General features: G+C 30.7%; 2 pseudogenes; both read left to right on the top strand.

Moving 5' to 3' along the window:
* The window catches only part of LOC101508693 (glucan endo-1,3-beta-glucosidase-like), a 39106-nt pseudogene extending 38589 nt beyond the window's left edge, over positions 1-517 (top strand).
* Positions 518-42483: 41966 nt separating this feature from the next.
* LOC113787017 (glucan endo-1,3-beta-glucosidase-like) lies at positions 42484-67710 on the top strand (annotated as a pseudogene).
* The last annotated feature ends 4379 nt before the right edge of the window (positions 67711-72089 follow it).

The raw sequence follows: 72089 nt of genomic DNA, 5'->3' as shown, positions 1-72089 counted from the left end.
ATTACAAATATCTCATGTTGTAAATATTGTGAAATCATTGTTGTGTAAAAACTTTGATATGAAAGACCTCAGATAAGCGAATGTTATTCTTGGAATCAAGATTACTAAGTCAAAAAGGGTAATTTCTTTGGATCAGTCTCACTATATTGAAAAGATCCTAAAGAAATACAAATACTTTGACGCTAAACCTGCTTGCACACCATATGATCCAAGTGTGAAGCTTTTCATGAAAACTGGTGAAGGTGTTAGACAAACTGAATATGCGAGCATCATTGGTAGCCTCAAGTATGCCACTACTTGTACTAGACCTGACACTGCCTACGTCGTGGGACTGTTGTGCAGGTTTACCAGTAGACCTAATATGGAGCATTGTCATGCTATCGAAAGAGTCATGAGATACTTAAAAAGGACAATGAGTCCTAGATTACATTATCAAAGATTTCCTGTCGTCCTTGAAGGACATAGTGATGCTGATTGGAACACATTATCAAATGACTGCAAAGCAACCAATTGCTAAATTTTTAATACAGTCGGTGGTGTTTATCATGGAAATTGAAGAAACAAACTATATTGGCTCAATCCATTATGGAGTCTGAAACGATAGCACTAGCTATTGTTAGTGAAGTAGCGAGTTGGTTGAGATGCTTGCTAGCTAAGGTTCCTTTATGGGAAAAACCTATGCCATCTATGTTGATCCACTACGATAGTACCACAACTATTGAGAATCTTTATTACAACTTTAAGAGACAACAAATATGTCTTAAGCACAACACAATTAGATAATTAATTTCTAAAGAAGCTGTTGTAGTGGATTATGTACGCATTGATGAGAATTTAGCAGATCCTTTGATGAACAGATTAGCTAGACAGAAAGTCTTTAATACATACAAAATGATGTGACTATTTCATATATATCAATGAGTCATTCATGATGGAAACCCAACCTAAAAGACTAGAGATCCCAAGAATTAGCTTCAATGCTTAATAACAAGTCATAGTGATAGCATATGAACATGCTATTATATTTAGAGTATCATGATTCCTTTAGCGATGAAAGAAAGAGGCAATATAAACTCTTAATTAGATCTATACTCCATGTGGAGTGGATTACCTAGCTATAGGAGAACTTTAGATAGACTCACCTATAGAAATTTAGAGAGGCATCATATGCATATTTTTCATCAATTTTAGTCTTATTTATCTTTAGCCATTAGTTAATTTAAGGAGTTATTTGATATATTTTGTTGATTTTAGTTCTTTGAGTTAATAAAATGTTTGTGTGTTTATTCCCTTGATTATGTAGGGATTTTTTTTGTAATTTTACGTTGCTTTATGTTTTAGTGCAATGCTGAATTTTTGTGAGAAATCAACATTATATATATGAAGTATATCAGCCATATCTGGAGTTTTAGATGTCCAATTGGAGTCAAACTAAGTGCACATGAAAGCTACGATCCATAGCTACAACTTTCATGAAAACTTCGGAACCCAATTCAGACTTAAAAGAAGAGAACAATACAGAAAACGTCAAACAAAAGAAGTTGTGCGTCTGGGGGGCGTGGGACGCAACAACATACATTAAAATTTTTTCTCTCACTTTTTAGGCATCTTTTTTACTATTTGGAAGTTGGGAGACTTGTGCCCTAACAGAGAAACTCAAAGATGGTCATTTCTAACACCGTTGGAGTAGTTTTATCAAGACTCATTCATGAATCATTCTTGTAATTCTTCTCTTATGTCTATCTTTTCTATCTTTGTCATGAGTAACTAAACCTTATTTGTTAGGGATGAGTGTAACAAGATGAAACCCTTATTTTTCTAATTTGATTTATTGTTATATGAATGAGTTTATTGTATTATTTTTCTCATCTATTTGCTTAATGTTTTTTATTTCATGAACAACAATAAAATATTCCACAATTTGTATATTGAAACAGAAGTGGACTTTACGAATGCTTGAGATGATAAATTCATGAATTTTTAGTCTTGGGATAGATGCAGGTCATGAAACCAATTAAATTAGTTGTAGAGACAATAGTTTAAAAAGAGAATTCTTGTACGGTAATGCTTAATTCTAATCTTAAATCCACAAAGGAATTAGGGGTTACTTTGGAATTATAGGTTCTATCACTAAGATATTAGTGTTGAGACAAACTCCATATTTAAAGTTTTGATGAAAATAAACAAAGGTTATTTAAGAAAGTTAATTATGATTCTAAAATGTTATGTTAATTTAACTTGTGCTTTTGAGAGAGTTTAATTAAGAACAAAATCAAGCAAAGCAGAAAAAACAGCAACGAGAACATTCTGCACGAAAACAGAGAATGATCTCCAGTTTCAAGAATGTTCATCACAACATATTGACCAATCATTCTCCACCTCTTTAACAAAGATTCTGCCTCGGAAATTTATTCAAATAGAATCAGTACATGGCAAGGAACAATTAGGATTCATCCCAACTCAAAAAGGTTATCAGATCACTAAAACAAAAGGACTCGAAACAATCAAAGTAAAACAGTTTGAAACTCCAAAAATCAAACTGTCATGAAAGTTCGATTGGTATATGACAAGACATTAAGAATGATCAAAACAACAACTTCAGATTGATCATCAAATATCCAGAAAGATCAAAATGACATATCCAGATTGATAATCAATCTCCGTTTTATGCATAATTCCAACAGCAGTATGTTCTCTTCTGCAATGGCTTATAATCTTTCTCCAAACTATTTTTGGCTACATTCAAGACTCAAGATTGAAACTGTACCATCCAAGATTAAGGGAGAAACTTCAAAGGCTCTTTAACTAGAAGACAAAACTAATTTAAAAGCTGTAACAGAATAGTCAAAGCAGTTTTTAAATCAATTCAAGGTTGGATTAATTTTATTATGAAATATTGGTTTCAGTAAAAAATACAGAACACTACCAACAGCTCTTTTTGACCTTCATTAAATGCTTCTAAAGCCTATAAATGATTGCCATATCACTATTGAATAAAACAATTATGTTTTAAAATTGTTTTATTTTAACTTAATTATTTATTTTTCTTTATTTTAAAACTGTTCATTACTCACAATTTGTCTAACCTTGTATGCGAGGCCAGTCCTCAGCTGAACTTTTCTTTGATCCAGAAATCGAAAAAACTACGAAAGCAAATCGAAAGGAGGTTCGAGAAAGGAGACAAAGGGAAAGATGATGACTCTTCATCATATGCATATTTGTCATTGATTTTAGTCTTATTTATCTTTAACCATTCGTTAATTTAAGGAGTCATTTGATATATTTTGTTGATTTTAGTTCTTTGATTTAATGAAATATTTATGTTATTATTTCCTTGATTAAGTAGAGATTTTTCGGAGTTTTGCGTTGTTACTTTGTTTTAGTGCAGTGCTGAATTTTGGTGAGAAATCAACATGACCTTTGTGTAGTCTTTCAGTCATATCTGGAGTTGTAGATGTCCAATTGGAGTCAAACCAAATGAAAATGAAAGCTACGATCCATAGCTACAACTCTCATGAAGACACCAGAACCAAATTTAGACTCAAAAGAGGAGAACAATACAGTATACGTCAGACAGCAGATGTTGTGCGCCTGAAGCGCAATAGCCGCGCCTGAGGCGCATTTCTCGCCTTTCAGCACTGCCAAAGCGTGCTTGAAGCGCGCCTGCTGCGCCTGAGGCGCATTTCCAGGCTTTCAGCACTGTGCAGGCGCGCCCGTAGCGTAAATCATGCGCCTGGGGCTCGCGACGCGCATCAGTATTCATAAAAATGCAATTTTTCACTGTTTAGGGATCTTTTTGACTATTGGGAAGTTGGGAGACTTCTGCCATAGCATAGAAACTCAAAGACGGTCATTTCTAACGCCATTGGAGCAGTTTTATCAAGAATCATTCATGAATCTTTCTTGTAATTCTTCTCTAATCTCTATCTTTTATATCTCTGTCATGAGTAACTAAACCCTATTTGTTAGGGATGAGTGTAACAAGATGAAACTCTTATTTTTATGATTTGATTTCTAGTTATATGAATGAGTTTATTAAATTATTTTTCTCATATATGTGCTTAAGGCTTTTTATTGCTTGATCAACACTAAAATGTTCTACGATTTGTATATTGAAATGGAAGTGGACTTTACGAATGCTTGAGATGAAAAATTCATGAATTTGTAGTCTAGACATAGATGCAGGTCATGAAACCAATTAAATTAGTTGTAGAGGCAGTAGTTTAAAAAGAGAATTCATGTACGGTAATGCTTAATTCTAATCTTAAATCTACTAAGGAATTAGGGGTTACTTTGGAATTAAAGGTTTTGTGACTAAGACATTAGAGCAAGAATAATGAAGAGAATTCGGTAATAATTCAATAAAGGAATTCAATAACTAGGATCAAATTAGACACCAAGGTTGGATTCGAAGTGAAACTCATCCCTGACATTTTTCTTATTATAAAAGGTATAACACCAAAAACATTTAATTAATATTTAATGGTAATATTATAATAAATTATATTATATGGCTTTTTTTATATTTTATTTTTTTTATCCTAATAATTTATTTGAATTATTAATATTAAATATATTGATTTAAATTGATTTTAGACAAACAAAGATAAAAGGCAAATGCTATATGTCTCTAAAACCTCGCTGCCGCCAATCAAATAGGGATTTCGCATCACACAGATTGTTATTTTCGATCGTGATTTTGTCGACTTCTACTATCAGATTAAAGAATCAAGCATATATCACTTTTTACAGGATCTTTGATCCGTTTGGTTATTGTCTCGTTATTTTTAAATTATTGTCAAAACCTACCGTTTGAATCATTATTAGTTGAGTCTTCGTTCGATAATTTAGTTACATAGTTTAATTGGTTTCATGACCTGCATCTATCTCTAGACTACAAATTGATGAAGGAATTAAGGGACAATAGTTGATAAAACTGCTCTATAAAAGATAAGGATTAAAGAAGAATTACAAGAATAATTCATGAATGATTCTTGATAAAACTGCTCCAATGATGTTAGAAACGGCCATCTTTGAGTTTCTCTGCTAGGGCACAAGTCTCCCAACTTCCCAATGGTCAAAAAGATACCTAAAAAGTGAAAAATTGTGTTTTTAATAAATGATGTCGCGTCCATGCGCCCCAGGTGCAGAAAATGCGCTTTCGGCGTGCACTGGCAGTGCTGAAAGGCAAGAAATGCACCTCAGGCACGGTTGTTGCGCTTCAGGCGCACAACATCTGCTGTCTGACGTATACTACATTTTCCTCCTCTTTCGAGTTTGAATTTGGTTCCGATAGCTTCATGAAAGTTGTAGGTATGGATCGCAGCTTTCACTTGCACTTGGTTTGACTCTAATTGGACATCTACAACTCTAGATATGGCTGAAATACTCCCCATAGGTCATGTTGATTTCTTACCAAAATTCAGCACTGAACTAAAATAAAGTAACAACGCAAAACTACGAAAAATCTCTACTTAATCAAACAAATAAGAACATAAACGTTTCATTAAATCAAAGAATTAAAATCAAGGCTAGTGATTTCAGAGAAATACAACTAAATGAGTTTGAACGTGGCGGTATGTTGTTGAGCTTTAAGGCAAGATTGTTAGACCTTGGAGGTATTCGGGTGGGGAATTCCTAGATGGATTTGAGGTAGCACTCCAAATGTTGGGAGATACCATGCAACACATGTTTACCTCGATTGTCGCGTATATGTGTCTCGGGTTGAGCTGAGAGGATGAATGATAACATGGCCAATTTGAATTGTCCGCCCACTTGTGTGGTGGCATAGTATCAAGCCTCCTAATCAAGTACTTCAGAGTTAGAATGGTACCAAAGAAAGAGGAGGAGTCTAGAGTATAAAATCATGCATAACATTACTTGATTTTTGTGTTGACTTACATAACGTTGTGGATTCTATCAATGATTTACCTTGATTATTATTGTTAATTGTGATTTGATATGATACAGTGTTTAATTAATGTTTTACATGTTCTTATTAATTATTTTATACTATTACATGTTTTTGAAGCTCATCCCTCGTTGCTTGTGTTTGGTGCTAACGAGAGGCACAATTACTTCAGGTTATCGGTTGGTGATCCATGCTCTTATAGGTGATATTGGGTGAGAGTAATTTGTTGTGTTTTTTTTTTAGTTATGAACTAATTTTTATTGTGTAAACTCTATCGATCAATGTGTTACATTCGATCTTTTATTTAGAGATAAAAATTAATTGTCTCTATGTTTTGAACATGTTTTTATGTTAGAAACATTTGTTTAAGAAACCTCAACTATATTTGATATTAGACGATTTTTAATGAAGAATTTTTATGCAACGTCTCGTGTAACTGTGACAGTGACATCCTGAGCCTTATATTCTAAAAGGAATTTTTTGATACTCTATTTTGGGACCGCTAAAAATCTCTTTCAAAATTAGTGCATTTTAATTTTTATTTTAATTTTGGTTTAAAGTTTAGGGTAAAATTTGATTTAATTATAGGTTAATCATATTAAGTATGATTTGATATATTAATATATTTATAATTTATTTAACTAAATATGATTTCATTAAATAAATGAGAGTTGACAATTAATTGAATTAAATTTGATTATCTAGGGCTCCTTCTTAGTTGGGCCAAAAATATGTCCTTGTGTTGATGATTTGTATCCTCCTCCACGTTTCAAGAGTTAAACACATGAAATCATATGTGAAATTTGTGTTCTTTTGTGGCCTTGGCTATTGGATTTTTTCACTTGTGAGGATGATTTTAAAAGAGTTTTAAAAGCCTATTTCATAATTCCCCTACAAGATAAAGAAAAACAATGTTCATACTTGATAAATCATATCAAGAAAAAGTCATGAACACGAAAGCAAATATTATATCCTCCCTTAGTCGAGTAATTAGAACTTCTCTATAAATAAATCAAGTAGAGTCACAATTAGTTTTGATTGAACTGTGCTACTTGAATTGATATAGGATTTGAAATTGTAATATTATCTCTATGAGAGTTAGAATCATAGGTATGTATTTTATCACATCGGATTCAAACTCAAACTTGTGCTTGACTGTATTGAGCCAAATTTGTTGAAAGTAGTATGGTCTTGAAAGATAGTAAACACTTATCACTTTCAATATTGCTCGAGTGTACTGAGTTAGTGTTACTGAAAGTGATATAGCCTGAGCTTTGAACAATACTCATCTTGGAGAGGCTTTGATAATACTATATCCTCAATAGTGTAACATGTGCGCTTTGTTGGTGGTAACTTAGAGAGGTATTGTACAAACCCAAATTAAGTTGCAGGGTCTTCTAGTATTCTTGAGAAATTTAGAGAATGTAATTTTGGTTGCTTATGGAGGCCTTATAATACAAGGAGCAAGATAACGTTTGATAAAAAATACGAAACACTTGAAGTGACAGTTAAGAAGTTCCAACTGGTTTGGTTGTAGTGGAGTAAGTCATCGACTGTACTAACCTCACCTTATTTTAACTACATAAAACAAGATTTATGACGGGGAATACTAAAACACAATGTGGATAATGAAAGTAATTGTAGTGATAGATATCAACATTCTCTAATCTCATCTTCATTCAAGATCATCATAATGAACAAGTAGACAATGATTTGAGAGCCCTCTATTCAGGTCATGAAAAATGAAATTTGGCCAAATCCTACACCACTCCTCAAACAACAAAATTTGTGCATCTTGATTATAATTGACCTATCTAGTCAAGTATGTTTAAACTTACAACCATATAAAGGAAAGTCTACTAAAAATGATCCCACAAACCTATCTTTCGCAAGTATATCTAAGTATCTTGATTATAAGGAATGTCACATGGACCAATAACATTTTCCACTAAAATCTCGTGACTATTTTCCTTCTGTCGCCCATGTACAATCTGAAGATGCTAGAAAACACAAGAAAAGGGGTTTGAATTGTGTTGACCATTTATGAAAATCAAATTTGATAGCTGAACATAAATATGTGTTCTTATACCAAAACATTCGACTTAAGATTGTAAATTATTTTGTGGTAAAATAAAGTTGAATCATAAGGAACTTTAAACAAATAATAGAGTGGAGAAAGAGAAGAGACACAAGTATTTTGATTGTAGTTCACAACAACTATTGCTACATCTATCATTCCTCTTACACGGAGAATTTACTTCAGCAAAGTCAAGGACTTAATTTGCTATGAAATCAACAGTATACAACTATTCTTTGTTATGCCTCTTCAAGCTATGAGTAATCTTTTCGCTGTATCTCTAGGCTCCGAGTAAGGAAGCATGTCCTTTTATAGAGTATTTAGGGTATGGCCTTTGTACTTCATAGCAGAAAGACAATCTATATCTTCATGGATTTCAACAATGAATTGTTAAAGATAAATTTATTTGTTAAGCTTAAATCAAATAACAATCCTAGAAATCATTACTCATAACTTGTATGAAAACTGAAGAGGAAGAGGGTACGAGGTCAAAATATAGGATTATTAGATCATTGTCTTACAAACTATCAGAGCGTGCAGATTCTGAATTATTATTAGAACATGTGCATAACTTCGCTTTCCAGAGGATTGACTGTCATTAGATCATTAACTCTCATCATAATGTTGACTTATTTATAGGAGTTGATTTTGTCATAGTGTTGACTTTTTCAAAATGGTTGACTTTCTTTAGAGGCAGACAAAATTAGACGCTTGATGTAGTCATCGAAGGCAGCTTAGTCAAACGCTTGCTTGTATTCATCAAAGGCAATTGATTCAGACTCTTGCTTGCATCTCTAGGGGAAATCGTAGCATATCGTCGCTTGACTAGAGGCATTGACTTTTCTAGATGATAGTTGTAACGAAGGAAACAATGTTTCATTGAATTTCAAAAATCATTTTCTTCACAAGAGGATTCAACTTTTATTAGAGCGTTGACTTTCTCTGGAGTTTGATTCATATATTACTCTTGTTCTTCAAATTAGGTGATCAACAAAAGTCTTGACTCATAGTTGACTTGTGTTAGAGACAAATGATCATATTTGCGCTCTTTTCTTTTGTGATCAGATGATCATTCATTGACTTATATATTCTTTGTTTTTGACTTGGATATGAACGATTAGACCTTCGTTGCAATGTCTCTCATTAATATATAATGACTTGCTCTATTAGTAAACATAATTATTCGTACATTAGGTAATAATATTCTTCATGTTAATTAACACTTTAGATTATTATATCTAGCTTAATTATAAAGTATGCTATCTTAAAATAGATAGTAATTGATATAAATATTTTCTTTTAACTTAATATGCCCACTAACAAATATAGCTAGGGAATGATTGTTCTTATAATTTTTACTAACATCAAAACATCAATTAGAATATTGTAGTTAAAATATTCACATTTGCACTAAGACAATCAACACATGATTAATATTCCTAGTATATTCAGCCTTCCATAAATTGTTGTCTCATAAAGTAAGTAGCCCGTCGAAGAAGACCAAGATAATCTCACGTTTGTACCATCCCACAACCTTTCACATAATATATAATCCGCCACTTAAGTATTTCTTTTTGGAATACACAGAATTTCTGGTTTATTTATTAAAATCAAAGTTTTCATCTCCTTTCTTTTTGCCACCTTTACCCAACATCTAATATTAGAAAATAATATCTTCATCCCAACATTCTTAAAGATATTGCGCCTTCATTCCAACATTAATTATATATCTTTTATCTATTTGAGTTAATACATTGACTACATTATTATCCCCATTAAATGTCAAGCCTATAATATTGTCAACTTCTTTGACACTCTTTGCCACCACTTTACTATCATTTTTTAGACGCACAATTTCTCCGATCTCCATTATTCATTAATATGCAAGTGTTAGAGGAAAAATAACTTATTTGATCAAAATAACTCAGAGATGACTCTTTGGGAACTCTTTTACTTCTTAATCTCTTTCTCTCTGATGCTAGTTGTAACACCTAAAATTTTATAATAAACTATTTTATTAATTAAATTGAATTTTAGATAATTAATTTGGTTTTAAAACTATTTCAAAATATATGTTAATTATTTTTATGATGAATTTTCTTTATATGTGCATTTGACTAAAATTAAATATGCATTTGAATATGAGTAATGTTGTAAAATATTTTCTTGTGTGTTGGACTTATGTTATAAATAATTATCTTAAGATATTAGTAATGTTGTGTTTGATTCCCTTTATTTTGATATACTTGTTATAGCATTGTGATTTTATATAATCTTATTATAATTTAGTAATTAATATAAAGTGTTGATGTTATATTATTTATTTTGTGATTTTGAGTATTCTCTAATGATGGTAGTATTTGAGTGCTTTTAAAAAAATAGGTATAACTATAGTTATTATTTTGAATATGAGTGTTTCAATTGTTAGTAATATTTATTTTTTTAAACACTACGCCAAAAATGACATTTTATAGCGCGTCTTTTATAGCGCTTATTAAATACAAGCGCTGTTGTATGATATTTTAAAAATAACGGAGGATACAACAGTGCTTTTTTGACAAGCGCTGTAAAAAAAAGCGCTGTAAAAGACTTTGATTTCACATAATTAAAGGACCTATTAGAGCGCTTTTTGGAAAAGCGCTGTAAAAAGGTTTTTAAAAAAAAATAAGGAGGTCTTTTACAGCGCTTTTGGACAAGCGCTTTAAAAAGTCTGTAAAAAAGCGCTGTAATAGACTTTCAAAAAATAAAATAAGGAGGTCTTTTACAGCGCTCTTTAAAAAAGCGTTGTAATAGGCTTTTAAAAGTAAAATAAGGAGGTCTTTTACAGCGCTCTTTAAAAAAAGCGCTGTAATAGGCTTTTAAAAAATAAAATAACAAGGTCTTTTACAGCGCTTTTTAAAAAAAGCGCTGTAATAGGCTTTTAAAAAGTAAAATAAGGAGGTCTTTTACAGCGCTCTTTAAAAAAAGCATTGTAATAGGCTTTAAAAAAATAAAATAAGAATGTCTTTTACAGCGCTTTTTAAAAAAAGCGCTGTAATAGGCTTTAAAAAAAAGCGCTTAATTTTTTGAAAAAGCGCTGTAAATGGCTTAAAAAAAGCGCTGTAAAATACCATTTTTGGCGTAGTGAAAGGTTAATTATTTTATTTACTCTAATTTATCATATATTAGTTATGTTTTGAAAATTAAATGATGTTTGGAGTAGTGTTGACACCTAATTTTGTCCGATTTTTACTTTTTATTAAAAAGGAAATAATAATAATAATAATAATAATAATAATAATAATAATAATAATAAATATATAAATATATGTGAAGAAATATAAACTTTTAACAATCACAAGTGTTTTCGGTTCTTGTTTGCCTCTAATTCTTGTTCAGACTATTTTCTAAAATATAAAAATAATAATAAGAAATAAAAATAAAGGAAATTGAAAAGAAATGAATTGATGGTCATAAAAATCGATGCAATGATGATCAAAATAAATGAAAAAAAAAAACTGAAAAGAAATTGATTAATGGTCATAAAAATCAGAATAATGGGGATCAATTGAATAGAAAAGAAAACCGAAGAAATGAATCAATAGCAATAAGAATCGGTATAATTGTGGCCAATTAAAAGAAAAAAACCAAAAAAATAGATTAATCGTAATCAATTGACAAGTATTCTTTTGTCTTTTGAAATAAATAGTCGGCCACAAGAAGACAAAGGGGGACAGAATTCGAAACATAAATTGAGAGCACATAAAAAATAGAAAGATTAGTAGGCAAAAGAGAAGAAGAAAATCTGATCTTGAAACAATCGGTCTAACAAAACAACAATTCAGGAGTAAGGTATCATTTTTCTTTTTTTTTTCTCTCTAATTTTCTGCTTATTAGTCTTTTGTTTTGTTTTTGCATCTTTTTTTTAAATATATTTTATTTCGCTTTCTATTCTTTTTCCTGTTTGTAAAAAGTAAACTCATGTGTTAAGCTTTTATTTTTTAAAGAATCGTTTAATCCTAAAATTGTTTTCTCTGCAACACAAAAATAATAATAAAAAATATAACCAATTGATGTTTATAGGTCGAGAAAATAAATTGCACCATATTGAAATATAATATTCATAATACGTCTTTATAACTAAAAAAAAATCATAACAACATATAAATGTTTTCACCTTTAGGATTAGAATTAATGGTCACGGCCGCCGGATGAAATTCATCCTTGCTCGTCGCACCATATTACTCACTCTCAATCGTGGGTGGCCTTTGTGTCGCGACATATCCGACAACGTACGAGCAAATAATTTAACAGATTATTTCACCGTCGTGTCCATCTGTCTCGTTCACATACCGCCACATTATGTTATTTTTTTAAAAAGAAAAATTAATTTTTGTTCTTTACTTTAAAAAATATATAGAAGATATAATCCATGAATAAATATTATTATTATTATTATTATTATTATTATTATTATCATCATCATTATTACTATTATTACATTTTTATTTTTATTTTTTGATACATATATAAATAAAAATAATAATAAAATCGGTCAACACATAAATATTTTCTACCCAAGAACTACGTGAGTTTTGATTTCCCTATTACACCTGGGAATACGTAGGAGAAAGGTCTTTCCCTTGTCAAACCAAATTAATAAAACAAATATTTTTTTCTTTCATTAATGTAAATAATTTAATTTTTTATTATTCTTTTTGGGGTAAAAATAAATAAATAAATAGTTTGTATATAATTAATTATAGGGTAACCGTTATAATGGACGTTGTAGGGCGATAATACTTCCCTACTCGTAATCGACTCCCAAATCTAAATTTTCGATTCAAAAATATTATTTTAGGTTTTATCCAATTTTACGTTTTTATAAAAATAAAATTGGTGGCGACTCTTTTTTTCGCAGACAAACCGGACGCGACAACTGGCGACTCTGCTGGGGACATTTGAGAGTCAAGCTCAATCTAATTAATTATATTTAATGATTTTATTATTTATTATTTTATTTATATTACCCCTATTATTATTTTTATTTTGTTATACTGTGAATATAATTTTATGTGTTTTGTCAATTTATTTTTATTGCAATGATTTTTTTTATCTTATTTATTTTTCTATACACTACCCTAACACGACTCACACACTTATGAGTGGGCTCTATACCCGGGCTGAGTGCAAACCTAAGATAAGTTAGAGACTATGTAATGATAATCTTCTGGATGTACATCCTGTTTGGTTGTCATGAAAGTCTCACCTAGAGTTGACATTTTCTAAAATATTTTCATTTTATTAGTTTACCTATTAATTGGTTTAATATTTTGGATTTGAGTTGTGTGCTCTAGGAACCGATTTAGAACTATAGAGCCACCCATAATAAAGGTTCACAATAAAAAAACCATCAATTAAGAAAAGAACCATGTAGGGCACATGTATATATGGAAAAAAAACTTACTCTAGCTATATCTTATTTTTATCATAATGCATTGCATAATCATGCATGTTTCATCTTTTATTTTATTTTACAACATGTTTTTCTTCTTCTCTTCATTTTTTTAGAAAAAGTGATTGCATATTAGGAGGTAATAAAATATTTTAATTAAATGCATAATCATAGCATTCACTTTCTTACATTCTCATAACATTTTCCTTCAAGAAAAAAATGGAAAAAAAGCAACAAAAAAAAGAAAAAAAAGTATCATGACACCCTTACCGAACATGTTCTCGGGCTAAAATCATGGATGAATTGAAGCATACAAAGACTATCTGGATCAACTGAAAGACCCTATGTCTATATCATGGATGAACATCAATAAGTCTAACAAGATTATCTGAATCATGCATGAATACGTAGAACTCATGTTTACCCTTTGATTTCATAAGTCCAACAATTTTTACCTTTAGTCTAGGTCTACCTCAAGTAACTTGTCTACAAGATCTGAACATGATACTAATGAGATTCATCTTCATTCTCCCCCCTACTTCTAAGTCATGGACATACGTTTTTGACTTTTCACCACAGGTGGACTTCTAGAAGTTGGGTCGTCTATGTTGAACTTTCATCATTATCGCTTACTACTTTAATGTCATGAAAAAAAAATTCACCAATCTAAAGAAAAATATCAAGTCTTGTATGAACCTTTAAGGACAATTGAAAAAAAACCTCGACTAAACATTGTGTTGAAGACATTGATGATATTGCACATATTTAATGAGTCTATCCAACGGGCAAATTCGACAATAAACATATTATTAGTTTCTCTTGTGAATTTTAATTCTACAACACCAATAATATTGCTAAGTATAAAGTCTTCCAATGCTTTATTATATTGACACACTTTTAGTCGACTAAACATTATGTTGAAGACATTGATGATATTGCATATATTTAATGAGTCTATCCAAGGGGCAAAGTCGACAATGAAGATATTATCAGTTTCTCTTATGAATTTTAATTCTACAACACCAATAATATTGATAAATATAAAGTCTTACGATATGTTATTATATTGACACACTTTTGTTTCCTTAATATTATGAATATCACTAAATGCATTTTGTTGTCTCTTCCTTTCTACCCCTCATATATTTAACCATTTATTACCCAACATTATATGTATTTCTCTTATTCTAACCATGTACCATACATATTTGTAAGTAGTTCAGTTATAAATAAGTTTGCTAAGATTTCATTACATAATTTCAGTCATGCTATTAATTCCACTGAATGGGATGAGAACGATAAAAATAAAATCTCTTATTTGTATGGACCTCAATATGTGGTAACATGCAGTTAACGTCATGTTAATCCCCTAGAAAGGTAGTTTTATCTTTATCATTATCTAATTGTACTTTGAATATACAAATCACTTGGAGGAATTTGAAGTTTGTACCATGACTATTCTAGATGCCTACAAATCAAAAGTGAAATGTTGAAAGCATATTGGGATTTGACCTAATCATCAACCAGATGAATCAAAAATGTAAAATTTGGGATAAGAAGATGTTCATTTATATGTACACATTAGACAAATGTCTAAAAGTTGAAGTCATTTTCCATTATGTCCTTCCCCTCAATGTTAAAAATAAGTCATGATGAAGAATAGTCACTCACAAGAATGAAAGTCACGACCATCTTGCTTACTATCAAATGTAGAAGAAAGCTAGATAGAAAATTCTCGTACCAAATATTATCTCGTAACAGTGGGACACCCTCCCTGAGAATCATACTATAATTGGGACACCCTTTTATTATTATTATATAGAATAAAGGCATTGCGACTTGTTCAAACAAAAAATCCTTTTATCAAGAGTAATGATATGTGTTGACCAACGGAATTCAAGTCAAGAAAAATGTTGACTGCCTCATATCAAGGACAGTTATTTCAAAATATCTTAAAAGAAGAACATATGAACTTCATAGCTTCAAAAGAAAGAATTAGCACTCAATAAGATTTCACATATTTAAAAGGACTAGCACATAAGTGGACTCCCAACTATATGAGCCCTAATACCAATACATTCAAGTTTTGCTATGATCTACACCAATATGGATCAAGAGGACTTATCACTACTTTCACACATTGATGCTTCAAAAAGTATTACATCTAAATGAAGACCCGCTAGGTTGAAAATCCAAAAGGACGACCTAGACAAAAATTAGGGTATAAAAAATAATAATAAATACCAGCTAGGTTGAAAACCTGAAAGGGAGACCTAGGCAAAAATTAGGGTACAAAAAATAATAATGAATACCCGCTAGGTTGAAAACCTGAAAGGGCGACCTATGCAAAAATTAGGGTACAAAAATAAGTAAATAACAACGAGGCAGAAAATCCAAAAGGACAACCTGGGAAAAGTGAGGATATAAAGTCGAATAAAGACTTGCTAGGTCAAAAAAAAAAGAAGGGGCAACCTAGGTGTAAATGAAGGAAGACCTTTTAGGTCAAAAACCCAAAAGGGCTACCTGGTTAAAAATTAGGGCAAAAAATAAATAAATAGAATGAAGAAGTTATAAAGGAAAATGTGCAAATAATATGGCTTACATGGATCGAAGTTGAGTCAATATATTCTGAAAGGTTGTGAAGATAAATTGAGGCAAATCATATCCTCCAAAGTGGGTCAATAATGCTATTGAAATTGTGGAATGATTTATTAGCACGCTTCTTTTATGAAAAATTACTAACAAATTGGGTCATTTACCCACATTAGATCACCTTATCTTCTTTTCTTTCTATGAATCATTTTTTTGTACCATATATTTTCTCATTAAATATCATTGTCTGAACCTTCATTCACTACTTTCTTGTGTTATAAATCTTTTTTGTCAAAATGCATTTTTATGATAATCATATGTTGGGGCACAAATTATGTGAATGTAAAGAGGCCAAAACTAGTATGATGTCTTTACATGTAAGGCAGTGGCAACTAAAGATTATGTCGATGATGTAAGGAAAAAATCTCTTCAAAGATCAAAAGGACAATCACCACCATTTATTTGAAGTGATGCACATTTTTCATCCATGAGTCTAGGATCATGTTCGTGAAGAGGTGAAAGAAATAAAAATAAATTGAAAAAAAAGTTGATTGCAAAGAAATAAAAAAAGATGAAAATGAAGGAAAATGTCCATTCATTAAATACATTCATGACATTTCATATTTAGTGGTTAAATTTAAATTTGAGACACTAACTCACACCCTATTATCTAAGAGACGGGACATTAACCCGCATCCTCTGGTTTAAGAGCAGGGATGATTGGCCCTCATCCTCTGATTTATAAGTTGGGATGATTGGCCTTCAGCCTCTAATTTAAGAACTAAGTCGCCCCCACAAAAACTTGATTAATATATTTGATGATGAATTATGAGTCCCATAGGAAGCTATTACTTAAAATACTAAATAAAGCTCACGTCACTCAAGATATCACTTTTGACAAATTTGGAGGCATCGTAAATAACATTACTACTAACAATCATCTAACCTTCATAGATGACGAACTGTCTGTCGAAGAGAGACCATAACAAAGCGTTGCACGTATCAGTAATGTGCCTCGATCATATGATATAAGGAATCCTTGTTAAAGCTTTCGATGGGAGTCGTAGAGAAATGATGGCATAAATTGAACTCCCAATGCAAATAGGTCCGGTCACTTTTGAAATCACGTTTCATTTGATGGATATCATACCCGCCTATAACTGCTTATTGAGGAGACCATGGATCCATTCTACCGATATGGTGCCATCAACCCTACATCAAAAGGTAAAGCATATGGTATATGACCAGCTGATAATCGTGTCAGAAGAGGAAGACTCGTTGGTGAGTAAGTTTTCCACCACACTGTACGTTGAGATAATAGAGTAAGCTATGGAGACCTCCTTCCAAACACTAGAAATCGTGGGCACCGCTTACATCGAAACGACAAAATAGAACCACATTTATCAAACACAACTATTATGGTGGTTAAATTCATGTTAAGTAGAGGGCATCATCCATGATACAGTTTGGGGAAGAATGAAGAACTTATCAAAGGACTGATAAAACTTCATAAGAATAGAGATAAAAGGAGTTTAGATTACGAACCAACCAAAGTTGACAAGCAAAGATTGGCCAAAAAGAAAAGTTAGCTCGGATTTAAAATTGATACCCTAGATCCGAAATGATTTCCATCTGTGACATTCAACATAGTTTCCAAAATGCATCAAAGACAAAAAAAACTCATATTGCAATAGTTAGAGACGATCTTTCGATCGGTGATGAAAATAGAAAGGAAGTTAAAGTCGACACTATCTTAAAGAAATAAGTATATCATCAACTAATCCAACTTCTACAGGAATACAAAGATATTTTTATCTCGTCATATCAGAATATGTATGGTTTGGATACTAGCATAATGGAGCATAAATTTCCCTTAAAACCTATTTTTCTTCGGTTAAACAAGAATTAAGGCGAATAAAGAGGTAAAAAAAAAACAATTTGACGTTGGGTTCTTCGATGTGGCAAATTATCCCCAATGGATAGCCAATAGTGTACCTATGTTGAAAAGGAAGGCAAAATTCAAATGTGTGTCGACTATAAGGACCTTAACAAAGTCAGTCTTAAAGATGATTTCTCGTTACCTCACATTGATATTTTGGATGACAATATGGCTCGCCATTCACTTTTTCTCCTTTATATGGTTTGGATACTAGCATAATGGAGCATATATTTCCCTTAAAACCTATTTTTCTTCGGTTAAACAAGAATTAAGGCGAACAAAGAGGTAAAAAAAAAACAATTTGACGCTGGGTTCTTCGATGTGGCAAATTATCCCCAATGGATAGCCAATATTGTACCGGTGTTGAAAGGGAAGGCAAAATTCGAATGTGTGTCGATGATAAGGACCTTAAGAAAGCCAGTCTTAAAGATGATTTCTCGTTACATCACATCGATGTTTTGGATGACAAAATGGCTCGCCATTCACTTTTTCTCCTTTACGAATGGTTGCTAAGCCGAGAAAACGACCCGCATGTTGAAGCCGGGAAAACGACTCGCACCCGAAGCCGAGAAAACAACCCGCATGTTGAAGCTGGGAAAACGACAAACACCTAGAAGCCGAGAAAACGACCCACATGTTGAAGTTGGGAAAACGAATCGCACCCGAAGTCGAGAAAATGACTCGCATCTTGAAGTCGGGAAAACGAAACGAATTCTTCTAAAAATTATTTTTCGGACAAAATTAGAATTTGTTATCTTTACTTATTTTCACTTTGATTCTCAAGTAAATTCTAAGTAAAGAGGGGCAGCTGTTGACACCTAATTTTATCCGATTTTTACTTTTTATTAAAAAGGAAATAATAATAATAAATATAAATATATAAATATATGTGAAGAAATATAAACTTTTAAAAATCACAAGTGTTTTCGGTTCTTGTTTGCCTCTAATTCTTGTTCAGACTATTTTGTAAAATATAAAAATAATAATAAGAAATAAAAATAAAGGAAATTGAAAAGAAATGAATTGATGATCATAAAAATCGATGCAATGATGATCAAAATAAATGAAAAAAAAACTGAAAAGAAATTGATTGATAGTCATAAAAATCAGAATAATCGGGATCAAATGAATAGAAAAGAGAACCGAAGAAATGAATCAATAGCAATAAGAATCGGTATAATTGTGGCCAATTAAAAGAAAAGAAACCAAAAAAAATAGATTAATGGTAATCAATTGACAATTATTCTTTTGTCTTTTGAAATCTATACCAAAAAGTCTATAAATAGTCGGCCACAAGAAGACAAAGGGGGACAGAATTCGAAACATAAATTGAGAGCACATAAAAAATAGAGAGATTAGTAGGCAAAAGAGAAGAAGAAAATCTAATCTTGAAACAATCGGTCTAGCAAAACAACAATTAAGGAGTAAGGTATCATTTTTCTTTTTCTTTTTTCCTCTAATTTCCTGCTTATTAGTCTTTTGTTTTGTTTTTGCATCTTTTTTTTTTTTAAATATATTTTATTTCGCTTTCTTTTTTTTTTTTTTTTATGTTTGTAAAAAGTAAACTCATGTGTTAAGCTTTTATTTTTTAAAGAATCGTTTAATCCTAAAATTGTTTTCTTTGCAACACAAAAATAATAATAAAAAATATAACCAATTGATGTTTATATGTCGAGAAAATAAATTGCACCATATTGTAATATAATATTCATAATACGTCTTTATAACTAAAAAAAAAAATCATAACAACATATAAATGTTTTCACCTTTAGGATTAGAATTAATGGTTGCGGCCGCCGGATGAAATTCATAATCGCTCGTCGCACCGTATTACTCACTCTCAATCGTGGGTGGCCTTTGTGTCGCGACATATCCGACAACGTACGAGCAAATAATTTAACAGATTATTTCACCGTCGTGTCAATCTGTCTCGTTCACATACCGCCACATTATGTTATTTTTTAAAAAAGAAAAATTAATTTTTGTTCTTTACTTTAAAACAAATATAGAAGATATAATCCATTAATAAATATTATTATTATTATTATTATTATTATTATTATCATCATCATCATTATTACTATTATTACATTTTATTTTTATTTTTTGATACATATATAAATAAAAATAATAATAAAATCGGTCAACACATAAATATTTTCTACCCAAGAACTACGTGAGTTTTGATTTCCCTATTACACCTGGGGATACGTAGGAGCAAGGTCTTTCCCTTGTCAAACCAAATTAATAAAACAAATATTTTTTTTTCTTTCATAAATGTAAATAATTTAATTTTTTTTAGGGCGATAATACTTCTCTACTCGTAATCGACTCCCGAATCCAATTTTTTGGTTCAAAAATATTATTTTAGGTTTTATCCAATTTTTCCTTTAATAAAAATAAAATTGGTGGCGACTCTTTTTTTTCGCGGACAAACCGGACGCGACAGCTGGCGACTCCACTGGGGACATTTGAGAGTCAAGCTCAATCTAATTAATTATATATAGTTATTTTATTATTTATTATTTTATTTATATTACCCCTATTATTATTTTTATTTTGTTATATTGTAAATATAATTTTATGTGTTTTGTCAATTTATTTTTATTGCAATGATTTTTTTTATCTTATTTATTTTTCTATACACTACCCTAACACGACTCACACACTTATGAATGGGCTCTATACCCGGGCTGAGTGCAAACCTAAGATAAGTTAGAGACTGTGTAATGATAATCTTCTGGATGTACATCCTGTTTGGTTATCATGAAAGTCTCACCTAGAGTTGACCTTTTCTAAAATATTTCCATTTTAATAGTTTACCTATTAATTGGTTTAATATTTTGGAATTGAGTTGTGTGCTCTAGGAACCGATTTAGAACTATAGAGCCACCCATAATAAAGGTTCACAATAAAAAAAAACCATCAATTAAGAAAAGAACCATGTAGGGCACATTTATATATGGAAAAAAACTTACTCTAGCTATATCTTATTTTTATCATAATGCATTGCATAATCATGCATGTTTCATCTTTTATTTTATTTTACAACATGTTTTTCTTCTTCTCTTCATTTTTTTAGAAAAAGTGATTGAATATTAGGAGGTAATAAAATATTTTAATTAAATGTAAAATCATTGCATTCACTTTCTTACATTCTCATAACATTTTCCTTCAAGAAAAAAAAATGGAAAAAAAAGTAAAAAAAAAATGAGATGAAGTAACTATTAATTCTCATAACATTTATTATTTTATTCAAAAAAAAATTCAAAAAAAATTTCTCATAACATTTTAAAGGTTAATTATTTTATTTACTCTAATTTATCATATATTAGTTATGTTTTGAAAATTAAATGATGTTTGGAGTAGTATTAAAAATGAGAAAAATGAGATGAAGTAACTATTAATTTTTTTTTAGCAAAAGAAAAATAATAATAGTAGTACAATATAAAATAAATAATGGGACCAATGGACTTGTCGATGTATGTGATCCCTAATAAAATAAAGAAGGGAGCTAATTGCAGCCACCGCTGTAGAAGGGAGAGGAAACACAAACAACGCTATCGTTGACACTAGGTGATCGATAACTGTTCTAGAAAACTTTCACTAACTTTTTTCAAATTTTAGTTTGTTGTTTCACTCACTTAGTTAGTCAAATAAATCTATTTTCTCATATTTTTAACCTTCTCAATTTCTCTTTAAAATACTCGATTTCTCCATTTATGGATATTGTTTTGTTTATAGAAGGAAAAAAAAATTTAAAGTGTTTTTTTTTTTATTTTTGAGCAATGTGAAATCCTAAATAACTTGTAAAAGTTTCTTTTTTCTCTAAAAGTGTTTTTATTTATCCACTGCGAATTTTCTTCAAAAATATCTAATATAAATTCCTTTGTAGACATTCTTTACAAGCTCTTCATTGATGGGAAATCCCTTTTACATATCCTCAAAAAATGTGTTTTTTTATGACGTTTTAATCTCATTACCATTATTTTGACCACAACAAGAACCAACCTTCTGGAGCTTCGCTAGCTAACAAAAAGTTGTACTACAATTAGGGGTGGGAATAGGCCAGGCCAGGCTAGGCTTTGAAAGGCCTGAGCCTGGCCTACGATGAATTTTTTAGGCCTAAGCCTGGCCTACGGCCTATCATAGGCTTTTTTTTCGGCCTGAGCCTGGCCTACGGCCTATCATGGCCTGGCCTATAAGCCTATTTAAAAGCCTTATTCGCATTAAAATATTTAAATGTTATATTTTATATTTTTGTTTTAAATAGGCTAAATTAGGCCTTTATATACAAGGAAAACTAATAAAAATTATAATCAAATGTAATAAAATTATAACTAACAAGTTTGTAATGCAACAACCTTTCCATAAAACAACAAAAAAAAAAACAAAATGAATTCATAATTAACAAACTCTAAAAAGTCCTTCAAAAATTACAAATAAAATCAAATGAACCTCATAAACAGTTACACATATCATCCAACAAAAGACATTCAAAGTCCAATGAATGACAAAAAAATGATATCAAATCTTCAAGGTGATTTGTATCTCTTGTTTATCAACCTTCAAAAACAAAAGAAAAAATACATATATGTTAGACACTTAACTAAAAAGTAATAAATACAAAGTAGATAAAATAAAATAAATTATATAATTATACAAAGTAGATAAACTCAAGAAATAATTATAAATAAAAACAAAATGATTTTTAATTCCAATTCCCATATTACAATATCACGGCAACAAAATTGTTTTACTGCAGAATTATAAAAATTATGCAATAGATTATAAAGATTATGCAGAATTATATTATAATATATTGATTAATAATAATGAACATATTCAGCAAGATATGCATGACTTTATGGCTAAATCAAGGAATCTACCATGCACTGACAAATCAAGTAATCAAGGAATTTTTTGTATACAATTTTTAATGATTTTTCTAGCAAACACCTTTTAAATCATCATGAAAAGTAAACATATAAGTAAAAATTAGACCCTAATAAAAAAAATTAGTCCTTATACATATATCAATCTACGTGATGCTCTATCCATACTAATTTACATGATGTGCTACCCATACCGATTTACATGATGCTCTCTACATACCAATATCAATGTACATATGATATATATATTAAATAAAAAATGATTTTTCTAACAAAGTGATTTTTTTAAAATACGAAACAAACACCCTTCAAACCCTAAAAAATGATTTTTGATTTTTTATTTAAAAGAATAGATTTTTTCTTGAAACAAACGCATGCTCTCAAACAAACTCAGCTTATTAACCCTCAAACAAATCCTCTCAATCAAAATCATATTCACTCATATATATATATATAAAGGTAATAAATAAATAATTATCCATACCTACCCGTACCGATTTATATATATATTAAATAAAAATAATTTTTCTAAACAAAATAATTTTAAAAAAATCAGAAACAAACACCCTTTAAACCCTAAAAACTGAATTTTGGTTTAAAAGATAAATTTTTCGTTGAAACGCACCTATTATTATATGTCAAACAAATACTCTCAAACAAACTCAAATTATTACCTCTAAACAAATCATCTCAAACAAACTCATATTCAATACTAATAATAAACAATTAGGATTTTCAAGTTTTATATACTACTAATATATATGAAGATAACAAATAACTAGTATTGATTTTTATAAAATATAAAGGTAACAAATAAATAATATTGCTTTTTATGAATAATATGTTGCTTACATACCTGATGTGCAATAGGGCAATGGAAATTAGAAAGAAAAAAAACGGAGAATGAAGTAAATAATATATATATATATATATATATATATATGTCGGCCTGTCAGGCCTAATAGGCTTTTTTATAAGCCTGAGCCTGACCTATTTAATTAAATATGCTTTAAAAACAGCCTGAGCCTGGCCTTTTTATTAAAAAGGCCAGGCCAGGCCGGGCCGTAAGTAGGCCAGGCTATAGGCCCCTGTCGGACGGCCTGGCCTATTCCCACCCCTAACTATAATACATTCGCAGTAAACCTGTCAATCATACAATACATCTCCATACCATATTTGGTATTCTACCCCCATACAATGTTGACTTAGGGTTGAATAGGAGACATTTGTGTCACTCTCCCTATGTTGTTGCACAATTGTGTTATTCTACACATGCAACTCCATCACTGTATTTTTCTTGATCTTGTTATCATCATGGCAGTATTACAATAGCATTGTACCTTGTAAATCAGTTGTTCCACCACTACCTTCTTTATTGTTAAAAATTGTTTCATTGGCACAAATCTTGTATAAAACAAACCAAACATTGTTCATGGCTTGTTCCTCGTTCCTCTAAGGTCATACACAATGAGGAGTCATAATCGACATCATTTATAAGCAATATCATTGTGGTGTAAAAAATTAGTTCTTATAGAGATGGTGCATTTATTGGCACTCTCCCTCTCTTCACCTTTTTACGTTTCCCATTAAATAAATTTTATAGCAATAAATGAGTTTTGTTGAAATATAATTATATAGAGTTATTGATAAGACTCATTTTAAAAACTATTTCTTTCTCCCTAACTTTCACGCTTAATGTTATTTATTTTTATTTAACTTGACCATAAAAATTTAATATTATTTCATTATTTTTTGTAAAATCAATAAAATTTTAAACAAAGGAATGTGCCTCTCTTATGAATGAAGGTAGTAAATAATTTATATCAGATTCTTTTAAATATATATATATATTATATTTTGGTTGGTCTTTTTTTTTCGTATTAAAGATTAAACTCAAGTTAAAAAAATGCACATGAATTAATTTATAGAATATATTTATTTAGATGTAGTCGGATTAATAAAATAAATTTAGAATATTTGTCAAACCCCTCAATATATTAATGTTATGATATAATAATTTTACAGTTTATTACCTTTTTCAACAAAAAAAAAAATACATGATTAAAAAATTTGATTAAGTATATAATGTAACAATTTAAAAATTCCATTTCAATCTATTTAGTAGTTAACTAGATTTAACAATATTTGATTTAATATATAAAAACTTTATGGCAATCATAAGTTAGTTTGAGGGAGTTGAATTGAGAATGATGTTATAGATTCAACATCTTCCTCTAACAAAATTAACATTTTATTAATGAAGTAATAATAACTAACATTGACTATTAATTTTGATTTTTTTTTTGTCCAATATTTGATTTTGTTTTTTTATTTGATTTTTTTGTTATTGCTTCTTGTGCTGGGAATTGGATTGGAGACAACGGGAACAACTAAGTGTTCGATCTTGATTTATGTTTAGGTCTCTCTAAACTATATTTTAATAAGGTTTCCTTCAAGTAACTTTTAATATTGATCATTATAAAACAAAGTTAATTCAAGTCAATTCTTTCTATTTTATTTTGCTTTCAATTTTGTTTTTGTTAAATAAAAATTTATATCACATACATGATGTATGTAAAATTTTACACAAATTTAAACTCATTTAATAAGTTATTGAAACTAGTGAAAATTAACGGTATTTAATTAAAGTGCATATTAGAGATGTAAAATTCATTATAAGTTACATACTTTAATTATGTTTTAGTTACAAGTCAATTACTTTAGTTAGAAATTAGTTGTATTAATTTTGGTATATAAATTTCATTATATTTACTATTATAATTTTAATTTTAATGTTAACAAAATTATTTTATGCGAACAATATATTTGACTGAAAATAGTATGAAAGAAGACTCGTGTTTTTGAAAAAAAATCTAAAATAAGGTTTGATTCAAAATTATAATTGATGAAAATTTAAAATAAAATTTGATTCAAATTTATAATTAAAGAAAATATCTGACCAAGTTGAAAAGAAAATATGGTCAAGATTTGAAGAAGATTAGATCAAGATTTGAAGAAGATTTAATTAAGATTGGAAGAAGATTTGATCAAGATTTGATTAAAATTGAATTAAGGGCTAGTTTGAATGAAATTTTGTTTTTGGTTTTTTGATTTTGAAAATCAATTTTAAAAATCAATTTTTAAAAATTATTTTAAAGAACAAAATAAAAATATAATTTGTTTGGTAATCCTAGTTTTTATCCTTTCAATCTATTTTTTTTTGTCAATTCTTTCTATTTTTTTATTTTATTTTGTTTTCAATTTTTTTTTTGTTAGATTAAAATTTATATCACGTAGATAATTTATGTAAAATTTTACACAAATTTAAACTCAACGTGTTTGCTAACAAAACTTCTCTAATATTTTTATAGAGCATGTTTCAACATCAACTTTCATCAAGTAAGAAAAAGATGTTGCCAAGTGCATTTATTGATGATTTCTCAAGAACACCAACAACATTGTTGTTGTTCAACAATTAACAACAAAAAAACAAGATTGCTCTTGTTTCTAAAGAAAATCCATAATTGGATTCCCGGTTTAATAAAAAAGTAAGAGAATATGTTGCATGGAAGTGTAGACTTGATTCTGATGGGAATAAACACATAAACACAATAACAAGTAATATGCAGCGGATATAAAATTCCTCCAACTTGCAAGAACCCGTGAGAAGCAACAATAAATATATGGCAGCAAATTAATCAAAATAAAAGGACGTAATGAACACCGATATTTTAATGTGAAAACCCCTCAATGCAAAGGTAAAAACCACGGGTCGTCCATACCAAAGAAGTAGCTCCACTATAATCAAATAAGGATACAAGAGAGTCTCAAAATGATGCACAAATTGTGCCTACAACCAACCAAAATAACAAAGCACTAAAGCCTACAAATGAAAAACAAGAAGAAGAAAAATTCCCAAAAACCTGTTGTTGTGCGAGCATGATGTCTCCCCCTCCAAACATTTTTTCGATGATCCGACCGTTGAACACGAAGACCTGAATTTGCGAACCGACTGTCAAAATATCAGTCTGATCCAATGGTTAACGAATGTGCAATCGATATTTTTATGATACTGATTTAACAAAATCGGGAATAGGGTTACTCCTCTATTTTCTCTTTTGGTGGTTGTCTTTTCTATCAAAATAGTATCTCTCTTGTAACCCTAATTTGACCACTCTCCACTTAAATAAGTGAGACATATGGACTATCATATTTGGGCTTTTCTCCACATAGGAAGGGAGCCCAATACTCAACATATCTCCCCCTCACAACTATGTCGAGATAATCGCCAAATCGGCGATATCACAACAAGTTTCAAACTTCCCTCTTGGTAATACTTTAGTCATCATATCGGAAGTATTATAATCAGTATGAACTTTAGCCAATTTCAACAACTTAGCTTCCAAAATATCACATATATAATGATACCTCACATCAATGTGTTTGGACCTACTATGAAACGTCGAATTCTTACCAAGATGAATAGCACTTTGACTATCGACAAATAATACATATTTTTTTCTAAAAAAACCCAAGCTCCTGCAAGAATTTCTTCAACCAAATCAACTTTTTGCATGCTTCCGTAATGGCAATGAACTTTGCCTCAGTTGTAGACAATGCTACACATTTCTGTAATCTAGACTGCCAAGCCACAGCTCCATCCGCAAATTTAATCATGTAGCCTAAAGTTGACTTTCTCGAGTCAATATCTCTAGCCATATCAAAGTTGGAATACCCCACCAAAATAGGTTTGTCACCTCCAAAACAAAGACTCATACATGTAGTACCACGAAGATACCTCAAAATCCATTTTACAATGCTCTCTACCTAGATTTGACAAAAATCTACTGGCTGTACCAACAACATGCACAATATCTGGTCTTGTACACACTGTTGCATACATCAAACTACCCACATCAGAAGCATAAGGAACTCATTCCATGTCTTTTTTCTCATCTTCACTAGAAGGACTTTATGTAGAACTCAACTTAAAGTGAGCAGCAAGACGAGTACTTACAGCCTTGGAGTTTTCCATCTAAAACCTTTGCAACACTCTCTCAATATAGTGTTCGTGTGACATCCAAAGTTTCTTCTCCTTCCTGTCACACATGATTCTTATACCAAGAATCTGTTTAGCTCCTCCCATGTCTTTCATGGCAAAGGACTCGCCCAATTGCTTCTTTAATCTGTCAATCTTGGAAATATTTTTCCCAACAATAAGTATGTCGTCAACATATAATAATAGGATAATGAAATCATCGTTAGAAAATTTTCTAACAAATACACAATGGTCAGAAGTAGTCTTCATGTATCCTTGGTCACACACAACAGACTTTAACTTTTTGTACCACTGCCTTGGAGCTTGCTTCAAACCGTAAGACTCTTTCTTAGTCTACACATATAGTCTTCCTTGCCTTTAACAAGAAAACCATAAGGTTTCATAATGTAAATTTCTTCCTCCAAATCACCATGAAGGAAAGCCGTTTTTACATCTATTTGCTCTACCTCTAAGTCAAGAGTAGCTGCCAAACTCAACACGATTCTAATTGATGACATTTTTACCACATGTGAGAAAATCTCTTTAAAATCAACACCCTTTCTTCGACGAAAATCTTTCACCACTGATCTGGCTTTATACCTTGGAGACCTTAAGTTACTCTCAATTTTCACTCTAAAGATCCACTTGTTTTTCATAGCCCTTTTGCCTTTTGGAAATTTCACCAAATCATAAGTGTGATTATCATGCAAGGATTTCATCTCATCATGCATTGCATCCAACCACTTTTGACTTTCTTCACTCTCCATGGCCTCTTGAAAACACTTAGGTTCCCTTTCATCAGTCAAATTCACATACTCATCAGAACCATACCTTGTAGATGGTTGTCTCTACCTCTTAGACATCCTGAGTTGGGTTATAGATTATTCAGAAGCATCACTTAGATTCTCATCGTGTGATAACTCATGATCTTCACTATTTGGAATATTTACCTTACTTCTAAGTTAATGATCATAAATACAATCATGTGGCTCATCATTCTCAACAATACCATCAGTAGTATCCAAATCAGGAACAGGTGACCGAACTAGATCACCATCAGCTAAGACGTAATTTCTCTCAGGTGTAGTCTTCTCCACCTTATCAATGTCTTCAATAGTTTGGTCTTGCATGAAACTACATCATGACTTTTAATAACCTTTTTGTTTATAGGATCATACAATTTGTAGCCAAATTCATCCTCACCATGGCCGATGAAGATACACTACTTTGACTTTGCATCCAACTTGGATCTTTCATCCTTCGGAACATGCACAAAAGTCTTGCAACCAAAGACTCTCAAGTGATCATACTTGACATTCTTGCCAAACCATACCTTGTTTGGTACTTCACTATTCAAAGCGACAATAGGAGTAAGATTAATAACATGCACCGCTGTGTACAATGTGTCACCCCAATAATGTTTAGGCAACTTAGCTTCAGAGAGCATACACCTCACTATCTCAATAAGTGTTCGATTCATCCTCTCTGCCAAACCATTCAGCTGAGGAGTTTTAGGAGGAGTATTTTTATGTGTTATACCCTGCTGTTTGCAATAGACATCAAAGGGTCCACAATACTCACCACCGTTGTTAGTACAAACACGTTTCAGCTTCTTGCATGTCTGCCTCTCAACCAAAGCATGAAATTGTTTGAATTTCTCCAACACTTGGTCTTTTGTCTTCAGAACATAAACCCATAGTTTCCTAGAACAATCATCAATAAAAGTAACAAAATAAAGTGCACCACTAAAAAATTTTACCTTTAATAGGCCACAGACGTCAGAATACACCAACTAAAGCAACTCTAACTTTCTAGAGGGATGATGTCTTTTTAAGGATACTCTAGTCTGTTTACCAATCATGCAGTGAGAACATTTCTCCAAATCTACATTCTTCAATCCTGGAAGCACATCCTTTCTAGCTAAGCAATTTAACCCCTTTTCACTAATATGGCTAAGCCTTTGGTGCCACAAAGATGATTCCATATCTACAACATTCACATTGTCTTTTGCAACCAAAGCTTTTGTCCAATACAATTTACTAATTTTCTCCCCTCTAGCCACAACCAAGTTACCTTTACTGAGTTTCCACTTTCCAGAAGCAAAATGATTATCAAAACCACTTTCATCAAGCATGTGCACAAAGATCAAATTGAAGCGAACATCTGAAGCATGTTTGACTCCTTTAAGCAACAATTGCATTCTCGTGTTGGTTTGCAAGCATACATCACCAACACCAACTACCTTAGATACACCATCATTACCCATCTTCAAAACTCCAAAGTCACTTGAAGTATAAGATGTGAAGAACTCCTTCCTCGGTGTAACATGTAGTGTAGCACCACTATCAATTATCCACATGCTCTCATCAAATACAAGATTAATTGACTCATAATCACGGAGAATAACAAGATCATCACTAGTAGCAGTAGTAACACGACCTTCATCACTATCATCATCACGACCCCTTTGTTTCTGCTTACCCTTCTTGCCTTCATTCTCCTTTTTCCACATAAAACAATTCTTCTGTATGTGCCCTGTTCTATGACAATAATGACACTCCATGTTTTTGTATCTAGACTTGGACTTGCTTCTGTTATTTTCTCTACCACTCTTCGATTCTTTTTTCTGACTTCTCCTCTATTTTCAATGACAAGAACTTCAGATTGAGATGAAGAACCATGTATATTCCTTCTCATCTCCTCATTTAAAACACCACCCTTAGCCGTTTCCAAAGAAACAACACCATTAGGAGCTGAACTCGTTATAGAAACCCGAAATGTTTTCCAAGACTCTGGTAAAGATAAAAATAAAAATAGTCCCAATAGCTCATCATCAAAGTTGATACCCATTCCAGACATTTGATCAAGGATCTCCTGAAATTCACTCAAGTGGTTCGAAATAGACGTTCCCTCCTTATACTTCAAACTTATGAAACTATTCAGTAAGAATAATTTATTATTCCCTAATTTAGAGGCAAACAAAGTCTCTATCTTATTCCACATAGTTTTTGCATCTGTCTCATTAGCAATATGATTATAACCATTATCTTCTACATATTGCCTAACAAAGCCACATACCTATTGATGTTCAAAATCCCATTCTTCCATAGATTTATCAAACGACTCTTTAGAAAAAAAATAGGAAGATGCATTTTCTTCACAAATAACAAATCTTTCATCTAGCCCTTCCACAAATGGTAATTAGTACCATTAAAGCATACCATATTTATATTCATATTTGTCTCCATTCTTCAAGCATGTCAAATAGCCCTTCAACCAAGAGCTCTGATGCCACTCTATTGGGGGAATAAACACATAAACACAATACCAAGTAATACGCAGCAGATATAAAACTCCCCCAACTTGCAAGAACCCGTGAGAAGCAACAATAAATATATGACAACAAATTAATCAAAATAAAAGGACATAATGAACACCGATATTTTAACGTGGAAAACCCCTCAATGAAAGGGTAAAAATCATGGGTCGTCCAAACCAAAGAAGTAGCTCCCAATAATCAAATAAGGATACAAGAGAGTCTCAAAATGATGCACAAATTGTGCTTACAACCAGCCAAAATAACAAAGCACTAAAGCCTACAAATGAAAAACAAGAAGAAGAAAAATACCCAAAAACCTATTGTTGTGCGAGCATGATTTCTCCCCCTCCAGTCGTCGTTTCTCCGATTCGACCATTGAAAACGAAGACCTGAATGTTGCGAACATGTTTTCCAAATATCAGCCCGATCCAACGGTTAACGAATGCGCAATTGATGTTTTTCTGATACTTATTTAACAAAATCGGGAATAGGGTTACTCCTTTATTTTCTCTGGTTGCCTTTTCTATCAAAATAGTCTCTCTCTTGTAACCCTAATTAGACCACTCTCCACTTAAATAAGTGAGATACGTGGACTATAATATTTGGGCTTTTCTCCACATAGAAAGGAAACCCAATACCCAACAGATTCATAATGGTATTTTTGGACAAGAAAATAGTACGTGTCTAGGCACTAAAAGTTATGAACTATTTTTATTGTGCTCTCAATGTAAAAACTTTTGACTCTGACAAATTTGATCCTAATCAAATCAATTTTCTAAATAAGATTAAGATATGTACTTGTCAGACAATCACTTGTATAAATGGCTGAATATTAATAATGTTCCATTATGTATGATTAGATATTAACACTTCTCATGTTTTCCACATAAATGATGTTCAGCTTGTGTGAAGTAACAACCTACTCTCTGATTTTACAGTGAATGTCGTTTTTGTTTATTTTGTATATATTAAAAATAATAATAAATTAACTAAAAGAAAAAAAAATTAATTTAATCAAATTATTCTTATTCATAATTATTGTGTTTTTTTTTTATTGATATAGGCCATTAAAATCACGTGATATTATTTTGCTTTTTGAAGGACAAAGTTTTCATGTAATTACCAATCAATGTTGCCTGAATTTTTTTAGAATGACTACTTAATTTGCATTCCACGGAGTATGTTTGTTATAATTTATTTTTAAAATTAACTATTTAAAAATAATAAATTTTAAAGTTTTTGTTCAATTTATTACAACTTTAAAAAAAAAATATTAGAAGTTTTAAGTAGTTTATCACAAAAATTATTTTTGATAAGTGATTATTAAAAAAAAAAAAAAGTGATCTTCATCATGGTAAGCAATTAAAAAAATTAAATTCTATTGTTTTAAAAAAATTCTAACAAATAATCTCTAAATTGTAGAATATCAAAATCAATTTTTATTTATTTATAATATGTAACAATTTGATCCTAAATAGTAGAAAATCAAATTATTTCTTTTAATTCAATTTTTCACACGATAATGTAAATGTCTAAAATATAATTCGAGCATTAACATAATTCAAACATGAAATGAGATTAATACATTCTCTAGGTTATATATAATATAGCATTAGACCTAACATGACCTATAGCGGCCCTAATATTTTTTGTGAGATAACTTCAAATTCTCTCTAAGTTTCTCTTCTTCTTCATTCACCGAAAATAGGTGATTTTGGATCATTTTTTAACATTGTTGCGGCCTAAAATTTAGAATATTTCTCAAATTTATTAATGGAGTCACTACCAAAGTTTATTAAAAATAGAGAAACATTTTGAAATTTTTAAAAACAAAAAATAATGGTCTTTGAAACCAAGTTTCGAGTTTAGAAGTCGATTATCACAGGGAAGGTATTAGTATCCTACGACATCCGTTAAAAAATGATTACCTATAATTAATTGTGAAAAATTTGTGTTATCTAAAAAATATTTATTTTCTCTTTATTATTTAAATACAAATATAAATTGTTTTTTTTTTTCAAGAATGTGATGTTGAAATAAAAATGTGCTTAAAATAGAGAGGGAAAAAAATTGAGTTTTAATTATTGTGTTTGGCACGAGTGATCTTCTGCGCCTACGTATCTCCAAGTGCGATGAAGAAGTCAAAGCTACGTAGTTCTTGGGTAGAAAATATGGATGTGTTGATTGTTTTTAACGGAAGTTGACTTTTTTGTTGATAAAAAGTTGTTTTGATGAAAGAAAATGAGTTTGTTTGATGTGAACAATTATTTTAAAATACGAGTTTTAAGACTATCAAGTTGTAGAACTTGTGTCTTAAAAACTTAAGGACTATAAATATATCACATCTAGTTAACCTATTTAAGAGTAGATTTATTTATTTTTATACGGAGTTTTAAAACCACCAAGTTGTACAACTCGTGTCTTAAAAAGATAAAAGTTGATTTTAGATTAATTTATTTATAAAAACGAGTGTTAGAACTTTTGAGTTGTACAACTTGTGTCATAACAACTCAAAGATTAAAAAGATGTTTCATGTAATTAACCTTTAATAATTTTTTGTTAGAAATTGATTAAACATTATTATAAATAAAAAATAATGGATTTGTTAAAAATTATATGTTGAAGGTCTGAAGTTAAAAAAAAAGTAAGTGGACTTCAAGCCTAAAACTTAATTTCAATATATAATTAAAAAAGAAAAATAAATATAAAAAAAGAAAGGTACGTAAACCTCGTCGGTTGAAAAGAAAGAAGGGGTGGGGGAGCGGCTGAGCACCCAATAAGAAAGAAGAAAAAAAAAAAAAAGATGACAACGATGATACAATTTCTATTGTTATATCTATTTCTCTTCTACTTACTAAAAAATGTTTGATATTTGATCTTGCATATTTTAAAAAAAAAAAACATCTTAATGTTATTTAGAAAGACAAAATTATAGACATAATATTGTATATAAAAAATACCTTGAATAAATATAAGTGACTATTCTTGTTTATAGTTTCTTTCCTTTTTCTTTCTATTTTTAGTTTCCTTTTATATTGTTTTTTTAAGCAATCTTCCTCCTCTTTTTTTTATTTTTTGTTTTCAATTTAAAGGCTCAAATGATGAGTCTGTTTTGTCCACGAGATAAAATTGATTTCTGATTTTTTATTTTATTGTTTTGCTCAAAAATCAAGCAACCTCAAATAAGATAATTAGGAAAAGAGGTGGCTACATTTTTTGATTTAGTGTACAAACTGTGAAGATAATAACCTTATTAGGATAAATGAATAAACAAAAAGGAAGTTGAAAAGGGGACGATGGTGCGGTTGGAACATGAAAAAGAAGTACAATTTTTGTAAATATGAGAACGTCTATGTAAATATGGACTCAAAGTTAGGTCATATTTTTAAAATGACAATTTTATTTTATTTTATAATAATAATTACAAAATGTTTATTAAATATATTATTACTTATTTTTTGGGAATTAAATTGGTCGTACAAAATTGGGGTACTACAAACACAGAGTCACTCTTGTGCTTATATTCCCCCTATTTTAATCTAAATAAGTGGTTTCACTCAAACTAGGTTTTTATTTCGTGATTTTGTCATTTCAAATCGACGTTGTTTGAATTCCCGTCTTGGTGTATTATTTGTTTGATTTTCTGTCTTGTTGCGGTGTTTGTTTGATTTAGATTGACAGATCAACTTCGATCAATTACTTATTCAACCGATTACAAGGTTGTCAACATTGCAAATCTAGAGACATGGGTATTTCGGTTGCTTAGATTATGGTGCGTTATCTGTAAACAATGTGTCGTATCATATGTTTGTATATTATATAATCTATCATTTTGAATGAATGAATATCGTTTCTTTTTCGTCAAAAAAAAAAAAATCAAACGTGATTAATACAAATCCCACACAAAGTCATATAAATGTATTAATTTACGTACTTAGTCTTCAAAATAAAGAGCAAAATAGAGTACACAACCAATCCATGGTTCAAAACAACTTTCTACAAATTTTAAACTAACTAAACTACAACATAAACTTTTATATTTTATTCTTTAGCTCATGATTGAAGTCCTTTAACATGTAAAACATTTAAACAATGTGGGATGAAATTAAAAAATTAACAATCAAATCAAGAATATATTTTTCCTCTAAATTTGTCTTTCTTTGTAAGCTACTTTCAATTACATCGTCTTTCTCTAGCCTTAATTCATTCAAAAAGTGTTAAGACACTAGATATGAGCAATCTAATGACTTAAACTCTACCAAACAAAGATTTCATAAATACTACATTAATTTTACCGATGTTCTTGATTTTTAGTAACTTTATTTTGGTAAGATTGAACATAATTAAGTCTGTAAGCAGTTCTCCACCTACCATCACTTACCGGTTTCGTCATATATTGACAGAGAATCCTTCCTGCCTAGAATGAATCATATTACTTCTCACTTTATACTCATATATATTAAATATATATAGAGAAAGAGGATCAATTGACACCAGACGTCAAACTTTATTTTGACACCAAATCTTAACCCTCTATTTAAGCTTAATCAAAGTGAGAAATATCCCTCTGTTCAACCTTCCCACATGTTCTCTCCCTAATATCCCTTTGTCTCTCATTATATTATAGCAACACAAAACATGGCTCAGAACCCCAAATGAACTAGTTGTTGCTATTATACTTAACTATGATGCTCTCTAGTAATGCATCTCATTGGTGGGGGGAAATAATTTTGATTGTTTGCTATGTTTTGAATAGAGTTCCTATATCTAAAAACAAAACATCTTCTTATGAGATAGTGAAGAAAAGAAAACCGAACTTGTCTTTTTCGAACTCAGGATTGTTTGGCTTATGTCAGAATCCCTGATCCCAAGCGAATTAAACTTGCCAGTAGAGTCTATGAATGTGTATTCATTGGGTGTACAGTAAAAAATAAAGCGTATAGGTTGTATGACCTAAATGCGAAATTTATCATAGAGTCAAATGATGTTGACTATGAAATAAATTCCATTTCAAATCGAGAAATAGTGGGGAAACAAACCAAGTCATATTCCTGTGGAAAAAAAAGCACTGAAAACAACAAGCAAGGCGAAACAGAAACTTGAAGAAGTAAGAGAGTCATAATTGCTAAAGATTATGGACCTAGATCTACGACCTATACTTTAGAAGAGGATTCGCTAAATCTTAAATAAGCTTTGTCATCATTGGATGAAGATTTATGGCAATAAGTTATAAAACGATGAAATGGATTCTCTATAGTCTAACAAAACATGACATTTAGTAGACTTGCCTCCCGGTTGCAAACCGATAGGTTGTAAATGGATTTTTAAAAAGAAAATAAAACCCGATGGAGCTGTTGATAAAGACAAGGCGCACCTTTTCACGTCACTAGAATAATATCCATTAGGGTACTCATTTCTCTAGCAATTATTCATAACTTGGTGATACACAAAATGGATGTCAAAACAACTTTTTGAAATGGTGACCGACAAAAAGAAATCTCTATGGAACAACCTGAAGGTTTTGTAATTCACCGACAAGAAGACAAGTTTTGTAAGTTAGATAAATCTTTGTATGGTCTTAAACAAGCTCCTAAGCAATGACATGAAAAGTTTGATAACTTGATTATATTGAATGAGTTTAAAGTGAATGAAAGTGACAAATATATTTATTACAAATCTAAAAATGTCATTTTCACTAGCATATATCTCTATGTAGACGACTTACTCATATTTGGTTCAAACACTCATGCTGTAAATATTGTTAAATCATTGTTGTGTAACAACTTTGATATGAAAGACCTCATAGAAACAAATGTAATTCTTAGAATCAAGTTGACTTGGAATCAAGTATATATTATTATAAAAGTCTCAGTATGTTGAGAAGATCCTAAAAAAGGGGAATTACACCATATGATCCAAGTGTGAAACTTTTCAAGAAAACTGGTGAAAGTGTTAGACAAACTGAATATGCAAGCATCATTGGTAGCTGTGACACCCTAAACCCCAAAATAACATTTATAATAATATATACTAAATTATTTGAAGTAAACTTGCAGCGGATAAAGAAAATATGTTAAAGAGAATACAAACTTTAATATCTAATTTAGGATATAACGTTTCTCTAAATACACATGTAACAATTCAACCTTGTTCCTCAATTAAAACAGTGGAATATCAATGAACTTGATTTAACTAGAATTTCTTGATTTATTTCCCAAGACTTACTCGTACTAAGTTTTCATATATAAAAAGTCATTTGTAATAACATAAGTAAAATATACATTACAACTCTTAATTCTCGGTATCACCTATCAGAGTAGGGTTTCTCCCAAACTTGAACTTCAATACTAGTTAAAATCAAGGAAAATATCATATTTCACACGGTCATTTTGGCGTTGGTTTCACTCAAATCGGACTTACGGTGAAGGAGAACGGTGCAAAATAACGAATTCTACAAACTGAGAAATCGGGTATTTTAGAGAGAAATTAGGGTTGTTAAAAATCTGGAAAATTCTGTTTAATTGACTAGTTAAATAAGTAAAATAACATACTGAAATTTGGACAAAAACAGAGAAACTTTTCTGGAACAGTTATCGATCACCGATGCCAATTTTCTAATTTTGTTCCAATTCCTCATGGGAGGAGCAACTGCTGCCGTGCCATACCTTTTTCTTCCTCTATTTTTTTTGTTTGGTTTTATTCTTTAATTAGGTTTTACTTGGCTTATCAATATATCCCTCAGTTTCTATTAGGCCACAAAATTGGTCCAAAACATAACACACCATCAATTTTAAAGATTTTGGAGTTATGTTCTAATCTTAAAAATTTGAGTCTCAAATAAAAATTGCAATTTTATAATTAATAAAAATATTGATAAAATAAAATTTAGTTTCTACACGCATACTAATCTACATGATGCACTCTACGCATATCAATCTACATGATGCACTCTACGCATATCAATCTACATGATGCACTCTACACATACCAGTCTAATGCATATGATTTTGTTCAAAACATCACATTGTATAGTCAAAATAAAGGAAAATCAATACACTTCATTGTAGCATCAAATCATCGCAGAAATTATTATCACACATAATACATATTAATCACAACAACACAATCGCAAGAAAATGCAATGCTATGCATGAACTTAGACTCTACTTCATAATGTGGTACCATTCTAACTCTGAAGTACTAGCTTAGGAGGCATGGTACTATGCCACCATCCCAGTGGACGGACAATTCAAATTGGCCCTGTCCTCATAGATCCCCTTAACTCAACATGAGACACATATACGTGACAGTCGAGGTAAACGTGTGTTGCATGGTAGCTCCCGACATTTGGAGTGCTACCTCCAAATCACCTAAGGATTCCCCACCCGAATACCTCCAAGGTCTAACAATCTTGCCTTAAGGCTCGACAGCAGACCGCCACGATCAAGCTCATTCAGTTGTACTTCCCAGGAATCACTAGACTTGTCAGGCCCTACCTATATGATGACAAAATAATTTTCACTTCACAAATTCTCAATATTTATTTTCTCCCATCGTTGGCCTATGATACTCCATTAAGACCGTCATCTGAAACACAATTTGGAATCACAATTATTTCACCAACTATAGGGTTATTTCAATATTCTCATCACAAATTCACAACATCCTTATTATTAATCAATATCTCATCACATAAACTCATCACAAATTTATAACATCACTATCATCAACCATACATAATCACATAGAATCATCACAAATTTATAACATCATTATTATTAATTATACATCATCATAATCACATAAACTTATCAAAATGAACTCACTTTTTATTATCACGTCACGTAGACACGTCTAATCAAACATATACATAAAATTCATTCCAAATCCAATATCACAATAATAGCAAATATCTCACATTTAATAAAAATAAATCAAACATTACAATAATATCAAATACCACACATTTAACCGATTTAAATCAATTAACACCTTATAAATATTTCTATTCCATATTTTAATCTCACAATTCCCATATTTTTATATTAATCAATTTATCACTCAAAGGGCTATTGCTGAGCGTAGCGAGCCCCAGATGAATTGTTGGAAAATATGGTTTTCCCGTTCATCTCACAATATATTATACTCATGAATTCAAATGCTCTCTCACCCCTTACCTTATTTCGACGCATCCACAATTATGAGAAGATACTCTAAAAACTAAATTCGAAATTCGATCATAGAAAATTACCATGAATCAGAAAACCAATAAGTGGATAATATAGCCACTTTTCACACGGTCGTTTTGGTGTTAAGTTTACTCAAATCAGACTTGCGATGAAGGAGAACGGTGCAAAATAACGAATTCTACAAATGGAGAAATCGGGTATTTTAGAGAGAAATTGGGGTTGTTAAAAATATGGAAAATTGTGTTTAATTGACTAGTTAAATGAGTAAAATAACATACTGAAATTTGGACAAAAACAGATAAACTTTTCTGGAACAGTTATCGATCACCAGTGCCAATTTTCTTCTAATTTTGTTCCAATTCCTCCTGGGAGGAGCAACTGCTGTCGTGCCATACCTTTTTCTTCCTCTATTTTTTTTTTGTTTGGTTTTATCCTTTAATTAGGTTTTACTTGGGTTATTCCATGAAACACATTTAATTTTTTTATTTAATAAAACCAACAATTACCAAAGTTTTTTATTTTTAATATTTTTTATTAACAAAATTCAATTACTAATATTTCAACAATAATACTTGATAAATTAGAGAAATTAAAATAATTAACCTTTAAAAAAATACATATTATGAACAACCCAAACTCTCATATTCAAATTAATCACTATAATTATACTTATTTTTCAAAATACTCACATTATGATAATATATCATAGAGAATAGTCAAAATTATAAAATAAATAAATATAAAATCAATGTTTTATATTAAATACTAAATATATATATATATATATATATATATTTTCTTTATAAGTAGCTTAATTGACATTTTAGACTTTGAGCCTTGCATATTTAGATTTTGATGTGTAGGGTAGAAAATTCACTTGAAATGATTCTTTGTCATTGTTCTTTGTGTTTTGATATAACAAAAGAATGTTATATTAATTGGATGCACGAATATACATGTAAAATCACATAAAATCTTATTCTTCAAAATATTACACTAAAATACTATTACTTTAAAAAAAAAATATATATATATATATACATAATATAATAAAATAAAATATTTATTATTTATATCGCTCATTTAATATAATGTGTATCAAACTAGCACATCATAGAAAACATCCATATAACAAAAATTAATCACAAAATTTATTAACATATATTTGATAATAATTTTAACATCAAATTAATTATTTAAAATCCTATTTAATTAATAAAATAGTTTATCATAAAATTTAGGGTGTTACATTAGCCACAAGTATGCCACTGCTTGTACTAGACACGACACTGCGTATGTCGTGGGACTGTTGTGTAGGTTTATTGATAGACCTAATATGGAGCATTGACATGCTATCGAAAGAGTCATGAGATACTTAAAAAGGACCATGAGTCTTGAATTACATATTCAAAGATTTCTTGTCGTCCTTGAAGGACATAGTGATGCTGATTGGAACACCTTATCAAATGACTCCAAAGCAACCAATGGCTATATTTTTTGTATAGTTGGTGGTGTTGTATCTTGGAAATCGAAAAAATAGAGTACATTGGCTCAACCCATTATGGAGTATGAAATGATAGCACTAGCTACTGATAGTGAAGAAGCGAGCTAGTTGAGATGCATGCTAGCTAAGATTCCTTTATGGGAAAAACCTATGCCAGCTATGTTGATCCACTACGATAGTACCACAACTATTGAAAAGATGGAGAATCTTTATTACAACGGTAAGACACAACAAATATATCGTAAGCACAACATAGTTAGAGAATTACTTTCTAAAGGAGCTGTTGTAGTGGATTATGTACGCACTGATGAGAATCTAGTGGATCCTTTGACGAAAGGATTAGCTAGAGAGAAAGTCCTTAATATATCGAAAAGGATGTGACTATTGCCTATAGACCAATGAGTCACTCATGATGGAAACCCGACCTAAAAGACTGTAGATCTCAAGAATTAGCTTCAATGCATAATAACAAGTCATAGTGATATTAGATGAACATGCTATTATATTTAGAGAAGCATGATTCCTGAAGCGACGAAAGGATGAGGTAATATAAACTCTTAATGAGATCTATACTCCATGTGGAGTGGAGTACCTAGCTATAGGAGAACTTTTGATAGACTCACCTATGTAAATGTGGAACTTTCGAGGTAGAATTCCTAAAGCGTTCACTATACTAGGATAGACATGTAGAAAATTCATGCATGAACTTTTGAGAATACACCATGTGGAAAGGTTGTGTGTGGGTTTGGTGTAAGAGATAGATAGAGTTGAAGACTACGAGTCACTCTTGTTGAGTGTGAATCTTACTTGTTATGCAAAGGTTCTAGTCAAGAGACACCTCTGTTTATGCACAATCTTATAGAAGCATTTGACGCTACTTCAGAAACTCTTTTTGAAAATTCAAGTTGGGATTGTTGGAAATGATTATGATATTAATAAGAGATTGTTGGATGAAACACCAACTAGAAGATTACAAAATCCTTGAGAGTAATATTCCCATATTCTATGATAATACTTTTACTATTTTCCTAACAAAGAACCCAATTCGGCATACAAGGGATAAATACAGAAATTACACATCACTTTATTAGGGATTTGTTCAAAAAGGAGTACTAAATATCCAACCTATAAACACTGAACACCAATGGGCTGAAATATTCACCAAACCATTGGCTCAAGATGTGACACCGTAAATCCCAAAATTACATATATAATAATTTATACTAGATTTTTTAAGGAAAATTCGCAACGGATAAGAAAATTTGTTTCCAAGTAAATAAATACTTTTGTAACTATTTTAAGATATCACATTCCTTTATATACACATGTAAAAATTCAACTTTATTTCTCAATTAAAACAATATAATCTCAATGAATTTAACTTAACTATAATTTCTTAATTTATTTCCAAAAACTGTTTAGTACATATAAGATTTTCAGACAAAAAAATGTTTCTAATTAAATAAGTAAAAGTACAATATAAATTACAACTCTTAATTCCCGGTATCACCTATTAGAGCGAGGTTTCACCCAAATTTGTACTTCAAGACTCATTAACCTAAAATAGATGTGATTTCGCAAACGCATGGCAGAGCCAGCTAAACAGAAACATCGAAAGAGGTGAGTATCAAAATCATATTGATAGTATAATACAAGTAAGAAGAACACGAAGAAAATCATAATACAACCGTATCATTATACAAACATTTCTCAAGAAAAATATCACATTAAAAAGTCAAAATCACTCAAGGAGAATCAATAAATTTCAATATAACATTAATTCGTCTAAGAGATATTATTATAGCACACGATACATATTAATCACAACAAAACAATCACAAGAAAATGCAATGCTATGCATGAGTTTCTCCTCATAAATCCCCTCAACTCAACCAGAGACACATATACACGACAATCGAGATAAACGTGTGTTGCATGGTATCTCCCGACATTTGGAGTGCTACCTCCAAGTCACCTAGGAACTCCCCACCCGAATACCTCCAAGATCTAACAATCTTGCCTTAAGGCTCAATAGCAGACATCCACAATCAGGCTTATTCAGTTGTACTTCCCTAGAATCAATATGCTTGTTAGGCCCTACCTATATGATGACAAAATGATCTCCACTTCACAAATTCTCAATATTTATTTGCTCCACTCGTCGGCTTATGATACTCCATTAAGACCGTCATCTCAAACACAAATTGGAATTGCTATTATTTCATCAATTATGGGATTACTTCAATATTCCCATCACAAATTCACAATATTACTCTCATTAATCATATTTCATCATAAATACTTATCACAATTTTATAGCATCACTATAATTAATCATACATCATCACATAGAATTGTCACAATGCATCCATCTTTTTTATTATCACATCACATAAACTCATCTAATCAAACATATTCATAAAGTTCATTTGACACCCAATATCACAATAATATCAAATACCACACTTTTAAAGAAATTAAATCAATCACACCATACAAATATTTCTATTGTATATTTTAATCTCACAATTTCCATATTTTCACATTAATTAATTTATCCCTCAAAGGGCTACTGCTGTACGTAGCGAGCTCCGAATGAATAATTGGAAAATACAGTTTTCCCGTTCATCTCACAATATATGATACTCATGAATTTAAACTCTCTCTTACCCCTTACCTTATTTCAACGCTTTCACAAACGAATACGATTCCACCAGCAAATAGCCTTTGTTCTTTGCCTCTTTCTCCTACAATAGATCTAACTCGAAAGTTTAAGGTAAACGTCAAAAAATAAATTATGAGAACTAACTCTATTAAGGTAGATTTCGAAATTGAGTCAAATATACTTACCCGAAATCGGAAACTTATGATTAGATAATATAGTCATTGTTCACACGGTCGTTTTGGCGTTGGTTTCACTCAAATTGGACTTACGGTAAAGAAGAACAATGCAAAATAAGAAATCCCATAAACGGAGAAGTCGGATATTTTAAAGAGAAGTTGAAATGATTAAAAATCTGGGAAAGTGAGTTTAATTGACTATCTAAATGAATGAAACAATCTACTGAAATTTGGATAAAATCAGGGAAATTTTTTTGGACGGTCATGCGACACCGACATTAATTTTCTATTTTATTATGGATGTTCCTATCTTCCATGCGGCTGCCCTATTCTTTCTACTGTAGCGCACTCCTATCTTTCTCTTTTTATATTAGGTTAATTTTTTTTTTTTTTTTTTTAACATAATAGGTTAATATAAACCTAACTCATTGAACACCATTTTATTTCTTTATCATTTTCATATTTTGAGAATACTTAAAATGAAAAAATAAATAAATATAATATCAGTATTTTATATTAGCCACTAAATCAGTATTTATATAATAAACATATCATAACGAATACACATAAAAAAATTAAGTGTAATATTAATAATATTTCAAACCCAATACTTCGCAAAAAGGATTAATTAAAGTAATTTAAAAAATATAAATAATGACAAAAAATCTCATATACAAAATTATTACTATACTTACTAAGATATGCATTTTAGGACATTTTAACACTAAGAGCAAGTTTAAACACTTCAATAGTAAAAATCGATACTCTAAAATATTCACAATATATTCAAAATAATTATTTATAAAATAACTAATTAAAACAAGAAATAGTTATATGTAATTAAAATATAATTAATTAATTATATGCACAAGAAATTGTATGTACATTCATCATTTAGTCAAATGCACAAAAAAGTATTTTAACAATTATTGTCGCGTCCGGTTTGTCCGCGAAAAAGGAGTCGCCACCAATTTTATTTTTATTAAAGGAAAAATTGGATAAAACCTAAAAGAATATTTTTGAACCAAAAATTTGGATTTGGGAGTCGATTACGAGTAGGGAAATATTATCACCCTACAACGTCCATTAAAACGGTTACCCTATAATTAATTATATACAAACTATTTATTTATTTATTTTTACCCCAAAAAGAATAATAAAAAATTAAATTATTTACCTTAATGAAAGAAGAAAAAAATATTTGTTTTATTAATTTGGTTTGACAAGGGGAAGACCTTGCTGCTACGTATCCCCAGGTGCAATAGGAAAATCAAAACACACGTAGTTCTTAGGTAGAAAATATTCGTGTGTTGACCGATTTTATTATTATTATTTTTTTATATATGTATTAAAAAATAAAAATAAAAATGTAATAATAATAATAATAATGATAAATATAATAATAATAATATTTTTCTGTTTTAAAGTAAAGAGAAAAAAAATTAATTTAAAGAAAAAACGTAACGTGGCGGTATGTGAACGAGACAGATGGACACGAGGGTGAAATAATTTGTTAAATGATTTGCTCGTACGTTGTCGGATCTGCGCGACACAAAGCCACTAACGATTAAAAGTGAATAATATGGTGCAGCGAGCGGGGATGAATTTCATCCCGCGGCAACAACCATTAATTCTAATCTTAAGGGTAAAAATATTTATCTGTTATAATTTTTTTATTTGATAAAGACATATTATGAATTTCCTATTACATTACAATATGAAGAAATTTGTTTTCTTAATCTATAGACATCAATTAGTTACATTTTTTTAAATTATTTTATATTGCAAAAAAACAATTTAGGATTAAACGATTTAAAAAATAAAATGAAAGCTTAACATATGAGTTTATTTTTTATAAACAAAAAAAAAATAGAAAGAGAAACAATATATATATTTAAAAAAAAATACTAATAAGTAGAATAGAGAAAAGAATAAGAAAATGATACCTTACTAGACTGATTATTTCAGGATCAGATTATCTTCTTCTCTTTTTCTAATTAATCTCTCTATTTTTTTTTTGTGCTCTCAATTTGTGTTTCCGATTGTGCTCCCCTTTGTCTTCTTGTGGCAGACTATTTATAGAATTTTGGTTATAGATTTCAAAAGACAAAAGAATAATTGTCAATTGATTACCATTAATCTATTTTTTTTCGGTTTCTTTTCTTTAAATTGGCCACAATTGTACCGATTCTTATTGCCATTGATTCATTTCTTCGATTTTCTTTTCTATTCAATTGATCACCATTATTCGCATTTTTATGACCATCAACCAATTTCTTTTCGGTTTTTATCATTTATTTTGATCATCATTGCATCGATTTTTATGACCATCAATTCATTTCTTTTCATTTTCCTTTATTTTTATTTCTTATTATTTTTTTTTTATTTTAGAAAATTTTCTGAACAAGAATTAGAGGCAAACAAGAACCGAAAACACTTGTGATTGTTAAAAGCTTATATCCCTAATTATTTATTTTTATTTTTATATTTCTTCACATATATTTATATATTTATTATTATTATTATTATTATTATTATTATTATTATTATTATTATTATTATTATTATTATTATTATTTCCTTTTTTAATAAAAAGTAAAAATCGGACAAAATTAGGTGTCCACAGCTGCCCCTTTTTACTTAGAATTTACTTGAGAATCAAAGTAAACATAAGTAAAGATAACAAATTCTAATTTTTTCCGAAAAATAATTTTTAGAAGAATTCGTTTCGTTTTCCTGACTTCAAGATGCGAGTCATTTTCTCGACTTCGGGTGCGAGTCGTTTTCCCAACTTCAACATGCGGGTCGTTTTCTCAGCTTCGGGTGCGCGTCGTTTTCCGGCTTCAACATGCGGGTCTTTTTCTCGGCTTCGGGTTCGAGTCATTTTCCTGGCTTCAACATGCGGGTCGTTTTCTCGGCTTCGGGTGCGAGTCGTTTTCCCGGCTTCAACATGCGGATCATTTTCTCGGCTTCGGGTGCAAGTCGTTTTCCGGCTTCAACATGCGGTTCGTTTTCCCGGCTTCGGGGTGCGAGTCGTTTTCCCGGCTTCAACATGCAGGTCATTTTCTCGGCTTTGGGTGCGAGTCATTTTCCCGGCTTCGGGTGCGAATCGTTTTCCCGACTTCAACATGCGGGTCATTTTCTCGGCTACAAGTGCGAGTCGTTTTCCTGGCTTCAACATGCGGGTCGTTTTCTCAGCTTCGGGTGCGAGTCGTTTTCCCGGCTTCAACATGCTGGTCGTTTTCTCAGCTTCGGGTGCGAGACGTTTTGTCGGCTTCAACATGCGGGTCGTTTTCTCGGCTTCGGGTGCGAGTCGTTTTCCCGGCTTCAACATGCGGGTCGTTTTCTCGGCTTTTGGGTGCGAGTCGTTTTCCCGGCTTCAACATGTGGGTTGTTTTCTCGGCTTCAGATGCGAGTCGTTTTCCCGGCTTCAACAAGCGGGTCGTTTTCTCGGCTTCGGGTGCGAGTCGTTTTCCCGGCTTCAACATGCGGGTCGTTTTTTCGGGTTCTGGGTGCGAGTCGTTTTCCCGGCTTCAACATGCGGGTCGTTTTCTCGGCTTCTGGTGCGAGTCCTTTTCCCGGCTTCAACATGCGGGCCGTTTTCTCGGCTTCGAGTGCGAGTCGTTTTCCCAGCTTCAACATGCGGGTCGTTTTCTCGGCTTTACAAAATTTCATGAATGAATGAATGAATATGTCGGTTTTTATTAATATTTTTATTGGACACGACCATTCAAATCATGAATGAGAATAAAAACATATACAATTTTTTTATTGGACTTGATATCTTTGATCTCTCTTTCGTCTTCTTCTCTTTTTTATTTTTCTTTCTTTCTCTTTTTTTTAAGAAGAATTATTGTTGTTGTCTGCTTTGTATTGTAAACAACTTTTATTCTCGTGTTATAGTTCGATCCATTTTTATTGATCATGTCCTTTTGAATATATATTCTTTTTTTTCTTCTTCTCCCAAGTTGCCCTTTCAGGTTTTCAACTTAGCGGGTACTCATTATCTAAATATGATACTTTTTACGACATCTGAGTTAATAGGGAGGACTAAATTTTTCTATCCATATTCGTGAGGATCAATGCCCTACCTCAGAAAGCTTTTTTCACGACGTATGGGTCCTCATAGTTAAGGGTCCATTTTCCACGATAATATTTTTGAATTGGTAAGATCATTGTATCATCAAGTCTCCATCTCGTATTTTTTCTCGTACGCTCTTTTTGGTCTTTTCTGATATAATTGTCCATGGCATAAGGTCGTCAACCTTTTTTTCTTCAATTAAATTCAATTGATCGAAACAGGTGTGTATCCATTCTAATTCCTCTAGTTTGACTTTCATTAATACGCTTAGCAAAGGGGATTTCTACTTCAATGGGCAGCACAACCTCCACCCCATATACTAGGCAAAAAGGGGTTGCCCCAATTGAAGTGCATATCGAGGTACGATACCCGTGTACTGCAAACGACAACATCTCATGCCAATCTTTGTATGTTACAACCATTTTCTGAATAACTTTTATTTTTATTTTTATGTTTTTATGTTACAATCTTCGTTCTACACAACCATTTGATATTTTTTTCGTAAAAGTTTAAATCTTGAAATATAATTTAGTCTCCCAAGAAAATCGTGAATCTCTCTCTCTGCACTTTGCGGAGATATTTCCAAAATGGTTCGAACTTTATATGGATCGACCTCTATTCTTTTCTGACTAACCAAAAATTCTAACAATTTATCCAACCATACGTCTAAAGTGCATTTGAAGGAGTTAAGTTTTAGCTTGAACTTTCGGAATATTTCAAAGAGTTTCTTTATATCAATCACATGTTTTTCCTTTGTTTGTGACTTAGCAATCATGTCATCTACATAAAATCCTATCTCTTTATGTATCATGTCATGGAATAAAGTTACCACAACTCTTTGGTAGGTTGTCCCAACATTCTTTACCTTGTAACACAATGTTCCCTTAGGGGTGATGAAAGTTGTTTTTTTTTTTCTTCATATCTTCGACTGCCATCTTGATTTGATTATATCCTGAGCAACCCTCCGTAAAGGAGAAAAAGGGAATGGTGAGCCATATTATCATCCAAAATATAGATGTGAGGTAACGAGAAATCATCTTTAGGATTGGCTTTGTTAAGGTCCCTATAGTCGACACACATTCTAACTTTGCCATCCTTTTCTAGCACCAGTACAATTTTGGCTATCCATTGGGGATAATTTGCCACAGTGAGGAACCCAATGTCAAATTATTTTTAAATTTTCCCTGATTTTTAATGACATATCGGGCTTTATTCTCCTTAATTCTTGTTTGACCGAAGAAAAACCGGGTTTTAAGGGAAATTTATGCTCCACTATGCTAGTATTCAATCCATACATATCCTGATATGATGAGGCAAAAATATCTTTCTATTTGTGTAGAATTTTGATTAGTTCATGATATACTTCTTACTTTAAGATAGTGTTGACTTTAATTTCCTTTCTATTTTCTTCTTTCCTTCGATTAATCACTTTTATTGATTCCTTATGGGACATAATGTCTTGCCTTCTTTTTTTGCCTGATTAGTAAGATGGTGAAAGTTATGTGGCATAATTTTAGTACAATCATATGCGAATGAATTATTCTCAAAAATGGGAATTGCATTGAATACTATAGGCAACTTGATTGTCTCCCAATTCTTAATTTTTGTTTTTCCATCGTATGGACGAACCCAATTAGCATCACCGATGGAAAGATCATCTCTAGCTACTGCAATATGAATCTTGTTTATCTTTCCTTTTTTTTTTCTTTTTTTTTGTTTGGCCAATCTTTACTTGTCAGCTTTGGTTGATTCGTTATCTAAACCCTATTTATCTCTATTCTCATGAAGTTTTATCAGTCATTTGAGTTGTTCTTCATTATTCCCAAACTGTGTCATGGATGATGCCCTCTACTTAACATGAATCTAATCACCATAATAGTTGTGTTTTATAGATATGGTTCTATGTTGTCGTCTCAACGTAAACAGTGTCCACAAATTTCTAGTGTTTGGAGGGCGATCTCCAGAGCTTACTCTATCATCTCAACGTACGGTGTGGTGGAAAACTCACTCACCAACGAATATTCCTCTTCTAACACAATTATCAGTTGGTCATATACCATATACTTTAGCTTTTGATGTAGGGTTGATGGCAACACATCGATAGAATGGATCCATGATCTCCTCAATAAGCAGCTATAGGCGGGTACAATATCCATCAAATGAAACATGATTTCAAAAGTGATCGGGCCTATTTGAATTGGGAGTTCAATTTATCCCATCATTTCTCTACGACTCCCATCAAAATCTTTAACAAGGACTCTTGATATCTTATGATTGAGGCCCATTACTGAAATGTGCAACGCTTTGTTATGGCCTCTTTCTTCGCGGGCAATTCGGCATCTATGAAGGTTAGGTGACTGTTAGTAGTAATGTTATTTACGATGCCTCCACATTTGTCACAAGTGATGTGGACTTCATTTAGTATTTTCCGTAATAGCTTCCTATAGGATTCATAATTCATCAACAAATATATCAACTAAAATTTTGTGGGGGCGGCCTAGCTCTTAAATCAAATGTTGAAGGCTAGTCAACCAAGCTCTTAAAACAGAGGATGAGGGTCAGTCATCCCTGCTCTTAAATCAGAGGATGTGGGTCAATATCCCGTCTCTTAAATAATATGGTGTGGGTTAGTGTCTCAAATTTAAATTTAACCACTAAATATAAAATGTCATGAATGCATTTAATGAATGAACATTTTCCTTCATTTTCATCTTCTTTTTAATCAAATTTTTTTTAATTTTTTTTATTTCTTTCACCTCTTTACGGACATGATCCTTGATTCATGGATGAAAAATGCGCACCACTTCAAATAAATGGTGGTGATTGTCCTTTTGATCTTTAAAGAGATTTTTTCTTACATCATCAACTTATTCTTTAATTGCCCTTGCCTTACCTATAAAGACATCATACTAGTATTGACCTCTTGACATTCACATAATATATGCCCCCACATATGATTATCATAAAAATGCATTTTGAAGAAAAAAAAAAATTTATAACACAAGAAAGTAGTGAAGGAAGGTTCAGACAATGATATTTAATGAGAAAATCTATGGTACAAAAAAAAAAAAAAAAGATTCATAGAAAGAAAAGAAGATAAGGTGATCTAATGGGTAAATGGCCCATTTTGTTAGTAGTTTTTCATAAAATAAGTGTGCTAATAACTCATGTCACAATTTCAATCATGTTATTAACCTACTTTGGAAGATATGATTTGCTCCAATCTATATTTACAATCTTTCAGAATATGTTCAGCTTCGACTTTGATTTGTGTATGTAAGCTATATTCTTTGATCATCCCTTTTTTAGATTCTCAAACAAGTGATCTTCTTTCATTCTATATTTTTTTGTGGCCTTAATTTTTGGTTAGATTGCCCTTTCGGGTTTTCAACCTAACGAGCTTTTTTTCTTTCTTTTTTTTTTTGTACCCTAATTTTTGCCCAGGTCGCCTTTTTCAAGTTTTCAACCTAGCGGGTATTTATTATTATTATTATTATTATTATTATTATTATTATTATTATATTGAATTCAATCGGTCAACACAGGTCGTTACTCTTGATAAGGGGGTTTTTGTTCGAGTGGGTCGCACTGCCTTTATTCTATATAATAAGAAACAAAGGGGTGCCCCAATTATAGGTTGATACTCATGAAGGGTATTCTACAATTACAAGGTAATGTTTGGCACGAGAATTTTCCATATACTTTTCTTATACATTTGATAGTCATGAATTTTATTCTTGTGAGTGACTGTTCTTCATCGTGACTTACTTTGAATATTGAAGATAAAGTAGCTACAGTCAAGCCTTATATACGTTCAACATCTTCATTTTCGATTTGTAGGCGGCTAGAATATCTAGGGCACAAACTTCAAATTCCCAATGTGACTGACATATTCAAAACATATTTAGACTATGATTAAGATAAAATCACTTGTTTAGGGGGATTAACGTGACGTTAATTTCATGCCCCAGCATATCGGAGTCCATCCAGATAGTGGATTTATTTATATTGTTCTCACATTCAGTGGAATTTATAGCATGATTGAAATTATGTATGAGATTTTAGCAAACTTATTTATGAATGGACTACTTCCAAATATGTTTGGTATATGGTTTAAAGAAAAGAAAGAAGAATAATGTTTGGTAAGAGATTATGAAATATAAAATGGGTGAGGATGGAAAAGAAAACAATACAAAATGCATTTATTGATATTCAAAATATTGAGGCACATCAATATGATCAATGTTTTAGGATCAAATTAAATAACATTAACGATCATGGGGAGACTTGATAATATTTTTATTGTTGACCTTTTCTCTTGTATATATATGGGAGAACATAGTCAAGGTCTTCAAAGTAGTGTTTAACCAATGTTTTTCTTCAATAGTCATGAAAAATTCATACAAGGTTTGCCATATTTTAGATTGATGACATCAAATAATAATCATATTCAAAATATTGAGGCTCATCAATATGATCAATGTTTTAGGATCAAATTAAATAACATTAACGATCATGGGGAGACTTGATAATATTTTTATTGTTGACCTTTTCTCTTGTATATATATGGGAGAACATAGTCAAGGTCTTCAAAGTAGTGTTTAACCAATGTTTTTCTTCAATAGTCATGAAAAATTCATACAAGGTTTGCCATATTTTAGATTGATGACATCAAATAATAATCGGTAGTGATGAAAGTTCAACATAGACGACCCAACTTCTAGAGATTTACTTGTGGTGAAAACCAATGAAGTATGTTCATTGTAACACCCCGATTTTTAACAGCGCGAGTGTATTTTTTTTTTTCAAAACAAATTCATGAAAACAAAGAATAATTAAATAAAATACCTTTGGATAAATATTGAAGTCGTAACACAACGACAAATAAGTCAACAGAATTTACAAGCAGCGGAATAGTTTTTGAAATACGAATCCAAAGTATTTACACTTCAAAAAGTGGTACATGGGACCCATCATAATAAAATGTCAAACATACAATATTAGTATAGGTACAGTCTTCCACATTAAAATAAACACAATCCAAAATAAAGACATATGTTCCCTCTATGTCAACCTAATCTGATCATTCTACTAAAAAAACTATACACCCTGAGTGATCTCCACGCGCCCCGTAAGATCCTCCTAACATAGCTCCAGTCAGGCGTTCCCGTCTACATTCCCATCCACATGGTACGAACCGGTAGGATTGTCCTGACTCTCATCTGAGGGCAAAGCCCAGATTTCCACAATAGTTGTAAAGGGTCACCAACCGAAATTAACAATTAACACATAACATTTAAGTTTTTGAATGCACAAAATAACCTTTCCACTAAACATGCACCTTAAAAGGATTTTCCATATGCTAAAAGTTCATATAATACTTGCCAAAAGAAAATGAAGTCAAAATAAGTCTTAAATCAATCAAGTAATAAACAACTGGCCAATCCATTGATGAACCAATTGAGCAATCGATCATCTAACTCAAAATAAGAATTTCCACTAAGCCAATCGATTGGGAAATCGATTTGGATGAAGGGTTTTAGTGAAAACTAAACTCTGGGCTTAAATCAATCGATTGAATGAATAACTGAGCCCCTGTGTTAAATCCAATCGATTGGGAAATCGATTTCCTGAGGGTCTTTCGTGAAAACTGTACTGTGGGCTTAATTCAATCGATTGGGAAATCGATTGAATGAATAACTGAGCCCATGTGTTAAAGCCAATCGATTTTGTCAAAATGGTTGAGCTCCTGTAATGAAGCCAATCGATTGCCAAATCGTTTTTGAGGAATAGCTTTTAAAAGAATCGATTTGGGAATCAATTTCCCTGCATGTTTTTCTTAAAACTACATAAACTAACTCAATCACATTCACACACAACACCAAAACATAACACTTAGCAATTACCACACAATCACCACGACAACTTGAGTTTCGAAACATTTTTACAATCAATTTCACTTACATCACAATCACAATGACATCTCAAGTTCAAACACTCAATCATACACTTGAATCAAACACGACTCGTGTGTCAAGCATCCTAATGCAATGTGTATATGCCAAAATGCATGGACTCGGAATTCCAAACCAAAACCCTCCTCGAAGGGCCGTAAATCATAATTGTACCGCCTATTGGAGGCCAAAGTACCAATTACCGAGGTGCCACCTATCATGGGTCTACACGATTTACTAAAAAGCGTAAACCATAAACGTACTGCCTATCACGGGCCCGTACCGTTTACCGAGGTGCCACCTATCACGGGTCTGCACGGTTTACTAAAAAGAACGTAAATTGTAAATGTACCGCCTATCACAGGCCAAAGTACTATTTACCAAGGTACCACCTATCACGGGTCTGCACAATTTACAAAAAAGCGTAAACCATAAACATACTGCCTATCACGGGCCTGTACCGTTTATCAAGGTGCCACCTATCACGGGCCTGCACGGTTTACCAAAAACGTAAATCATAAATGTACCGCCTATCATAGGCCAAAGTACTATTTATCAAGGTGCCACCTATCACGGGTCTGCACGATTTACAAAAAGAATGAAAATGCATGAGCATACACTGACTCCATCCACGACAATCGTTAAGCAAATGTAGATATTAAAAGATTCCCCATTTTTAATACTCATTTAACTTAAACGATTTTCACAACAAACATTAAGTAAACAAGACATTAAGAGATTCCCCATTCTTAATACTCATTTAACTTAAACGATTTTCACAACAAACATTAAGTAACCAAGACATTAAGAGATTCCCCATTCTTAATACTCGCTTAACTTAAACGATTTTCACAACAAACATTAAGTAACCAAGACATTAAGAGATTCCCCATTCTTAATACTCGTTTAACTTAAACGATTTTCAAAACAAACATTAAGTAAACAAGACATTAAGAGATTCCCCATTCTTAATACTCGTTTAACTCTAATGGTTTTCAAATTCCACACAAAACAAACTCAAACATATTATCAAATTCAATCCACGATTCACACCAAAACACATCAATTCATTTCTCCACAAAATCCAACCATACACATATCAAATTTCATAAGCATGAATTATGAACAAGTCAAACTTCATTTACTCAAATTCAAACACCAATGGGTTAAATTCATTTTCCGCGAAACATTCATCAATATTACCAAAACCTAACTCTAAGATTTTACCCATAAAGCGTTAAATTCATTTTCCCCAAATCAACACCTTAAGCCTAACAAAATTCTTCTCCACACAACCACAAATAAGTCCCTAAATGCAAACTAGAAGTTTGGAAGGAACCCTTACCTTTATGTTAGCTTTAACGTGCGATTACGGTACCGCGAGTAAATCCGGTAAAATCTCCGCTCGCAACGTCGCTTCCAAAGTTGGTTCCCTAGCACCGTAGCGTGGTAGTGAACAACTTTCCCTTCTATCTCTTTGCGAAACGAAGCTTAGATCTAGATGAAACGGGGAGGTTTGCGTTTAACGGTTTTGAAAACCCTTAACACCGTTTTTCTTCGTTCTCGAATCAAAGAGGAAGAATGAAGCTGAGAAATTCTTTTCTTTCTCACCCACTAAGCATTGGCTTTCTTTTCTCGAAGCAAAATAAAGAAAAAGCAAGGAGAAGCAAGAAGGAAGAAAAAGGGCGAACTCGCGAGGCAAGGAGGAAAACGCTTCTGTTTTCTCTGTTTCCTTTCCTCCTGTTTACATATATATACATTACATATAATAACATATATATATATATATATATATATATTACTAATAATAATAATATATAATATATATAATAATTAAACCTAAACCAATAAATACCTAAATATCTATATATTTTTGAAAATCATCACTTCTCAAACCATTTTGATAAAAATATCTACTATCATCGCAACTCAATTGACAGATAAAATTTTCAGCGACAAGTGATATTTTTAACAAAACTCTCTGGTGTCCAATTCTTCATAACGTAAATAAATTATTCTTCGACAAATAATTTTAATCCAATTTCCAAAAATATATTTTTGGCATTTAACCCCCTAATTACCAAAAACTGGACTAAAAGCCTAAGAACTTCAACACCAAGTATCCTAAAATTGTATAATTTAGGATTTAAAATTAAGGGTCTTACATTCATGACTCAGAAGTAGGGGGTGTATGATAAATATGAATCTAATTAGCATCAGGTTCAAATCTTGTGGACAAGTGACTTTGGATAGAGTATAACCAAAAAGTAGACTAAAAGGTGATAATCGTTAGACTTATGAAATCAATGGGTAACACATGAGTTTTTCGTGATAGTTTTTTTTCATGAAGGATCCCCATGATTTCAAGTATCGAGGGTTTGTCCGCGAAAGGAGTCACCACCAATTTTATTTTTATTAAAGAAAAAATTGAATAAAACCTAAAATAATAATTTTGAACCAAAAATTTGGATTCGGGGGAGTCAATTACGAGTAGGGAAGTATTATCACCCTACAACGTCCGTTAAAACGGTTACCCTATAATTAATTATATACAAACTATTTATTTATTTATTTTTACCCCAAAAAGGAATAATAAAAAATTAAATTATTTACATTAATGAAAGAAGAAAAAAATATTTGTTTTATTAATTTGGTTTGACAAGGGGAAGACCTTGCTCCTACGTATCACCAGGGGCAATAGGGAAATCAAAACACACGTAGTTCTTAGGTAGAAAATATTCGTGTGTTGACCGATTTTATTATTATTATTTTTTTATATATGTATTAAAAAATAAAAATAAAAATGTAATAATAATAATAATGATAAATATAATAATAATAATATTTGTCTGTTTTAAAGTAAAGAGAAAAAAAATTAGTTTAAACAAAAAACGTAACGTGGCGGTATGTGAACGAGACAGATGGACACGAGGGTGAAATAATCTGTTAAATGATTTGCTCGTACGTAGTCGGATCTGCGCGACACAAAACCACTAATGATTGAAAGTGAATAATATGGTGCAGCGAGCGAGGATGAATTTCATCCGGCAGCGACAACCATTAATTCTAATCTTAAGGGTAAAAACATTTATCTGTTATAATTTTGTTTATTTGATAAAGACGTATTGTGAATTTTCTATTACATTACAATATGACGAAATTTGTTTTCTTGATCTATAGACATCAATTAGTTACATTTTTTTAATTATTTTATATTGCAAAGAAAATAATTTTAGGATTAAACGATTTAAAAAATAAAATGAAAGCTTAACATATACAAAAAAAAAAAAAAATAGAAAGAGAAACAATATATATATATTTAAAAAACAAAAAATACTAATAAACAGAATAGAGAAAAGAATAAGAAAATGATACCTTATTAGACTGATTATTTCAAGATCAGATTATCTTCTTCTCTTTTTTTAATTAATCTCTATTTTTTTTGTGCTCTCAATTTGTGTTTCCAATTGTGCTCCCTTTGTCTTCTTGTGGCAGACTATTTATAGACTTTTGGGTATAGATTTCAAAAGATAAAAGACTAATTGTCAATTGATTACCATTAATCTATTTTTTTCAGTTTCTTTTCTTTTAATTTGCCACACTTATACCGATTCTTATTGCCATTGATTCATTTCTTCGGTTTTCTTTTCTATTCAATTGATCACCATTATGCTGATTTTTATGACCATCAATCAATTTCTTTTCGGTTTTTATCATTTATTTTGATCATCTTTGCATCGATTTTTATGACCATCAATTAATTTCTTTTCAGTTTCCTTTATTTTTTTTTCTTATTTTTTTTTATATTTTAGAAAATAGTCTAAACAAGAATTAAGGCAAACAAGAACCGAAAACACTTGTGATTGTTAAAAGCATATATCCCTAATTATTTATTTTTATTTTTATATTTTTTCACATATATTTATATATTTATTATTATTATTATTATTTCCTTTTTTAATAAAAATTAAAAATCGGAAAAAATTAGGTGTCAACAATTATCAATGCACATATACACATAAAATCACCTGAAATCTTATTTTCTAAAACACTCACGCTAAAATACTATTATTTTTGGAAAAATATATAAAATCATAAAATATAATATTTATTATTTATATCATTTATTTAGTCAAATATGTACAAAATTAGCACATCATAGAAAGCACACCTATAAAGAAAATTAATCATAATACTAATCAACATATATTCTAAGATAATTTTAACACCAAGTTAAATATATAAAATCCTATTCAATTGATAAAATAGTATATTATAAAATTTGGGGTGTTATAGAAGACATATATGATTTCATTAAGACAAATATAAACCTTACCTTTATATCTAATTAATGAAATGATATGTCTAGATTAGTTTAGATTTAGCTGTATTTTAGGTTTTGTATATTCACTTCACACAAAATTAGAGGCAACTAGAGCCAGAGGCAAGCAAAACTAGAGGCAACAAGGAACATGAGGCAATTAGAACCTGAGGCAACCAAAACCAGAGGCAACCAAAACTAGAGGAAACCAGAACCAAAGGTAACAAGAACTTGATGCAATAAGGAAGCAATGGCAAAAGGTATCACATTGGCTTAATACATAGTTTAGGTTTTCACTAACTAATAAATAAAGGTGCAAACACGAGAAGATGGGTTGAATTGTATTTGATTAAGTTGACAATTTTTTCATTATTTGATTAAATTGGTTAAAACTTGATGATTTACTTGGAGTAGAAGCAATAAAAAATCTATGGAATACAGGAATAAAGTGACACAAGTAATTTATCATGGTTATATGACACCTTAAACCCCAAAATAATATATAATTTATACAAGAATTTTTTCAACTATAATTCGCAGAGGATAAAGAAAATCTGTTTCAAGGAAATAAAACTTTTATAACTAATTTAGGATATCATATTTCTCAAAATTCAAAAGGAACACTTTAAGCTTTTTCCTCTTATAAAATAATGCAATCTCCATAAACTTGATTTAACTCAAATTTCTTAATTCCAAAAGTTTACTAGTACTAATAAGATTTTCATACAAAAATTTGTTCCTAATTAAATAAATAAAAATACAACTTATGACTCACATTCCCGTTATCATCTATCAGAGCGGGGCTTCTCTTGAACTTTAAGACTCATCAACCTGTAATAACAACGATTTCGCAAATGCAGGACCAAGCCAATCAAACACAAACAAAGAAGGAAACAAGTTTAAAAATCATTTTAATTGTATAATATAAGTAAGAAGAACACGCAAACAATCATAATAGACTGTATCATAATCACATTTACAATATATCAAATTATTTAAGAAAATAGTACCATATTATAACATCAAATTCACTCAAGTAAAATAATTATCTCATTATTATGCATCAAATCATCTTAGAGAAACTATTATTACTTTTGAAACATATCAATCACAACAAAACAATCACAAGGAAATGCAATGCTATGCATGAGCTTAGACTCTACTTCATAATGTGGTACCATTCTAACTCTGAAGTTATTGGTTATGAGGCTTGATACTATGCCACCATCCTGGTGGACAGACAATTCAAATTGACCTTGTTCTTATAGATCCCCTCAACTCAACCAGAGACACGTATACGCGACAGTCGAGGTAAACGTGTGTTGCATGGTAGCTCCCGACATTTGAAGTGCTACATCGAAGTCATCTAGGAATCTCCACCCGAATACCTCCAAGGTCTAATAATCTTGCCATTATAATATGCATGTTTATGTTGCATGTTGGTTATTTTTTGTCATTATATGTTCAAGTACGGAAACATGTCCTTTTATGAGTATTTAGGGTATGGCCTTTGTACTTCATAGCAAAAAGACAATCTATATCTTCATGGATTTCAACAATGAATTGTTGAAGATAAATTTATTTGTGAAGCTTAAGTCAAATCACAATCCAAGAAATCAGTCCTCGTAAGTTTTATGAAACTGAAGAGGTAAAGGGTACGGGATCAGAAGATATGATTATTATAGCATTGTCTTACAAACTATCAGAGCGTGCAGATTCTGGATCATTATTAGATGATGCACATAACTTGACTTTCCAGAGGATTGACTGTTATTAGATCATTAACTCTCATCATAACTTTGACTTCTTTACAGGCGTTGACTTTTGTCATAATGTTGAATTTTTCAAAGGTGTTGACTTTCTTTAGAGGTTGAAGACTCTTCATCATATGCATATTTTTCATTGTTTTTAGTCTTATTTATATTTTATTCCTTAGTTAATTTAAGGAGTTATTTGATATATTTTGGTAATTTTATTTCTTTGCTTTAATGAAATATTTATGTTCTTATTTGGTTGATTAAGTAGAGGTTTTTTGGAGTTTTGTGTTGTTACTTTGTTTTAATGCAGTGCTGAATTTTGGTGATAAATCAACATGACCTATGTTGGGTATTTCAGCCATATCTGGAGTTTTAAATGTTCAATTGGAGTCAACCCAAAAGCAAATGACAGCTATGTTCCATAGCTAAACCTTTCATGAAGACACCAAAACCAAATTCAAACTCAAAATAGGGTAAGCATGCACTAAACTCTAGATAGAAGATGTTTCACGCTCCAAGCGCATTTCACGTTGATGTTACTGTTCATTCATGCCTCAAGCGCGCAACGCGAAGTAGAACACATTAAAACTCGTTTTTCTCACATTTTACGGATCTTTTTTACTATTGGGAAGTTGGGAGACTTGTGCCCTAGCATAGAAACTCAAAGACGGTCGTTTCTAACACCACTGAAACAATTTCATTAAGAATCGTTCATGAATCTTTCTTGTAATTCTTCTCTAATCTCTATCTTTTCTATCTCTGTCATGAGTAACTAAACCCTATTTGTTAGGGATCATTGTAACAATATGAGATTGCTTGTATTCATCAAAGGCAATTGAGTCAGACACTTGCTTGCATCTCTACGGGAAATCGTTGCATACCGTTGCTTGACCAGATGCATTGACTTTTGTAGATGATAGTTGTATAGAAGGAAACAATGTTTCATAGAATTTCCAAAATAATTTTCTTCATAAGAGGATTTGACTTTTATTAGAGTGTTGACTTTCTCAGAGGCTTGATTCATATATTACTGTTGTTCTTGAAATTTTATGATCAACAAAAGTCTTGACTCATAGTAGAATTGTGTTAGAGCCAGAAGATCGTATTTGTGCTCTTTTCTTTTGTGATCAGATGACCATTCGTTGACTTATATATCCTTTGTTTTTGACTTGGATATGAATGATCAGACCTCATTGCAATGTCTCTCATGAACATATAATTGAGTTTCTCTATTAGTAAACATAATTATTCGTGCATTAGGTAACAATATTCTTCATGTTAATTAACACTTAGATTATTATATCTAACTTACTCATAAAATATGCTATCTTAAAATAGATAATAATTTATATAATTATTTTCTTTTAACTTAATATGCACACTAACAAATATAGCTTGGAAATAATTGTTCTTATTATTTTTACTATCATCAAAACATCAATTAGAAGATTGTAGTTAAAATCACTTTTGCGCTAAGATAATCAACACATGATTAATATTCCTAGTATATTCAGCCTCCCATAAATTGTTGCCCATAAAGTAAGTAGCCCATCGAAGAAGACCAAGATAACCTCACGTTTGTACCATCCCACAACCTTTCACATAATATATGATCCACCATTTCGGTCTTTCTTTCTTGAATATACAAAATTTCTGGTTTATTTATTAAAATCAACTTTCTCATCTCCTTTCTTTTTGCCACCTCTACCCAGCCTCTAATATTAGAAAATAATATCTTCATTCCAACATTCTTGGATATATTGCGTCTTTTTTCCAACATTAATTATATATCTCTTCTTTTTGGCACTAGGTGATCGCTAACTGTTCCAGAAAACTTCCACCAATTTTGTTCAAATTTCAGTTTGTTGTTTCACTCATTTAGTTAGTCAAGTAAACCCCATTTCTTATATTTTTAACCATCTCAATTTCTTTCTAAAATACCCGACTTCTCCGTTTATGGAGATTGTTTTGTTTATAGAAGGAAAAAAATTTAAAGTGTTCCTTTTGAATTTTAAGAAATGTGATATCGTAAAAATTTGTAAAATTTCTTTTTTCTCTAAAGGGTTTTTATTTATCAACTGCGAATTTTCTTCAAAAATATTTAGTATAAACTATTATATATGTTATTTTAAAGTTTACGGTGTCACACTAGCAACATTGCATTACATTCTTTTGTAGACATTCTTTACAAGCTCTTCATTGATGGGAAATCCCTTTTACATATCCTCAAAAAAGGTGTTTTTTATGGCGTTTTAATCTCATTAACATTATTTTGACCACAACAAGAACCAACCAACCTTCTTGAGCTTCGCCACCTGACAAAAAGTTGTACCACAATACGTTCGAAGTAAACCTGACAATCATACAATGCATCTCCATACCATATTTGGTGTTCTACCCCCATATGATGTTGAGCTAGGGTTGCATAGGAGACATTTGTGTCACTGTCCCTATGTTGTTGCACAACCGTGTTATTCTACACATGCAGCCCCTACACTGTATTTTTCTTGATCTTGTTATCATCATGGCAGTATTACAGTAGCACTGTACCTTGTGAATCAGTTGTTCCGCCACTACCCCTTTATTGTTAAAAATTGTTTTATTGACCCAAATCTTGTATAAACCAAACCAAACATTGTTCATGGCTTGTTCCTCGTTCCTCTAAGGTCATCCACAATGAGGAGTCATTCCCCCCATAATCGACATCCTTTTTAAGCAATGTCATTGTGGTGTAAAAAATCAGTTTTTATAGAGATGGTGTAATTATCGGCACTCTCCCTCTCTTCATCTTTTTACCTTTCCCATTAAATAAATTTAATAACAATAAATGAGTTTTTTTGAAATATAATTATATATAGAGTTATTCCTAAGACTCATTTAAAAAACTATTTATTTCTCCCTAACTCTCACGCTTAATTTTTAATTTTTATTTTACTTTACCATAAAAATTTAATATTATTTCATTATTTTTGTAAAACCAATAAAATTTTAAACGAAGGCATGAGCCTCTCTTATGAATGAAGGTAGTAAATAATTTATATCGGGTTCTTCTATATATATATATATATTTCGGACGGTAATATTTTTTTTCGTATCCAAGATTGAATTTGAGTTAAAAAAAATTGCACATGAATTAATTTATAGAATACACTTATTTAGATGTAGTCGGATTAATAAAATAAATTTAGAAGATTTGTCTAACCGTATTATGTTCAATTAGGAAATTTACAATGGAGTACGAGCACGATGTGTATATGTAGAGAGGGATTAATTTTAATAAACATAGTTATGGTTTTCTTCTTATTGGATTGGAGACAACGGGAACAGGTAAGTAAGTGTTTGATCTTGATTTGTGTTATGGTCTCTCTCAACTGTATTTTAATTGGGTTTCCTTCAAGTAAGTTTTTAATATTGGTCACTATAAAACAAAGTTAAGTCAAATCCATAATGAATACTAACAATATATGTTTTGTTGTGATCTCATACTAAGCACTAAAAGCATGTAGTTTTTGAATTTATTTAAATTAAATTAATTTAAGAGTTATATATATATATATATATATATATATAATGAACAAGTTATGATTTTTGTTTACAAGAACAATTTATGCTTCTATAAATTTGTTATCTTGTTGTTATATCTCTAAATATGAAATTACCATATATTTATGACCTTTTAAACCATTGAATTTTAGTTTTTTTTTTTAATTTTTTTATTTGCATACATCAAAATATATTATTATATACCATATAAAACTAACCAAATTTAGTTATTCTTTAATTAATTTTTTTAAATTCTTTGGTACTCTTGATATTTGGTTAGGTGCCTGTGCCCAAATGGCTAAAATAATGTTGAAGTTTTCAACAACATTAAATGCTAACATAACACCAAATACATTATTGAATGTTACATTCAGACGACCATCTAATAAACACATAATTAATTAATAAAGGGGGTTAAAAATAGACAAATAAAAAAAACGGGGTTAAAAATAAATTTAAAATTTGTTCAAATATAAATAGTTCTAATGTTTAAAGATCATAAATATATTTAACCAAAAAGTTACAATGTTTAGAAAAACATTATAAATTTTATAAAGATATAGCTAGATCACAAAAAATTTAACTCATGTTATTGTTATAATCTATGCAGCAACACAATCAATAGGAGTTTGTTATGGAAGAGTGGGAGATAACTTGCCTCAAGCTAACGAAGTTATAGATCTTTTCAAATCAAATGGCATTAAAAGAATGAGAATTTATGACCGCGATGAAGCAACTTTACAAGCCTTAAAGAGGTTCCAACATAGAATTTGTCATTGGAGTCCCTAATGAAAATATTCAAACAATTACCACTCGTGTTTCATCAGCTTCTTATTGGATCCAAAACTATATACTAAAATATTCAAAAGATGTCAAATTTAAATACATTGTTGTTGGTAATGAAATAAATTCTAATGATCCAACATCACAATTTGTTCTCCAAACAATGCAAACCATTAATGCAGTACTAACATCTACCAACATACAAAATAAAATTAAAGTGTCAATAGATATACAATTGGATTTGTTAGGAAGCTCATATCCTCCATCAACCGGAGCATTTAGTAGTTCTTCAAATTCATAAATGTCTTCAATAGTTCAATTTCTTTTGCAGAATGATGCATGTGACACCCTAAATCCCCAAATAATATATATAATAATTTATATCATATTTCTATAAAATTTTCAACAGGTAAATTAAAACTCTTCCAAAGTAAAAAAACTTATGTGGATTATTTAGAATATCACATTTGTCAAAATTTAAGAGGACTACTTTAAACTTTTTTTCTTTAATAAAATAGTGCAATCTCAATAATCTTGATTTAAGTATAATTACTTAATTTAATTCTAAAAACTTACTAGTACTTATAAGGTTTTTATACAAAAGTCGTTTCAAATTAAATAAGAAAAATAAAATTTACAACTCTCATTCCCGGTATCACATATCTGAGAGGAGTTTCTCTCAAACTTGATTTTTAAGACTTATTAACCTGTAATAACTGCGATTCTGCAAACGCAGGGTCAAGTCAGTCAAACATAAAATACAAAGGAGGTGAGTTTCAAAATCATGATGATAGTATAATACAAGTAAGAAGAACACGCAAATAATCATAATAGAACCGCATCATTACACAAACATTCCTTAAGAAAATATCATATTAAACAGTCAAAATCACTCAAGAAAAATCAATGAATTTCACTATAACATCAAATCGTCTAAGAGAAATTATCACCACACATGATACATATTAATCACAACAAAATAATCACAATAAAATGCAATGATATGCATGAGCTTAGACTCAACTTCACAACGTGGTTTCATTCTAACTCTAAAGTACTTGGTTAGGAGGCTTGATACTACGCCACCATCTCGGTGGACGGACAATTCAAATTGGCCCTGTCCTCATAGATCCCATTTACTCATCTCGAGACACATATACACATATTCAAATTGACCCCTAGGAATTCCTTATCCAAATACCTCCAAGGCTCAACTACAGACCGCCACGATCAGACTCATTTAGTTGTACTTCCTCAGAATCACTAGGCTTGTCAGATCCTACCTATACGATGACAAAATAATCTCCGCTTCACAAATTATGAATATTTATTTTCTCCCCTCGTTAGCTTAGACTACTCCATTAAGAGCATCTTCTTTAGGAATCATCTATATCTCATCAAGTATGGGGTTCTTCAATATTCTCATCACACTTTTACAATATCATTAGTCATACATAATCATGATCATCATATATACTCATCACAATTTTATAACATCACTATGATTAATCAAAAATCATCACGTAAACAAATATCATACCATGCATCCATCTTTTATTATCATATCACATAAATTCGTCTAATCAAACAAATCCACATAATTTCATTCAAAATCCAACATCACAATAATGACAAATATCAACTACCACATAAGTGTCGAAAATTAAATCAATCACAAATATCAACGTTTCTATTTTTCATTTTAATCTCACAGTTCTCATATATCACATTAATCAATTTATCTCTCAAAGGGCTACTGCCATACGTAGCTAGCCCCGGATGAATCGTTGGGAAATATGGTTTTCCCGTTCATCTCACAATATATTATACTCATGAATTCAAACGTTCTCTCACCCCTTACCTTATTTCAACGCTTTCACACACGAGTACGCTTCCACGAGCAAACAATCTTTGTTCTTTTACTTTTTGTCCTTCAATCGATATAACTCGATAGTTTATGGGTAAATGTCAAAAATAAATTATGAGAAAATACTCTAAAAATTAAATTTCTAAATTCGGTCAAGGAAAATTACCATAAGTCAAAAAACCAATAAATGGATAATATAGCCACTTTTCACATCATCATTTTGGTGTTGGTCTCACTCAAATCGGACTTACGGTGAAGAAGAACGGTGCAAAATAACAAATTATGTAATTGGAGAAATCGGGTATTTTAGCGAGAAATTAAGATTGTTAAAAATCTGAAAAATTATTTTTAATTGAATAGCTAATTGAGTAAAACAACATACGGAAATTTGGTCAAAAACGGATAAACTTTTCTGGGACAGTCATCGTTGAACGATATCAATTTTCTTTTATTTCTCTCAATGTGCGGCTGCCCTATTTTGTGTCCAGGTTACTCTCTCTTTCTCATGTCCTTCATTCTTTTTATTTTCAATTAATATTTTTTTCATTATTTATTAGATTTTAATCTTAAATATGTGTCTAATCCATTAAACAAAATTTTAGTTCTTTCTTCTATTTATTTTTATTTTTTTAAATAAAACAAACAATTATCAAAACTATTTTTTTAACACTTTTTTTTAAAACATAATTTAATTACCAACGCATTACTAATATTTCAAAACCCTAATATTTAAAATAATCCCTATAATAATACTTATTTTTCCAAATACTCAAATTAAAATATTACCATCATTTGAGAATAGTCGAAATTATAAAATAAATAAATATAACATCAACATTTTATATTAATTACTAAATATTAATAAATATATATAAAATCACAATGACATAACAAGTATTTAAAAATAAAGGAAATCAAACACAATATCAATTATATCTGAAGATAATTATTTATACAAAAATAACTAAAAATAGAAAATAGTTAATAAATTACTGAAATATAACTACGTGCATACTTAACATCAGTCAAGCGCACAGAAAAATATTACCTTAATTGGGTACACATATATACACGTAAAATCACATAAAATATTTTTCTTTAACATATTACACTAAAATACTATTATTTTAAAAAAATAAATATATCAGCTAATAAAATATAATATTTATTATTTATATCGCACATTTAATCTAATATTTATAAAACTAGCACATCATAGAAAGCACCTATATAACGAAAATTATCCCAAAATCTATCAACATATATTATAAAATAATTTTAATATCAAATTAATTATTTAAAATCCTATTTAATTAATAAAATAGTTTATTATAAAATTTGGAGTGTTACAATGCACTACTTCTTGCTAATGGATACACTTATTTTAGATACATAAGTGCCCCAAAAGAAATTGAACTCTCATTTGCCTTATTTAATTCACCAACAGTTCAAGTGAATGATGGGGAATATAAATATACAAATTTATTTGATGCACCATTAGGAGCTCTTTATTCAGCTCTTGAGAAAGTTGGTGGTGCTGATTTGGAAGTTGTTGTATCAGAAAGTGGATGGCCTTCTGAAGGTGGTGTTGCTGCAACAGTTGAAAACGCACAAGCTTACTATAATAATTTAATTTTACTAATTCTATGTTACTTGCATTCCTAGCATTTTAATTATAGCACTAACATGAGTATCATATCGTTGTGACAATATTGTAATGAAATTAGATCATAAAAAAAAATTATTTCTCCACTAATTAGATCATAAAATCTTTACAAAAGTGATATATTTCTCCACTTATGAATAAATTCTTAATTGCAACTTATCCTAACATTTTCTCTAAAATCTCTCCTTCCATGTTTTTAGAATCTATCTTTGGAACTCTATCATTTATATTATTCTTTGTCCTACAACACTTGCTTTTGAGAAATATTTCAGATTTGATAAACCAACTCCTAAAGCCCTGTCACACAATAAAAGACATATATAATTAACAAAAATTATAAAAACCAAACAATCATAAGGTAATAAGCTTTGAGGGTTCAATCTTTTGAAGTTTGTAATGTATAGTGGTTGTGTTCTCAGTTCTGTGTAAAAGCTAATTTTACTAATTTGCAAGTGCTGAAAGAACAAAGTCATAAATATTTATTATGATCATCACATTCAACAATATAAAAAAAATGACAGCCCCATAAAGACTGAAATTTTGTTGCATAATATTAATACTTTGGACATTTCATGGTCAAGGCAATGAAATATTGCACATGATTTCATTCAGAAATGTATGTAATCAAAGTTGTACCACACATATCATCCAATTAAGATAATGTGGTTGGGGATCATAGAATTGTATTATTAAGTGTAGATTACTGAATCACAAGGGTATTTGAATATGTGGTAGATTGATAAGGTAAGGAATAGTAGTATCATCACAAATTTATAATAATTAGTTAAGAAATACATGAAGAGTATGTACTATTGATAGTTGAGATACATGGAGGACCCAAACATTGATACTAAATAGTTACTACTATCTAAGTTTGTTGTGATTGCATTTTATTTCCCATTCAGAATAATATAGGCATTCAATAATTTTCATGGCACTGCTGAAACTCAATTTTGTTCTGACCTGAAAGAATTTGGGCAAACGCAGGGGAGATGGCAAATGAGGTTGCTTAGGTATTGTTTGGTGATATCCAATTGAAGAATTCGTTGCCATTTCAATTCCTGTCTCAAATTTCAGAGAGATCACAACAATATTAACTCGTTTAATAAGAAAAATCAAAATTTGGATGATAAACCAAAATCAAGTAAAGAGAGAGAACCTGATCACGAGTGAGTTTCAAAAAACAAAATATGGAACCCAAAACCTTTAATTCTCTTTAATGGAGTAATTCTCTTTACTATTCTTGCCCTAATGTCTTAGTGACAGAACTTTTAATTCCAAAGTAACTCCTAATTCCTTAGTGGATTTAAGATTAGAATTAAGTCTTACAGTACATGAATTCTCTTTTTAAATTATTGTCTTTGCAACTAATTTTATTGGTTTCGTGACCTGCATTTACCCATAGACTACAAATTCATGAATTTCTCATCTCAAGCATTCATAAAGTCCACTTCCATTTCAAAATACGAATCGCATAACATTTTAATGTTGATCAAGCAATAAAAAGCATTAAGCACAAAGATGAGATAAATAATTCAATAAACTCATTCATATAACTAGAAATCAAATCAAAAAACCCTAACATCATTGGAGTAGTTTTATCAAGAATCATTCATGAATCTTTCTTGTAATTCTTCTCTAATCTCTATCTTTTCTATCTTTGTCATGAGTAACTAAATCCTATTTTTTAGGAATGAGTGTAACAAGATGAAACCCTTATTTTTCTGATTTGATTTCTATTTATATGAATGAGTTTATTGAATTATTTTTCTCATCTCTGTGCTTAATGTTTTTTATTGCTTCATCAACTTTAAAATGTTATGTGATTCGTATTTTGAAATGGAAGTGGACTTTACGAATGCTTGAGATGAGAAATTAATGATATTGTAGTCTAGGGATAGATGCGGGTCATGAACCCAATTAAATTAGTTGCAGAGGCAATAGTTTAACAACATAATTCTTGTACGATAAGGCTGAATTCTAATCGTAAATCCACTAAGGAATTAGGGGTTACTCTGGAATTAAAGGTTCTGTCACTAAGACATTAGAGCAAGAATAATAAAGAGAATTCGGTAATAATTCAATAGAGGAATTTAGTAACTATGATCAAATTAGACACCAAGGTCAGATTCGAAGTGAAACTCATCTCTGACATTTTTCTTATTATAAAGGATCAATTTTGTTACTGTTTTTAATTTTAAATATTATTTCAATTAATTTGGGTACTTTTTGTTCAATTTTAGTAATTAAATATAATTCGATAGTAAAACGCAATCCTTGAGTTCGACACTCGGTATTACCATTTTAATTATTACTTAGAATAATTTAGTACACTTGTTGAAACGCTATCAATTTTTTGTGGTGATTCTCACAAAAAGAAAACAAAAATAAAAAAAAGAAGCAAAAAAAATCAGTTTGTGTACTTTGATAAATAATATCTTCTTGGTTCTTTTGTCAATGTTTGAGAATCTCCACAATGAAAAGGTGAATAAAAAAAAATGGTAGAATAATTTGAAAATGTATGCCTAACTCCAAGTAGTAAAGCCTACTATCCCAAAATGTCCTACATTTACCTAAGCCCCATTATAACCAAAAAGTCCTCCAAAAGTGTATGTGTTTGCTGCATTGTGATTACTAACTAGAATTTTTTTCCAGCCTATGGTAGAGGATGCATGTTCTAGGATTTGAGTGATAAATTCCTAACCCTTGCTAAAAACTTGAGAGAAATTTTGGTGAGATTGTGTGAAGAGAGAGTTGAATTTGATGAATGAATGCTAAAATATACAAATTGTGTTGTTTTTATTAGCAACAATGGAGCATGATGAATGGTTTGTAGTAGCTGGAACTTTGAGAATTAAATTTGATTTGATTTCAGAAATTGAGTATAACTTTGCTTTTAACAGTAACAAATCTGAAATTCATGGTTGTTTGGCGACAAGCAATAGATTAAGTTTGGGGTTGTGATGACTCTTCATCATATGCATATTTTTCGTTGATTTTAGTCTTATTTATCTCTAACCATTGGTAAATTTAAGGAGTTATTTTATATATTTTCTTGATTTTAGTTCTTTGATCTAATGAAATGTTTATGTTATTATTTCCTTGATTAAGTAGAGATTTTTCGAAGTTTTGCGTTGTTACTTTGTTTTAGTGGAGTGCTGAATTTTTGTGAGAAATCAACATGACCTATGCAAAGTATTTCAGCCATATCTGGATTTGTAGATGTCCAATTAGAGTCAAACCACGTGCAAATGAAAGCTACGATTCATAGCTACAACTCTTATGAAAACACCAGAGCCAAATTCAGAATTAAAAGAGGAGACACATGCAGAAAACGTCAACCAGAAGAAGTTGTGCGCCTAAAGCGCAACAGTTGCGCCTGGGGTGCATTTCCAGACCAGTGACAATGTCCAGACCCGCCCAGAGGGCAAATCATGCGCCTGAGGCGCGCGACGCGCATTAGTATGCATTTAAATGCATTTTTTTTTTAGTTTATAGGCATCTTTTTTACTATTGGGAATTTAGGAGACTTCTACCCTAGCAGAGAAACGGAAACACGACCGTTTCTAACATCATTGGTGTACCACTCCAATTTCTCATTACCTTATTTTAAATAGTATAATGATACAATACTATTTTTTTCTTATGAGTTTTAATATGTGTTCTAATTTCTTTAGGTGTGTCGGTGTGTTTGTCTTAGTAATTGATTTAAATTATTAATATTAACCATATTTAACTTTAAAAAAATAAATCAAATAAAAAAAAACAAGGAGTAAAATTGTGTTACTACATTAATTTATTACTTTACCACTAATAGAGTGAGTTATTATTGTTAATAATAATAATAATAATAATAATAATAATAATAATAATAATAATAATAACTCTAATAGTGAGACTGGAGTATTGGCAGATCAACCATATGACAGGCCCGTGTTTCACAATTAGGCCTAAGAATAAACCTAAAATTACCAAGCTATATATATATGTATATATATAGGATAGTGATATGTACAGTCATATTAGTGGCCTGACAATTCTTTAAGTTTAATTGATCAACATCCTTAGATTTAACTTCCTTAGTTTTATATATTCTTTGATTTTGGTTTGTTGCTAAAACACAAATAGGGAACTCCAGCATAGACATTGAACTGGAAAATTTCTTAACAATATTCTCATGATGCAGTAAATTTACAGTAATTTGTACTATCCACAAAGTCGGAAGTTGAAAAAGTTTTATTAATATAATTATGTCAGATGTGTAGGAAATATTTTAGTGATTCATGAATATCTAGGCTAACCATTTGAAATAATATCAATGATAGAATGTAGAGGAGAGAGATGCTTGTTATGATCTGATAATAAAGGTTTTGTTCTG

This window comes from Cicer arietinum, chromosome 6, assembly GCF_000331145.2.
Source record: "Cicer arietinum cultivar CDC Frontier isolate Library 1 chromosome 6, Cicar.CDCFrontier_v2.0, whole genome shotgun sequence".
NCBI classification, from domain to species: Eukaryota; Viridiplantae; Streptophyta; class Magnoliopsida; order Fabales; family Fabaceae; genus Cicer; species Cicer arietinum.
Note: the sequence above shows the minus strand (reverse complement) of the source record. Positions and strands in the feature narration are given on the sequence as shown.